Raw genomic sequence first — 72,089 nt, forward strand, 5'->3', positions numbered from 1 at the left:
GTCAGACTGTTCTGTAGGAGCAGGGGTCACTGTAATACCTCAGTACACCATCAGAGGGTCCAGTTTAGAGACTGTGACCGAGGGGGTGGGGGCAGGAACACAGTCAGACTGTTCTGTAGGAGCAGGGGACAGTAAATATTTAGAAAATCTTTCAATAAAAATAAGTAGAGGGATGTTGATAGAAATGTTTAATTTTTAATACAAATATACCATAAAATATGTGCATTCGTTTACATTTACGCATTTGGCAGACGCTTCAATCCAAAGCGACTTACAAAAGAGGATCTAACATTCAAACTACAGCACAATTTATACAAAATACCTTACATTGAGTGCAATATTCCAGGAAGTAGTGCATTAAAGAAATACTTTCAGTGCAAGAGATACTCTCGGAAGAGCTGGGTCTTCAATGATTTCTTGAATGAAGAGAGGGTTTCTGTTGCTCTGATGGTGCTTGGAAGCTCGTTCCACCAGCGTGGTACCAGAGATGAGAATAGCCTCGACTGACCTGTACGGGGGGTTGGCCGTGTTAGTTGGCGCTCCTTTGAGGAACGGAGAGGGCGGGCGCTAACGTATGGTTTTAAGGGTCTATTGAGGAAGATGGGAGCAGAACCAGTGAATACTCTGAAGGCCATCATTAGTGATTTAAATTTGATGCGAGCAGCTAAGGGTAGCCAATGCAGCTCAACTAATAGGGGCGTGACATGTGCTCTTTTTGGTTGGTTGAAGACCAGGCGTGCTGCAGCATTCTGGATCATCTGTAGCGGTCTCACAGCACAGGCCGGAAGATCTGTCAGGAGGGCGTTGCAATAGTCTAGACGGGAGATTACTAACGTCTGAACGAGGAGCTGTGTTGTATGTTGAGTTAGGTATGGCCTAATCTTCCTTATGTTGAATAGGGAGAAGCGACACGATCGAGCTACAGCGGTAACGTGATCTGCGAAGGTCAGCTGGTCATCAACCATGACACCCAGGTTTCTTACAGCCTTGGTGGGAGCCACTGATAGGGACTCTAGCTTGATGCTGATGTTGTGGAGAATAGCTTGCTTGGCTGGGAGGACCAGTAGTTCAGATTTGGATAAATTCAATTGGAGGTGATGTTCCTTCATTGTACATTCTGTACAAAAATATCATTTACAGCTTTTAAAACATCCTCCAAACATCAAGCTACATTTAAAATAATAATAATGTGTCGCCATTTCCTGAAAAAGACAGAGTGCACACGACATTAAAGGAGCGATAGGGCATTAGACTTGAGATGAACTGTGTCTCCCCCTGGTGGTCAGTGAGAGTATCTGGCTGCAGTGTGGAGGGGAGGGTAGAAGGCAGACAGTGGTCACCTACAGCTCATAGGAGCTCTGACAGACCTCACAGCTTTTCATAACGAAATACACAATAATAAAGAAATAAACACTCCATGAGAGTAAAGTTATTACTTTACATTACATTTACATTATTACTGTACACACTGTGTCTTTAAGACAACAGTGGTTAACATTTTAGAAAAAATGGTTTAAGTGGAGCTTCTTGTCAATGAGGAACCTAGTTTTACACACACACACACACACACACACACACACACACACACACACACACACACACACACACACACACACACACAGAGAGAGAGAGAGTAATTGTCATTAAAAGTTGATATAAAGAGATGTGAGCTCATGAGGAGCACAGATTAATCTCATTAAATTATAATGAATGTATTAATTACATCAGAGGACTGTTCTGTTTATAAGTGAATGTTAAATTTAATCTAATTTTACACCAACACCACGTCGTAACGTTTATAACCTCATCAGCTCTGAGTAGAACTTTCTTAAAAACACAAGGAGCAGAGTCAGGGGCGGAGCTGGTTAATGACGTGTTAAATTATATGTTAATGATGTGTGCAGTGTGTACTTCTCTCTAAATGAATAAAGACACTGAGTTGTATCAGCTGTGTTTCTGTAAACCCCTTCTACAGAGGTGTGTACAGTCAGGGTCAGTTCTGGAAGTGGGTCCTGTGTTTACAGATCAACTGACTTCAGCTGAATCTCTAACTCTACACCTGCACTGACACTGTAAGACAGGTGTGTGTGTGTGTGTGTGTGTGTGTACTACAGTAACGTTGTTCTGACTAGTTACTGAACACAGAATTAAACCTGTTTTCTTATCTTCCAGATTAGTGTCTAACACAGAGATCTGTGAAGTTCATCAACTCAACACTAATCACCTGCTTCAGAGTCTGAGGGAAATCACTGTCCTGACTTTTCTAAGTGAAGTGAACCCCTCCCAGGTTAAAGAGCAGTGAATAAACTCAAACTGTTGAAGGTCAGTGTGTGTGAATCCCACCGTTCCCGTCCGGTCCACTTTCTGAAAGTTAGTTTAGAGTTTAGTGTGTGTCTGTATCTTCAGGTGAATAAACACTTACATCATCAGATCATTCCTCTTCCTGCTGTTCCTCCTCCACCATCTCAATGTCTTCATCTGTTTATTAAAAATAAATGTTTTTAAAAAAATAAAAAGTTTATTAAAAGTCTCCAGATCATTCATTGGTATAGAATCTAAAATAAATCTAAAATAAAGGAGAAGTCTCTCTAAAGTTTAAAGACGTGTTGCTGTATTTCCTCAGGACTTTTGGACCGTGTCATTAATCTTTAAGACGTGTCTGTTGCTGGTGTGTGGTGTGTTTTTCCTCATTTTCTCTCAGTGTTTGATTCTAGTTTTATTCCAGTGTCTGTGTGGAGGAGTTCAGTGGAGTTTGAGCTGTGAATGTTCATCATTTTAAATAAATCTCTGCAGATGCCTCCCTCTCTCCACTCGTCTGTTTATAATCTCAGAGATCAGGATTAAACTGCATTTCCTCAAAGACACTGCACACTTAATTGACTGGTTCCACATTCACTCATTAACCCTTCACTGACTCTAAACATGTTCAGCACAGTCTCAGTGTGAATGTGAAGGACTCTGATTGCTGAGGAAGCTCAGGCTGGAGTGGATCTCCAGCACTTTGAGGGAGATGAAGAAATAGATCACAAACAACAACTTGGAGAACTGGAGAAATCTCTGTGTTCAGATGAGGATCAGGAGAATGAACAGACTCTTGAACATTATCTTTTCTATAATGATGAGTAGACTCTTACTGTAGATTTAAAATATGTATAATGTAAATTATGAATGATTTATGAAGTATATTAGGAATATCATCACACTCACTTTTCTTTTTATAGACAATGAACCCACACACTACAGCCACAAACACCACCACCACTGCTCCAATGATCACACCATTAACACCTGAAGAGTCACTGTGTTCACCATCTGTAAAGGGATAAGTGTTTGTTTTACAATAAACCCCTGTAAGAACTGTAACTACTGTAAGAACAGTGGGATATTCTGAGTCTAATGGAGGACTCTCTCTACTCTTCAGTGTTTCTGGATTAAAATAAACCCCTGTAAGAACTGTAACTACTGTAAGAACAGTGGGATATTCTGAGTCTAATGGAGGACTCTCTCTACTCTTCAGTGTTTCTGGATTAAAATAAACCCCTGTAAGAACTGTAACTACTGTAAGAACAGTGGGATATTCTGAGTCTAATGGAGGACTCTCTCTACTCTTCAGTGTTTCTGGATTAAAATAAACCCCTGTAAGAACTGTAACTACTGTAAGAACAGTGGGATATCCTGAGTCTAATGGAGGACTCTCTCTACTCTTCAGTGTTTCTGGATTAAAATAAACCCCTGTAAGAACTGTAACTACTGTAAGAACAGTGGGATATTCTGAGTCTAATGGAGGACTCTCTCTACTCTTCAGTGTTTCTGGATTAAAATAAACCCCTGTAAGAACTGTAACTACTGTAAGAACAGTGGGATATTCTGAGTCTAATGGAGGACTCTCTACTCTTCAGTGTTTCTGGATTAAAATAAACCCCTGTAAGAACTGTAACTACTGTAAGAACAGTGGGATATCCTGAGTCTAATGGAGGACTCTCTCTACTCTTCAGTGTTTCTGGATTAAAATAAACCCCTGTAAGAACTGTAACTACTGTAAGAACAGTGGGATATTCTGAGTCTAATGGAGGACTCTCTACTCTTCAGTGTTTCTGGATTAAAATAAACCCCTGTAAGAACTGTAACTACTGTAAGAACAGTGGGATATCCTGAGTCTAATGGAGGACTCTCTCTACTCTTCAGTGTTTCTGGATTAAAATAAACCCCTGTAAGAACTGTAACTACTGTAAGAACAGTGGGATATTCTGAGTCTAATGGAGGACTCTACTCTTCAGTGTTTCTGGATTAAAATAAACCCCTGTAAGAACTGTAACTACTGTAAGAACAGTGGGATATTCTGAGTCTAATGGAGGACTCTACTCTTCAGTGTTTCTGGATTAAAATAAACCCCTGTAAGAACTGTAACTACTGTAAGAACAGTGGGATATTCTGAGTCTAATGGAGGACTCTACTCTTCAGTGTTTCTGGATTAAAATAAACCCCTGTAAGAACTGTAACTACTGTAAGAACAGTGGGATATTCTGAGTCTAATGGAGCACTCTCTCTACTCTTCAGTGTTTCTGGATTAAAATAAACCCCTGTAAGAACTGTAACTACTGTAAGAACAGTGGGATATTCTGAGTCTAATGGAGGACTATCTACTCTTCAGTGTTTCTGGATTAAAATAAACCCCTGTAAGAACTGTAACTACTGTAAGAACAGTGGGATATTCTGAGTCTAATGGAGGACTCTCTCTACTCTTCAGTGTTTCTGGATTAAAATAAACCCCTGTAAGAACTGTAACTACTGTAAGAACAGTGGGATATTCTGAGTCTAATGGAGGACTCTACTCTTCAGTGTTTCTGGATTAAAATAAACCCCTGTAAGAACTGTAACTACTGTAAGAACAGTGGGATATTCTGAGTCTAATGGAGGACTCTACTCTTCAGTGTTTCTGGATTAAAATAAACCCCTGTAAGAACTGTAACTACTGTAAGAACAGTGGGATATTCTGAGTCTAATGGAGGACTCTACTCTTCAGTGTTTCTGGATTAAAATAAACCCCTGTAAGAACTGTAACTACTGTAAGAACAGTGGGATATTCTGAGTCTAATGGAGCACTCTCTCTACTCTTCAGTGTTTCTGGATTAAAATAAACCCCTGTAAGAACTGTAACTACTGTAAGAACAGTGGGATATTCTGAGTCTAATGGAGGACTATCTACTCTTCAGTGTTTCTGGATTAAAATAAACCCCTGTAAGAACTGTAACTACTGTAAGAACAGTGGGATATTCTGAGTCTAATGGAGGACTCTCTCTACTCTTCAGTGTTTCTGGATTAAAATAAACCCCTGTAAGAACTGTAACTACTGTAAGAACAGAGGGATATTCTGAGTCTAATGGAGGACTCTCTACTCTTCAGTGTTTCTGGATTAAAATAAACCCCTGTAAGAACTGTAACTACTGTAAGAACAGTGGGATATTCTGAGTCTAATGGAGGACTCTCTACTCTTCAGTGTTTCTGGATTAAAATAAACCCCTGTAAGAACTGTAACTACTGTAAGAACAGTGGGATATTCTGAGTCTAATGGAGGACTCTCTACTCTTCAGTGTTTCTGGATTAAAATAAACCCCTGTAAGAACTGTAACTACTGTAAGAACAGTGGGATATTCTGAGTCTAATGGAGCACTCTCTCTACTCTTCAGTGTTTCTGGATTAAAATAAACCCCTGTAAGAACTGTAACTACTGTAAGAACAGTGGGATATTCTGAGTCTAATGGAGGACTCTCTACTCTTCAGTGTTTCTGGATTAAAATAAACTCTTGTAAGAACTGTAACTACTGTAAGAACAGTGGGATATTCTGAGTCTAATGGAGCACTCTCTCTACTCTTCAGTGCTTGTGGATAATCAAACACAGATATATTTACCCCAGGGTTTAATCACTGATCGACTGAAGGAGCTGTGTTCCACATAACAGTTGAATCCTGCTGCATCTTCCTCCTGGACGTCCACACTCTTCCTCAGCTGGTAGGTTCCATCACCATTGGGTCTGACTCCTGAGGATGTTAGTAGATGATCAGGGAGTGAAGTGGTGAATCTCCTCAGTCTCATCTTCAGGTCTTTGGGGTAGAAGCCCGTGGCCAGGCAGGTCAGGGTCAGTCTGCTGGACTCAGTCTGAGATTTCTTCACAAACACATACACATCTGGAACAGCTGCAGAGAGGAACAGTGTAAACACACAATGAGTTTCAGTCAGAATTCAGATAAAAAAAACAGATCACAAATTACAGGGTGGGCCATTTATATAGATACACCTTAATAAAATGGGAATGGTTGGTGATATTAACTTCCTGTTTGTGGCACATTAGTATATGGGAGGGGGAAAACTTTTCAAGATAGGTGGTGTCCATGGCCGCCATTTTGAAATTGGCCATTTTAGATCCAACTTTAGTTTTTTCCAATGGGAGAAGGGTCATGTGACACATCAAACTTACTGGGAATTTCACAAGAAAAACAATGGTGTGCTTGTTTTAAACGTAACTCTATTGTTTCACGAGTTACTTACAAGTTTCTCTTTGTTTACAGCCACTGACATGTCACAGAGGTTAACATGTGAGGAGCGGATAGAAACGGTGTTGATGTCTGGTGTACGCAGTAACTGGGTCATTGCAGCAGATTTCAATGAAAGACACTCTAAGAGACCACACATTTCCCATGCTACAGTTAGCAAACTGCTTGCCAAGTTTCGTGAAACTGGTTCAGTGTTGGATTTGCCAAAATGTGGACACAAGAAAAATGCCACTAATGAAGAAACAGTGTCTGTCCTAGCTTCATTCAGCAAGAGCCCACAGTGTAGCACTCGCCGCATGTCACTGGAGAGTGGCATCAGTCAAGCATCCCTTCAGCGGATATTAGCTACTCACAAATGGCAGCCTTCCAAACTGCTGCAGCATCTTAACGAGGATGACCCAGAACGGCGCATTGAATTTGCAGAATGGCCAAAACAAAATTGGAAAAGGACCCTCAGTTTACACAGAAGATTTTGTTCAGTGATGAGGCAAACGTTTATGTGAATGGTGAAGTTAACAAACAAAAACACCGCTATTGGTCTGACACTAACCCACATTGGATAGATACCTCCAAGACTGTTGCACACCATTGTTTTTCTTGTGAAATTCCCAATACGTTTGATGTGTCACTTGACCCTCTTCCCATTGAAAAAACAAAAGTTGGATCCAAAATGGCCGACTTCAAAATGGCCACCACCCATCTTGAAGTAAAAACTGCAGTAAAAACAGAAGTCAGTGCTGTGTTCACTCTTCTGAAGTTTAATTTAATGATAATAAAAAAGTAAAGATTTATGTCTCATCATGTTCCTTATTTCCTTGACCATCACCCTTATCACACCTACCCCTCCTCTCACCCCTATTCTTCCTCCTATCCCTCCCGATTTCCATTTTCTCTCACCTTTTCCCCCCTTCCTCTGTCTTACGCGTTCTTCATCACCCTCATTCTATATACCCCTCCTCTCCCTCCAATTCCCTTCCCCCACTACTCCAACGTATATAAGGCCCTCCTAAAATATTAGATGTTAGACTGGATTGGCAACAGACTGGATCAGACTGAACTGGTGACAAACTGATGACCAAGCTGTGCCCGTGCTTTTCTGCATGCACGTGAAGGAAACCTCTGAACCTCCAGTTTCCAAACTTCAGATCATCCTGAGATAGACTGAGATCATCCAGCTGTACTCATACATGGTCCTGTGTATGTGTAAATAAACTCCAGTCAACGCCGAACTCCAGTCTCCTGACTCTTCAATGCCGAATTTCTAACAGTTGGTGCCGTGACCCGGATGGCATACTGAATCCTTCTTGGTGAGTAACGCCATCACGAACTAAAGACAAATTCTGGCAGAACCTTCTCCTATGCAGACTAGGATATAAGGAATAAGAGTCAGTAAAAGTATCCTGAAATTGTAACTGTGTTGTTACTGTTATCCCCTCAGGTGAGGAAAGACCAGTAGTTTGTAACTGTTGTTACTGTTATCCCCTCTATATGAGGGAAGACTGGTATTTTATAAGTATTTAGATTTTCTGATCAAAAGAGGCCTGTTTGTGTTTCGTCAAAACACTGGCGTGTAACTGGTAAAAACCTAGAGTTTTGTGGCTGTTTTATATTCTTTGATCAAGAAAGATCTGTATGTGTTTATTGAAAAACTAGTGTGCCACTGGTAAAACGTACAGTTTTGCGGCTGTTCTTATATACGTTGATTGGGGAAAAACCATACTTAGAATTACTGTTAGCTACTGAGGGAAACTTTTGTTTTGTTTGTTTGTTTGCTTGTTTTGTTGTGTTGCCTCACCGTGACTTCAAATGGCCAAAATGCTCATAAATATTGTAAAGTCTCCTGGAAGCCTATTAACTATAGAAACAGCACATTAGTTAAGGGGGGAACTGAAATTCCTCAGTGGACTGAACCAGATTTTGAAAGGATAAAAGGATAATAGACAGCATAGTCAATAAGCACATCAATGAGCAAAAGAGCAGTCAGTACTTTTTATCTAAAGGCTTTTCTGCAGACACAGAATGGAATCTTGAAGAATGTAGATCAGCTTTAGGATATGGTATCAAACATGACTCTGCTAAAGAGTGCCTTTATGTCATTAAGCAGTACAAACTGAAGTCCATGGAACATAAGCTAGGAGAATCTGAGGAGAAGATCTCTGAACTAGCTGATGAGTGTAAAAAGCATAAACAAGCTGCTATTAATGCACAGAAAACCTGTGAAAAACTTCAGAGATCACTGAAATCTCTTGAACTGAAACATGCCAAATGTAAAAGTCAGTCTTGTCCTTCACCAATAGGCCATCTACAAAAGAAGTCTTGTAACTCAGATTTAAATCCTCCAGCAACAGCCAGATTTTATCCACAATTGGCTGCAACCAGCATGGGTGAAGAGACTAACTATTCTGATGGCAGTGACCATTCATCTTCTGAGGAGTACTCTGAGCATGGGCTAAGTACTAGCCATGGTAAAGTGATTGTCAGAAGGAAAGCTGAAATGAGGCCAGTGACAATCACATCATCTGAGGTACTTCACAAGAGAGGTGAAGTTAATAAAACCAGGCTAGACATTGGCCATGTTCCTTTAGATGCAGCAACCCTGGACAACCTGTCCAAGGAGTTTAACCCTCCAAAGCATATGGGTCTTGAATTTATAGATCTCATGCAGAAAAAAAGAATGCTGTACTCCCTGCACCCCAGTGATGCTGTGGCCATAGCAGGCCAAGTCCTCAACTTAACAGACAGCAGACATCTTGATAAAAAGGGTGTCGGATGGTTTGGGTGACAAAGGCCAGAACATTGAAAAAGGCTGGAAAACTTTCAATGACTGGATTAGCCACAAATGCTGCAAAACTACTGATTGGGAGCAAATAACTAAATGCAGGCAGAAAAGGGAGAATCAGCTGCAGATTTCTGTGAAAGGTCCTCATTTTACACAGCTGGTCGAATCTTTGAGACCAGATCTTAGACAGGCCCTGGTGACATCACTTCCCAATTGGCGTAATGTTAAATGGGGTAAAATTAAAAGTGAACTTGACAGGCTGGACCTTGACTTAGAACCAGGCCATGTGACAGCTTCCATACATGTCCTCTCAGAAAAGAGTTCTAACTCAGGTTCCAGTAAAAAGTTCCCTATCCAGAAGAAGGAGTGCCATTATTGTCATAACAATGGCCATTTTGCAAAAGTCTGTCGCAGAAAGCAGGCAGATAACTCCAAAAAGGGTGTGGGGGTGAACATGAATCTTAATGGTTTTTCACAGGGCAGCACAGCAGGAGCTCCTTTTGAGGGAACTTCAAACCAGCAGTTGTCAATGATGATTAAGATAATGCTTGGAGTCACCGAGCAGTTGTCTTTGAGATCCAAAACTCTGTTAGGAATCACAGGGATATCAAACTGACCAACAACAGCTTAAGATCATCTGTGTTCTATAAACTTTCCAGAATCTTATCACTTGAGGACACAGATGAAGAGTTCACCATGTTTTTCAACAAACATGCCATTTATGACCTTCAAGTTAATGATTCCTTAATGATGTAAACTATTGTTACCTGAATAAGTTTGACATATTTAAGGCCTTCTTAGGTCTTGAAAATTTTCTTACACTGATATTTCCAAAACCACTATACGATCTGTTTAACTTGGGCAACATGATAGTGTACTCCTTTAGTGCAACAAATTTTTTCCATTTGGTCCTGGTGTCTGGACCAAAGGGGGAACATTAGTTAAAATAAAGGTAGGGCTGTAGGTAGCCATAAATAAATACTGGTCAAAGGGTTATGGTGAAGCAACATGGCAAGCTGTTTTACTTACTGTAAATGAATACATTTTGCCCCAGAACTGAGTGCTAGGGAAAGCTGTAGAGACTACCCCTGTTGGTGAAGATTTCAACACACTGTGTGGAACCATACCAGCCCCCTCTGAGGGACATATGCTGAGGCGGAGTATAATTTAATTACAGATAAACTTCTCACCTTCAACAGTTTACTGTGGAAGTATCTCTTTTGAGTTGGTTACAGATAAACCAGAGCCAGACAGTGCTCCTGCTTACCCAGCATGGTCTGAATGATCTTCACACTTCTGACCAAATTTACAATGGCTGATGAGCTGAGTGTTTACAGCTTCAACCAGACCTTAAGACCTCTCATCAAATGATGTTCTTCAAGGCATTATGCACACATCTTGGCCATTTGATGCTTACAGAGCTGAGGGGCTGTAGAGGCATGGGCTACGAAAAATGGACTGAAGCGAAAGTGTTGAAGCATTTGACCATTTCATACTGGTAATGATGATACAGTTTTGTGATTCTCAATTAAGAGAATCAAAGGGCGGATTGAAAGAAACTATCATAGTTTCATGTCTCATCATGTTCCTTATTTCCTTGACCATCACCCTTATCACACCTACCCCTCCTCTCACTCCTCGTCTTCCTCCAATTCCCTTCCCCCACTACTCCAATGTATATAAGGCCCTCCTAAAATATTAGGTGTTAGACTGGATTGGCAACAGACTGGACTGGCAACAGTCACAGACTGGATCGGGATCAGACTGAACTGGTGACAAACCGATGACCAAGCTGTGCCCGTGCTTTTCTGCATGCACGTGAAGGAAACCTCTGAACCTCCAGTTTCCAAACTTCAGATCATCCTGAGATAGACTGAGATCATCCAGCTGTACTCATACATGGTCCTGTGTATGTGTAAATAAACTCCAGTCAACGCCGAACTCCAGTCTCCTGACTCTTCAATGCCGAATTTCTAACAGTGTTTTCACTGAACAACTCTGTTGTGTTTGTGAATATAAACACAGCTAAATCTGACACAGCAGCACACTTCACTAAAAGAGGTGGGACAGAGGTGAGATTCCAGATCTTCTCCATCACACTTCCTTTACTGACACTGTCTAAGTGTTTGGGAACTGAGGAGACTCAATGCTGCAGATGTGTGTCCCATCTTTTTTTTTTGGAAGTGTGATTAAAGGCATCAATTCTAAATGTGCTTAATCTCTCTCTCTTTCCCACACACACACACACACACACACACACACACACAACTCACTTGGTTTGGTGGCAGTAGGATTATATCGCAAATAGATCCTCAGCCACTTCAGACATTCCTCACATTTCTCATTGAGAGCACTGTGTAAATGTCCATTTTCATTATTTCACCTCTTCTCCAGGTCACTGCTCTGAGCAGCTGAGACTCTCCACTTCCCCAGGGCCCAGTTATAAGAGATTAAATCTTCTCCATCGTAGTGAAGATCATTAATGCAGTTTAAAGGTGAAACTGATCCGTCAGGAAGTTTTTGCCCCTCACAGCCGAGTCTCCACTGAAGAACATGACGCTCTGAAACAGAGGAGAACACAGTTCACTAGGAATCACCATCAGACTCTACACTGTATACACACCTGATCACACACACACACACACACACTCAGTGTAAAATATACACACAGCGCAATGGTTCACACCAAAGATTCTTACTCTCTCCTCACCCACACACCTTTTATTTTACATTGTAAACAAGGTGATGATTTCTGTGTCAGTAACTAGGGTTGTAACGATGCACTCTGCTCAAGATTCAATGTAACACTCTGGATTCATGAATTTCTTTTCTGGTAATTCCTTAACAATTTGATCCTCACTACATTTGATTTAATCTCATTGCTGTGTTTCTCTTCTCCTAGCGGCGTGTTGGTTATGGTTTGAGAAGACAGCTCAGTGCTCAAATCATCAGCTCTCAGTGCTTTTAGGTTTCGGTAGATGGCGCTTCTAGTGTTAGCTAACTCACTGAAGTCTGAGCTCCTGCAGCTGAGATAAAACAGATTCTTTTATACAAAATATTTAAATACATTTGTGCATTTTTGTCCTAGAAACATATTAAATATATTCCTAGAAACCTTGAACAGCCCACATTTCAAATTGATTCAGACTGAACTAAATGTCTTTAGGACGTTGTGAGTTAAACTGAAGTAACAAGAGTTTTTTGTTTCTGGAAACTGGGAAATCTAAATGTTGCCAAACTTCAAAACACGACGGGGCCTCCCCCAGGTTCCTCTGCAGAATAGGAGCAGCTGCAGTGCTAACAAGGGCAGGAGTGTGGTGTGGTACATGTGAGTTTAAACAATAGCGACTTCTAATGTTCAAACAACGCAACTGCATTAAAATGTGATATTCATCACTAGGAACATCGTCACATTGGTGTATCTCACATTTTGTGATGTTGCTTGTTGAAACCCTCTCTTTAACTGGTGTTTTCTAGTAGAGTGTGTGTGTGTTAATAAATGTTTCTTTTGTGTGAAATTAAGGTTCTGTTTTTTTTTCCCCAAATACGTTACTGCTGTTAATTCATATTCAGAACTGAATCTGAGGAGGGGTCTGTTCTGTTCTGTAGTGACGGAGAGGTTTAATCTCTGTTAACTCTACACTGTAACTCACTTCAGAACTGAATCTGAGGAGAGGTCTGTTCTGTTCTGTAGTGACGGAGAGGTGTAATCTCTGTTAACTCTACACTGTAACTCACTTCAGAACTGAATCTGAGGAGGGGTCTGTTCTGTTCTGTAGTGACGGAGAGGTTTAATCTCTGTTAACTCTACTCTGTAACTCACTTCAGAACTGAATCTGAGGAGAGGTCTGTTCTGTTCTGTAGTGACGGAGAGGTTTAATCTCTGTTAACTCTACTCTGTAACTCACTTCAGAACTGAATCTGAGGAGGGGTCTGTTCTGTTCTGTAGTGACGGAGAGGTTTAATCTCTGTTAACTCTACTCTGTAACTCACTTCAGAACTGAATCTGAGGAGAGGTCTGTTCTGTTCTGTAGTGACGGAGAGGTTTAATCTCTGTTAACTCTACACTGTAACTCACTTCAGAACTGAATCTGAGGAGAGGTCTGTTCTGTTCTGTAGTGACGGAGAGGTTTAATCTCTGTTAACTCTACTCTGTAACACTTCAGAACTGAATCTGAGGAGGGGTCTGTTCTGTTCTGTAGTGACGGAGAGGTTTAATCTCTGTTAACTCTACACTGTAACTCACTTCAGAACTGAATCTGAGGAGGGGTCTGTTCTGTAGTGACGGAGAGGTTTAATCTCTGTTAACTCTACTCTGTAACTCACTTCAGAACTGAATCTGAGGAGGGGTCTGTTCTGTTCTGTAGTGACGGAGAGGTTTAATCTCTGTTAACTCTACACTGTAACTCACTTCAGAACTGAATCTGAGGAGGGGTCTGTTCTGTTCTGTAGTGACGGAGAGGTTTAATCTCTGTTAACTCTACACTGTAACTCACTTCAGAACTGAATCTGAGGAGAGGTCTGTTCTGTTCTGTAGTGACGGAGAGGTTTAATCTCTGTTAACTCTACTCTGTAACTCACTTCAGAACTGAATCTGAGGAGGGGTCTGTTCTGTAGTGACGGAGAGGTTTAATCTCTGTTAACTCTACTCTGTAACTCACTTCAGAACTGAATCTGAGGAGGGGTCTGTTCTGTTCTGTAGTGACGGAGAGGTTTAATCTCTGTTAACTCTACTCTGTAACTCACTTCAGAACTGAATCTGAGGAGAGGTCTGTTCTGTTCTGTAGTGACGGAGAGGTTTAATCTCTGTTAACTCTACTCTGTAACTCACTTCAGAACTGAATCTGAGGAGGGGTCTGTTCTGTTCTGTAGTGACGGAGAGGTTTAATCTCTGTTAACTCTACACTGTAACTCACTTCAGAACTGAATCTGAGGAGAGGTCTGTTCTGTTCTGTAGTGACGGAGAGGTTTAATCTCTGTTAACTCTACTCTGTAACTCACTTCAGAACTGAATCTGAGGAGGGGTCTGTTCTGTTCTGTAGTGACGGAGAGGTTTAATCTCTGTTAACTCTACACTGTAACTCACTTCAGAACTGAATCTGAGGAGAGGTCTGTTCTGTTCTGTAGTGACGGAGAGGTTTAATCTCTGTTAACTCTACTCTGTAACTCACTTCAGAACTGAATCTGAGGAGGGGTCTGTTCTGTTCTGTAGTGACGGAGAGGTGTAATCTCTGTTAACTCTACTCTGTAACTCACTTCAGAACTGAATCTGAGGAGGGGTCTGTTCTGTTCTGTAGTGACGGAGAGGCGTAATCTCTGTTAACTCTACACTGTAACTCACTTCAGAACTGAATCTGAGGAGGGGTCTGTTCTGTTCTGTAGTGACGGAGAGGTTTAATCTCTGTTAACTCTACTCTGTAACTCACTTCAGAACTGAATCTGAGGAGAGGTCTGTTCTGTTCTGTAGTGACGGAGAGGTTTAATCTCTGTTAACTCTACACTGTAACTCACTTCAGAACTGAATCTGAGGAGAGGTCTGTTCTGTTCTGTAGTGACAGAGAGGTTTAATCTCTGTTAACTCTACACTGTAACTCACTTCAGAACTGAATCTGAGGAGAGGTCTGTTCTGTTCTGTAGTGACGGAGAGGTTTAATCTCTGTTAACTCTACTCTGTAACTCACTTCAGAACTGAATCTGAGGAGGGGTCTGTTCTGTTCTGTAGTGACGGAGAGGTTTAATCTCTGTTAACTCTACTCTGTAACTCACTTCAGAACTGAATCTGAGGAGGGGTCTGTTCTGTTCTGTAGTGACGGAGAGGTTTAATCTCTGTTAACTCTACTCTGTAACTCACTTCAGAACTGAATCTGAGGAAGGGTCTGTTCTGTTCTGTAGTGACGGAGAGGTGTAATCTCTGTTAACTCTACACTGTAACTCACTTCAGAACTGAATCTGAGGAGGGGTCTGTTCTGTTCTGTAGTGACGGAGAGGTGTAATCTCTGTTAACTCTACACTGTAACTCACTTCAGAACTGAATCTGAGGAGAGGTCTGTTCTGTTCTGTAGTGACGGAGAGGTTTAATCTCTGTTAACTCTACTCTGTAACTCACTTCAGAACTGAATCTGAGGAGGGGTCTGTTCTGTTCTGTACTGACGGAGAGGTTTAATCTCTGTTGACTCTACTCTGTAACTCACTTCAGAACTGAATCTGAGGAGGGGTCTGTTCTGTTCTGTAGTGACGGAGAGGTGTAATCTCTGTTAACTCTACACTGTAACTCACTTCAGAACTGAATCTGAGGAGAGGTCTGTTCTGTTCTGTAGTGACGGAGAGGTTTAATCTCTGTTAACTCTACACTGTAACTCACTTCAGAACTGAATCTGAGGAGGGGTCTGTTCTGTTCTGTAGTGACGGAGAGGTGTAATCTCTGTTAACTCTACACTGTAACTCACTTCAGAACTGAATCTGAGGAGGGGTCTGTTCTGTTCTGTAGTGACGGAGAGGTTTAATCTCTGTTAACTCTACTCTGTAACTCACTTCAGAACTGAATCTGAGGAGGGGTCTGTTCTGTTCTGTAGTGACGGAGAGGTGTAATCTCTGTTAACTCTACACTGTAACTCACTTCAGAACTGAATCTGAGGAGAGGTCTGTTCTGTTCTGTAGTGACGGAGAGGTGTAATCTCTGTTAACTCTACACTGTAACTCACTTCAGAACTGAATCTGAGGAGGGGTCTGTTCTGTAGTGACGGAGAGGTGTAATCTCTGTTAACTCTACTCTGTAACTCACTTCAGAACTGAATCTGAGGAGGGGTCTGTTCTGTAGTGACGGAGAGGTGTAATCTCTGTTAACTCTACTCTGTAACTCACTTCAGAACTGAATCTGAGGAGAGGTCTGTTCTGTTCTGTAGTGACGGAGAGATTTAATCTCTGTTAACTCTACTCTGTAACTCACTTCAGAACTGAATCTGAGGAGGGGTCTGTTCTGTTCTGTAGTGACGGAGAGGTGTAATCTCTGTTAACTCTACTCTGTAACTCACTTCAGAACTGAATCTGAGGAGGGGTCTGTTCTGTTCTGTAGTGACGGAGAGGTTTAATCTCTGTTAACTCTACTCTGTAACTCACTTCAGAACTGAATCTGAGGAGAGGTCTGTTCTGTTCTGTAGTGACGGAGAGGTTTAATCTCTGTTAACTCTACTCTGTAACTCACTTCAGAACTGAATCTGAGGAGAGGTCTGTTCTGTTCTGTAGTGACGGAGAGGTTTAATCTCTGTTAACTCTACTCTGTAACTCACTTCAGAACTGAATCTGAGGAGGGGTCTGTTCTGTTCTGTAGTGACGGAGAGGTTTAATCTCTGTTAACTCTACACTGTAACTCACTTCAGAACTGAATCTGAGGAGAGGTCTGTTCTGTTCTGTAGTGACGGAGAGGTTTAATCTCTGTTAACTCTACTCTGTAACTCACTTCAGAACTGAATCTGAGGAGGGGTCTGATCTGTTCTGTAGTGACGGAGAGGTTTAATCTCTGTTAACTCTACACTGTAACTCACTTCAGAACTGAATCTGAGGAGAGGTCTGTTCTGTTCTGTAGTGACGGAGAGGTTTAATCTCTGTTAACTCTACTCTGTAACTCACTTCAGAACTGAATCTGAGGAGAGGTCTGTTCTGTTCTGTAGTGACGGAGAGGTTTAATCTCTGTTAACTCTACTCTGTAACTCACTTCAGAACTGAATCTGAGGAGGGGTCTGTTCTGTTCTGTAGTGACGGAGAGGTGTAATCTCTGTTAACTCTACTCTGTAACTCACTTCAGAACTGAATCTGAGGAGGGGTCTGTTCTGTTCTGTAGTGACGGAGAGGCGTAATCTCTGTTAACTCTACACTGTAACTCACTTCAGAACTGAATCTGAGGAGAGGTCTGTTCTGTTCTGTAGTGACGGAGAGGTTTAATCTCTGTTAACTCTACTCTGTAACTCACTTCAGAACTGAATCTGAGGAGGGGTCTGTTCTGTTCTGTAGTGACGGAGAGGTGTAATCTCTGTTAACTCTACTTTGTAACTCACTTCAGAACTGAATCTGAGGAGAGGTCTGTTCTGTTCTGTAGTGACGGAGAGGTGTAATCTCTGTTAACTCTACACTGTAACTCACTTCAGAACTGAATCTGAGGAGGGGTCTGTTCTGTTCTGTAGTGACGGAGAGGTTTAATCTCTGTTAACTCTACACTGTAACTCACTTCAGAACTGAATCTGAGGAGAGGTCTGTTCTGTTCTGTAGTGACGGAGAGGTTTAATCTCTGTTAACTCTACTCTGTAACTCACTTCAGAACTGAATCTGAGGAGGGGTCTGTTCTGTTCTGTAGTGACGGAGAGGTTTAATCTCTGTTAACTCTACACTGTAACTCACTTCAGAACTGAATCTGAGGAGAGGTCTGTTCTGATCTGTAGTGACGGAGAGGTTTAATCTCTGTTAACTCTACTCTGTAACTCACTTCAGAACTGAATCTGAGGAGAGGTCTGTTCTGTTCTGTAGTGACGGAGAGGTTTAATCTCTGTTAACTCTACTCTGTAACTCACTTCAGAACTGAATCTGAGGAGGGGTCTGTTCTGTTCTGTAGTGACGGAGAGGTGTAATCTCTGTTAACTCTACTCTGTAACTCACTTCAGAACTGAATCTGAGGAGGGGTCTGTTCTGTTCTGTAGTGACGGAGAGGCGTAATCTCTGTTAACTCTACACTGTAACTCACTTCAGAACTGAATCTGAGGAGAGGTCTGTTCTGTTCTGTAGTGACGGAGAGGTTTAATCTCTGTTAACTCTACTCTGTAACTCACTTCAGAACTGAATCTGAGGAGGGGTCTGTTCTGTTCTGTAGTGACGGAGAGGTGTAATCTCTGTTAACTCTACTTTGTAACTCACTTCAGAACTGAATCTGAGGAGAGGTCTGTTCTGTTCTGTAGTGACGGAGAGGTGTAATCTCTGTTAACTCTACACTGTAACTCACTTCAGAACTGAATCTGAGGAGGGGTCTGTTCTGTTCTGTAGTGACGGAGAGGTTTAATCTCTGTTAACTCTACTCTGTAACTCACTTCAGAACTGAATCTGAGGAGAGGTCTGTTCTGTTCTGTAGTGACGGAGAGGTTTAATCTCTGTTAACTCTACACTGTAACTCACTTCAGAACTGAATCTGAGGAGAGGTCTGTTCTGTTCTGTAGTGACAGAGAGGTTTAATCTCTGTTAACTCTACACTGTAACTCACTTCAGAACTGAATCTGAGGAGAGGTCTGTTCTGTTCTGTAGTGACGGAGAGGTTTAATCTCTGTTAACTCTACTCTGTAACTCACTTCAGAACTGAATCTGAGGAGGGGTCTGTTCTGTTCTGTAGTGACGGAGAGGTTTAATCTCTGTTAACTCTACTCTGTAACTCACTTCAGAACTGAATCTGAGGAGGGGTCTGTTCTGTTCTGTAGTGACGGAGAGGTTTAATCTCTGTTAACTCTACTCTGTAACTCACTTCAGAACTGAATCTGAGGAGGGGTCTGTTCTGTTCTGTAGTGACGGAGAGGTTTAATCTCTGTTAATTCTACTCTGTAACTCACTTCAGAACTGAATCTGAGGAGGGGTCTGTTCTGTTCTGTAGTGACGGAGAGGTTTAATCTCTGTTAACTCTACTCTGTAACTCACTTCAGAACTGAATCTGAGGAAGGGTCTGTTCTGTTCTGTAGTGACGGAGAGGTGTAATCTCTGTTAACTCTACACTGTAACTCACTTCAGAACTGAATCTGAGGAGGGGTCTGTTCTGTTCTGTAGTGACGGAGAGGTGTAATCTCTGTTAACTCTACACTGTAACTCACTTCAGAACTGAATCTGAGGAGAGGTCTGTTCTGTTCTGTAGTGACGGAGAGGTTTAATCTCTGTTAACTCTACTCTGTAACTCACTTCAGAACTGAATCTGAGGAGGGGTCTGTTCTGTTCTGTACTGACGGAGAGGTTTAATCTCTGTTGACTCTACTCTGTAACTCACTTCAGAACTGAATCTGAGGAGGGGTCTGTTCTGTTCTGTAGTGACGGAGAGGTGTAATCTCTGTTAACTCTACTCTGTAACTCACTTCAGAACTGAATCTGAGGAGGGGTCTGTTCTGTTCTGTAGTGACGGAGAGGTGTAATCTCTGTTAACTCTACTCTGTAACTCACTTCAGAACTGAATCTGAGGAGGGGTCTGTTCTGTTCTGTAGTGACGGAGAGGTGTAATCTCTGTTAACTCTACACTGTAACTCACTTCAGAACTGAATCTGAGGAGAGGTCTGTTCTGTTCTGTAGTGACGGAGAGGTTTAATCTCTGTTAACTCTACACTGTAACTCACTTCAGAACTGAATCTGAGGAGGGGTCTGTTCTGTTCTGTAGTGACGGAGAGGTGTAATCTCTGTTAACTCTACACTGTAACTCACTTCAGAACTGAATCTGAGGAGGGGTCTGTTCTGTTCTGTAGTGACGGAGAGGTTTAATCTCTGTTAACTCTACTCTGTAACTCACTTCAGAACTGAATCTGAGGAGGGGTCTGTTCTGTAGTGACGGAGAGGTGTAATCTCTGTTAACTCTACTCTGTAACTCACTTCAGAACTGAATCTGAGGAGGGGTCTGTTCTGTAGTGACGGAGAGGTGTAATCTCTGTTAACTCTACTCTGTAACTCACTTCAGAACTGAATCTGAGGAGAGGTCTGTTCTGTTCTGTAGTGACGGAGAGGTTTAATCTCTGTTAACTCTACTCTGTAACTCACTTCAGAACTGAATCTGAGGAGGGGTCTGTTCTGTTCTGTAGTGACGGAGAGGTGTAATCTCTGTTAACTCTACTCTGTAACTCACTTCAGAACTGAATCTGAGGAGGGGTCTGTTCTGTTCTGTAGTGACGGAGAGGTTTAATCTCTGTTAACTCTACTCTGTAACTCACTTCAGAACTGAATCTGAGGAGAGGTCTGTTCTGTTCTGTAGTGACGGAGAGGTGTAATCTCTGTTAACTCTACTCTGTAACTCACTTCAGAACTGAATCTGAGAAGGGGTCTGTTCTGTTCTGTAGTGACGGAGAGGTGTAATCTCTGTTAACTCTACTCTGTAACTCACTTCAGAACTGAATCTGAGGAGGGGTCTGTTCTGTTCTGTAGTGACGGAGAGGTTTAATCTCTGTTAACTCTACTCTGTAACTCACTTCAGAACTGAATCTGAGGAGAGGTCTGTTCTGTTCTGTAGTGACGGAGAGGTTTAATCTCTGTTAACTCTACTCTGTAACTCACTTCAGAACTGAATCTGAGGAGAGGTCTGTTCTGTTCTGTAGTGACGGAGAGGTTTAATCTCTGTTAACTCTACTCTGTAACTCACTTCAGAACTGAATCTGAGGAGGGGTCTGTTCTGTTCTGTAGTGACGGAGAGGTTTAATCTCTGTTAACTCTACTCTGTAACTCACTTCAGAACTGAATCTGAGGAGAGGTCTGTTCTGTTCTGTAGTGACGGAGAGGTTTAATCTCTGTTAACTCTACACTGTAACTCACTTCAGAACTGAATCTGAGGAGGGGTCTGTTCTGTTCTGTAGTGACGGAGAGGTGTAATCTCTGTTAACTCTACTCTGTAACTCACTTCAGAACTGAATCTGAGGAGAGGTCTGTTCTGTTCTGTAGTGACGGAGAGGTGTAATCTCTGTTAACTCTACTCTGTAACTCACTTCAGAACTGAATCTGAGGAGAGGTCTGTTCTGTTCTGTAGTGACGGAGAGGTGTAATCTCTGTTAACTCTACACTAACTCACTTCAGAACTGAATCTGAGGAGGGGTCTGTTCTGTTCTGTAGTGACGGAGAGGTTTAATCTCTGTTAACTCTACTCTGTAACTCACTTCAGAACTGAATCTGAGGAGAGGTCTGTTCTGTTCTGTAGTGACGGAGAGGTTTAATCTCTGTTAACTCTACTCTGTAACTCACTTCAGAACTGAATCTGAGGAGAGGTCTGTTCTGTTCTGTAGTGACGGAGAGGTGTAATCTCTGTTAACTCTACTCTGTAACTCACTTCAGAACTGAATCTGAGGAGGGGTCTGTTCTGTTCTGTAGTGACGGAGAGGTTTAATCTCTGTTAACTCTACACTGTAACTCACTTCAGAACTGAATCTGAGGAGAGGTCTGTTCTGTTCTGTAGTGACGGAGAGGTGTAATCTCTGTTAACTCTACACTGTAACTCACTTCAGAACTGAATCTGAGGAGAGGTCTGTTCTGTTCTGTAGTGACGGAGAGGTTTAATCTCTGTTAACTCTACTCTGTAACTCACTTCAGAACTGAATCTGAGGAGAGGTCTGTTCTGTTCTGTAGTGACGGAGAGGTTTAATCTCTGTTAACTCTACACTGTAACTCACTTCAGAACTGAATCTGAGGAGAGGTCTGTTCTGTTCTGTAGTGACGGAGAGGTGTAATCTCTGTTAACTCTACTCTGTAACTCACTTCAGAACTGAATCTGAGGAGAGGTCTGTTCTGTTCTGTAGTGACGGAGAGGTTTAATCTCTGTTAACTCTACTCTGTAACTCACTTCAGAACTGAATCTGAGGAGAGGTCTGTTCTGTTCTGTAGTGACGGAGAGGTTTAATCTCTGTTAACTCTACTCTGTAACTCACTTCAGAACTGAATCTGAGGAAGGGTCTGTTCTGTTCTGTAGTGACGGAGAGGTGTAATCTCTGTTAACTCTACTCTGTAACTCACTTCAGAACTGAATCTGAGGAGAGGTCTGTTCTGTTCTGTAGTGACGGAGAGGTGTAATCTCTGTTAACTCTACACTGTAACTCACTTCAGAACTGAATCTGAGGAGGGGTCTGTTCTGTTCTGTAGTGACGGAGAGGTGTAATCTCTGTTAACTCTACACTGTAACTCACTTCAGAACTGAATCTGAGGAGGGGTCTGTTCTGTTCTGTAGTGACGGAGAGGCGTAATCTCTGTTAACTCTACTCTGTAACTCACTTCAGAACTGAATCTGAGGAGGGGTCTGTTCTGTTCTGTAGTGACGGAGAGGTGTAATCTCTGTTAACTCTACACTGTAACTCACTTCAGAACTGAATCTGAGGAGGGGTCTGTTCTGTTCTGTAGTGACGGAGAGGCGTAATCTCTGTTAACTCTACTCTGTAACTCACTTCAGAACTGAATCTGAGGAGGGGTCTGTTCTGAGTAAATCCCCAGTGAAGATGATGACAGTCTCCAGGAGGAGAGACCACTGTTAGTCGACTGTGGGCTGATGGAGTGTGTTGTGTTTATTCTGTGACTGAGATGAAGATGAAGAAATGAAGAGCTCTAATCAGAGCAGTGTGTGTAAATCTACAGACTCTTCTTCCTTTAAGAGGAGGACGTACATCTTTAAAAAGGAGAACAGCAGCAGTTTCTCACCTGACGGATCATGGCCAGAGAACGCCATCTGAATGATGAGGAACTCGTTTAAAAGTATCCCATCGTACTTCAGGTTCTCAGTTCCTGTTCTCCACAGACTCTCCTTTATCTCCTTCACCCAGCTCTGTTTAGGAGTCCTGATACCGTCCCGACTGCTGTAGGAGTCCATCTATGTGTCGTCCAGCAGAGTCTCTACACTGAACTGGTAGATGTTATTCACAGAGAGGTCTGACTGGACGGTGAAGAGGTAAAACAGAGAGTGTTTATCTGTGGGAAATAAATAAAACCCATGAAGCAATGACTAAATTAAACACACAGAGGATAATGAATGTAAATCAATCAGAGATAAAGATCTGATCAGTTTCTCATCTGAGCTACAAGTGTCCTCTGGAGAAAACAAGGAAATAAAATGAAGAGCTGTGTTTTCTGGAGAAATGGAGCTCCCTCCAACATCTGGAGAGAATCAGAGTGGTGTCTGTGATCCACAAATAAAACCAGCTCTTACTCCATCCATCGTATTGTGTTTGTTTTTCAACTTTTTCTTTTCATTTAGAAATGTTTATTAAAAAGAATAAAAATCGTATAAAATAAGTTCATCTTTTTTGCTGTACAACTTGAAAATAGTTTCTAACTCTATTGTATATGGCCATTTACCTACAAAATTCTATACATTGTTACATTTATTACGTACATCATATCTGCTTTATTTTCACTGACACTGCAACTCTGAGATCGATCAAAGGGAGAATTACATTTTAAAAACACATTTTCAATGTTTATATCTGGACTGATGAGTTAAAAGAGTGAATTTCAAAATCAAATCCACTACACAATGAAGAGTGGAACAAGTGAAGGGTATAAATCCACTGTAAAGTAGAGACCTGTAAATCTAGTCCTAGTGACTGCATCAACATGATTTTTATTGTAGGGACTGAGGAGAGACTCTAGTGTCTCACACACACTGTAAACTCTTCTTACTCTGTGTTACATTCACACACCACCAGCAGAGACTGTAGTTACTGTTCTGTCAGTTCATCTCAGAACACACACACAGCCTGAGACAGGGCGAGTGACACCAAGGAGGATTACATTAGAGTTCAGAGCTCAACAAGGAACTGTTCTTCAAAGTTTTACTTTAACTGCAGTGTGCTGCACATCTTCATTTTAAACACGGACTAACAGATCTGCTGTGGTTCTCCAGGAGAATCTCCAGTGAAACCCTGGACTTACTGTTAATTCTGACTGTGCTCAGTGACGGAGAAACACTACACACATCAACACAGACAACAACACACACAGAGCTCCAGACACACACTGAAGGACACTAGATAATGACAGAGGCCTGGAATTCACTCAGAACAGACTCCTGACAAAGAGAGGGTTTTACCTGATAAATGAGTGACTGTGTGAATAAGAGAGAGATGATGTAATGAACACAGAGAAGGAAACACATGGAAACCAGGAACAGAGAAAATGAACACAGCAAGTGCAGGACACACTGAGAATAGAAAGCTACTGCTGAGGTGAGTTACCATTTTAATAAACAAAAGCAGTAAACATTAATGCACACAGGAACAGAAGACTGTAAAACCTCAAAACAAAACTACAATGAACAGAGACACCTAGACAAACATTACATTAATTAGACAAGATTACACCACAAGGATCACCTGGGAACCGGGTCACATGACCTTAACGCACAGGTGGAGGGGTGTGATTAAGGGAAACAAGAGGAGGAGAGGAAAAGACAAAGGATAGGGCCCAATGGTTGTAAATAATTTTTCTTACACTCACTTCCTCACATGAACTCTAAGATAATTCATGATAGAACCACCTTGGAGACTTTGTATAATGTAATTACCACGGGGTGCATTTTGTTCCAACCATTTGGGCCAAGCTTCAGACACACTGCATGTCCCTAACACATCAGGGGTTCTCCATTTTAGGGTCTGTTAACCTGATTGCTATGGTAACTGATAAGGTGTGACTAAGGGTGGGAGAATCACTGTGTTATTCTTAAAAGGGTATTGTACAGAGAGAGTGTCAGACTTGTTTAGGAAGAGACCCGTGCGCACCCAATAAACTTAATTTCATCTCTACTTTTTGAGTCTCCTCTCCTATTTTCAAGAAACAACTTACCAGCAGAAAAACAACTTCCAGCGACGAAAGCAGGAACAAAACAACAAATTTAAAAGACAACAAAGCGCACAAAGGCTCTGGGCCAAGCGCACAAAGGCTAAGGGCTAAACGCACAAAGACTAAGGGCTAAACACACAAAGGCTCGGGGCCAAGCGCACAAAGACTAAGGGCTAAACGCACAAAGACTAAGGGCTAAACACACAAAAGCTCGGGGCCAAGCGCACAAAGACTAAGGGCTAAACGCACAAAGACTAAGGGCTAAACACACAAAAGCTCGGGGCCAAGCGCACAAAGGCTAGGGGCTAAACGCACAAAGGCTCAGGGCCAAGCGCACAAAGACTAAGGGCTAAACACACAAAGGCTTGGGGCCAAGCTTACAAAGACTAAGGGCTAAACGCACAAAGGCTAGGGGCCAAACGCACAAAGGCTAAGGGCTAAACGCACAAAGGCTAAGGGCTAAATGCACAAAGGCTCGGGACCAAGCGCACAAAGACTAAGGGCTAAACGCACAAAAACTAAGGGCTAAACGCACAAAGGCTCGGGGTCAAGCGCACAAAGACTAAGGGCTAAACGCACAAAGACTAAGGGCTAAACGCACAAAAGCTAGGGGCCAAGCGCACAAAGGCTAGCGGCTAAACGCACAAAGGCTAGGGGCCAAGCGCACAAAGACTGAGGGCTAAACCCACAAAGGCTCGAGGCCAAGTGCACAAAGGCTAGGGGCCAAGCGCACAAAGACTGAGGGCTAAACCCACAAAGGCTCGAGGCCAAGTGCACAAAGACTCGGGGCCAAGCGCACAAAGACTAAGGGCTAAACGCACAAAAGCTCGGGGCCAAGCGCACAAAGACTAAGGACTAAACCCACAAAGGCTTGGGGCCAAGCGCACAAAGACTAAGGGCTAAACGCACAAAGGCTCGGGGCCAAGCGCACAAAGGCTAGGGGCTAAACGCACAAAAGCTCGGGGTCAAGCGCACAAAGGCTAGGGGCTAAACGCACAAAGACTAAGGGCTAAACCCACAAAGGCTCGGGGCCAAGCGCACAAAGACTAAGGGCTAAACGCACAAAGGCTAGGGGCCAAGCGCACAAATACTAAGGGCTAAACACACAAAGGCTAGGGGCCAAACGCACAAAGACAAAGGGTTAAATGCACAAAGGCTAGGGGCCAAGCGCACAAGGACTAAGGGCTAAACACACAAAGGCTAGGGGCCAAGCGCACAAGGACTAAGGGCTAAACACACAAAGGCTAGGGGCCAAGCTTACAAAGACTAAGGGCTAAACACACAAAGGCTAGGGGCCAAGTGCACAAAGACAAAGGGCTAAACACACAAAGGCTAGGGGCCAAGCGCACAAAGACTAAGGGTTAAAATGCACAAAGGCTAGGGGCCAAGCGCACAAAGACTAAGGGTTAAAATGCACAAAGGCTAGGGGCCAAACACACAAAGACAAAGGGTTAAATGCACAAAGGCTAGGGGCCAAGCGCACAAGGACTAAGGGCTAAACACACAAAGGCTAGGGGCCAAGCTTACAAAGACTAAGGGCTAAACACACAAAGGCTAGGGGCCAAGTGCACAAAGACTAAGGGCTAAACGCACAAAGGCTCGGGGCCAAGCACACAAAGGCTAGGGGCTAAACGCACAAAAGCTCGGGGACAAGCGCACTAAAGCTCGGGGACAAGCGCACAAAGGCTAGGGGCTAAACGCACAAAGGCTAGGGGCCAAGCTTACAAAGACTAAGGGCTAAACACACAAAGGCTAGGGGCCAAGTGCACAAAGACTAAGGGCTAAACGCACAAAGACTAAGGGCTAAACGCACAAAGGCTCGGGGCCAAGCGCACAAAGACTAAGGGCTAAACGCACAAAGACTAAGGGCTAAACACACAAAGGCTCGGGGCCAAGCGCACAAAGACTAAGGGCTAAACGCACAAAGACTAAGGGCTAAACACACAAAAGCTCGGGGCCAAGCGCACAAAGACTAAGGGCTAAACGCACAAAGACTAAGGGCTAAACACACAAAAGCTCGGGGCCAAGCGCACAAAGGCTAGGGGCTAAACGCACAAAGGCTCGGGGCCAAGCGCACAAAGGCTAAGGGCTAAACACACAAAGGCTTGGGGCCAAGCTTACAAAGACTAAGGGCTAAACGCACAAAGGCTAGGGGCCAAACGCACAAAGGCTAAGGGCTAAACGCACAAAGGCTAAGGGCTAAACGCACAAAGGCTCGGGACCAAGCGCACAAAGACTAAGGGCTAAACGCACAAAAACTAAGGGCTAAACGCACAAAGGCTCGGGGTCAAGCGCACAAAGACTAAGGGCTAAACGCACAAAGACTAAGGGCTAAACGCACAAAAGCTAGGGGCCAAGCGCACAAAGGCTAGGGGCTAAACGCACAAAGGCTAGGGGCCAAGCGCACAAAGACTGAGGGCTAAACCCACAAAGGCTCGAGGCCAAGTGCACAAAGACTCGGGGCCAAGCGCACAAAGACTAAGGGCTAAACGCACAAAAGCTCGGGGCCAAGCGCACAAAGACTAAGGGCTAAACGCACAAAGACTAAGGACTAAACCCACAAAGGCTTGGGGCCAAGCGCACAAAGACTAAGGGCTAAACGCACAAAGGCTCGGGGCCAAGCGCACAAAGGCTAGGGGCTAAACGCACAAAAGCTCGGGGTCAAGCGCACAAAGGCTAGGGGCTAAACGCACAAAGACTAAGGGCTAAACCCACAAAGGCTCGGGGCCAAGCGCACAAAGACTAAGGGCTAAACGCACAAAGGCTAGGGGCCAAGCGCACAAATACTAAGGGCTAAACACACAAAGGCTAGGGGCCAAACGCACAAAGACAAAGGGTTAAATGCACAAAGGCTAGGGGCCAAGCGCACAAGGACTAAGGGCTAAACACACAAAGGCTAGGGGCCAAGCGCACAAGGACTAAGGGCTAAACACTTAAAGGCTAGGGGCCAAGCTTACAAAGACTAAGGGCTAAACACACAAAGGCTAGGGGCCAAGTGCACAAAGACAAAGGGCTAAACACACAAAGGCTAGGGGCCAAGCGCACAAAGACTAAGGGTTAAAATGCACAAAGGCTAGGGGCCAAGCGCACAAAGACTAAGGGTTAAAATGCACAAAGGCTAGGGGCCAAACACACAAAGACAAAGGGTTAAATGCACAAAGGCTAGGGGCCAAGCGCACAAGGACTAAGGGCTAAACACACAAAGGCTAGGGGCCAAGCTTACAAAGACTAAAGGCTAAACACACAAAGGCTAGGGGCCAAGTGCACAAAGACTAAGGGCTAAACGCACAAAGGTTCGGGGCCAAGCGCACTAAAGCTCGGGGACAAGCGCACAAAGGCTAGGGGCTAAACGCACAAAAGCTCGGGGCAAGCGCACTAAAGCTCGGGGACAAGCGCACAAAGGCTAGGGGCTAAACGCACAAAGGCTAGGGGCCAAGCTTACAAAGACTAAGGGCTAAACACACAAAGGCTAGGGGCCAAGTGCACAAAGACTAAGGGCTAAACGCACAAAGGTTCGGGGCCAAGCACACAAAGGCTAGGGGCTAAACGCACAAAAGCTCGGGGACAAGCGCACTAAAGCTCGGGGACAAGCGCACAAAGGCTAGGGGCTAAACGCACAAAGGCTAGGGGCCAAGCTTACAAAGACTAAGGGCTAAACACCCAAAGGCTAGGGGCCAAGTGCACAAAGACTAAGGGCTAAACCCATAAAGGCTCGGGGCCAAGCGCACAGAGACTAAGGGCTAAACGCACAAAGATTAAGGGCTAAACGCACAAAGGCTAGGGAACTAAACATTGAGCACAGAGTCTAAACACTGAGCAAGGAGCTAGACACAGAACAAGAGAGAACACACCACACTCCTCACAGACAGTCACCCAGAGGAAACCCACGCAGACACAGGGAGAACACACCACACTCCTCACAGACAGTCACCCAGAGGAAACCCACGCAGACACAGAGAGAACACACCACACTCCTCACAGACAGTCACCCAGAGGAAACCCACGCAGACACAGGGAGAACACACCACACTCCTCACAGACAGTCACCCGGAGGAAACTCACGCAGACACAGGGAGAACACACCACACTTCTCACAGACAGTCACCCGGAGGAAACCCACGCAGACACAGGGAGAACACACCACACTCCTCACAGACAGTCACCCGGAGGAAACCCACGCAGACACAGGGAGAACACACCACACTCCTCACAGACAGTCACCCGGAGGAAACCCACGCAGACACAGGGAGAACACATCACACTCCTCACAGACAGTCACCTGGAGCGGGACTCGAATTCTCAACCTGAAGCTGTGACAGAGACACTACCTGCTGTGCCACCGTGCCGCCCTGTGTTTCATTTTTCACAATTAATTAGCAGTTAATTCCCAATTCAGGTGGGATTACATCCTGAAGATATTTTTATTGTTGTATTTTAGTGTGTTTTATTTCCATCCACATCAGCATTGCAGTGTTTTCTCACTCCTCCTCTGAGGGAAATCATGGCACTCAGCGCTTGTGTGATAAAATATTCCGGATTAAATTCCAGAGTTAATATCTCCAACATTGTTTGTGTTTTTTACTTTCATTTATTCATTTTGTGTGTTTGTGTGTGTGTGTGTGTGTGTTTATAAAAAAAGTGCATGCATGTTCCCGTGGTTCTGGTGGACATTGAGGCTTTCAGGAATAAATATATAAATGCAGCCCGGACAATAACTGGATAATCACTGGCACAAACAAGACATTTTCTTTGTACAAGCTCCATCTGCCTCCAACAGTGAAGAAGGTCTTCAGCTTTGGTTAAAAACTCTGGATATAAATTAACCACAGACAGAGGTTACATTTAAATTACATTTTATATTTAATGACGTATATTAACACTAATTATTCATAATAAATTACAAATATCATTGTTATATATTTAGATCAGTTTTCATTTAACGTGTATTTATATTAATTTATATGTAGAATTACACATACCCTCAGGGCCAAAAGTGTTGACACCCCTAAAAGTATTCCTCCCAGAACATTATTGTAAATACATGTTTTGTTATATTTTGTTAAACACATGTTTATTTCCTTTGTGTGAATTGGAGCAACACAAAAAACAGGAAAAAAGCCAAAATGTATATAATTTCACACAAAACTTTTTTTTTGGCTTTTTTCATTTTTTTTGTGTTGTTCCAATTCACACAACAGAAATAAACGTGTAAAACAAAACATGTATTTGCAATAATTTTCTGGGAGAAATACTTCATTATCTGGAGAATTTCAGGGCTCCCAACACTTTCAGCAATGACTGTTTATTAATCAGAGGGAACATTAGTGGAGAGGCTGAGACTCTGGGAGCTGGGCAGTCGTCTCCTGCTCTCTGCAGAAAACGACATTAAAGAGTTAACCCGCTCTGTGTGTGTTATGTCTGGCCTCTTCTTTGTGTTATGTCTTCTGTGTAGTGATCGACCATTAAGGGTTTTTTGATGGCCGATGCCGATGCTGATATTTAGACAGCTGTAGTGGCCGATGGCTGATATGTAAAGCCGATATTCCCATTCTTCAGGCAGTGAATAAACTAGAGGCATTATCATGATTTATTTTTAAAGAAAACCCTTCAAATTTGTAAAAGAAACCACTTAGAGTCCTGAAATATATATATATAAGTGGTCAAAACCTTAGAAAATCACAAAAAAACAAACATGTAGGCGCTTGTCTTATTTTTGGGAAAAAAAAAACTATAAACTGAAGCGTTCATGAGTCCTGTTACATTTTTCTTTTTAAACTTGTATCAGGTAAAATTTGGAGTTGATACCTCCTACTGATCTGAAGTTACTGAAGCTGGAGCAGACAGTGGACAGATGACCTCTCCAAGTGTCTCTTTAGACCCCAAGCTCTCCATAAGGAAAATTATTAATTTTACTGTAAAAATAGTGTACATATCTGGTCTAGACCTAATGTCAACATCTTAGTGTTTTTCTTTACTTTCTGTGAGAATCTCATCTCCTGTTCCTCACCAAACAGTAAAAACCCTTAGTTATGGTGTGTTTTATTCTGATGTACTGAGTTTATTTCTGATGTTTACACTTGTTTCTCACCGAGTACAGCGTTCCTTTAAATGACTGAGGTGTTAAAGGCGAGAGCTGCACTCTGATTGGCTGTAGATCAAGGCAACCTCCTCCACACCCCCTCTGCATTTAAATGTCCTCAGTGAGGAAATGTAACTAGTAAAAGACATCTAAGCTTTGAAACATGTTTATTGACTTGATTATTGTTTGTGGAGTTGGTGGCTGTTAAACAGAACTGTTCGAGTCTCTCGCGGTGTCTGGGTCCATTAGGAGCTGAAAACATGCGCTCTGCTGTGTGTTTGTCCCTCCTCCTTGGGTGCACATCGCCATAACTCTGCCCCTGATTGGTCTACATATTTGATTGACATGTCGTTGGAAAGCTGAGTCTATTCTACGCAGCAGCCATGGGGATCATATTTTAATTATTTTTTGAAAAGTACTATTTTTTTCGGACAGCACTCTTGACATAAACATGAGGATTACTCACGAACGGTTTGACGGAGCGACTCAGATTTAGTCTCGGTTTGAAGGGGACTATCTAAGGTAAGCGCCGCTGTGCTAACTTTGTGTGTGAGCCGCTTGTGGGCTCTTCAGGCTTCGAGAAGCAGCGGTTTTGAATATCTTATTTTTTCAGCTTTAAATCCTTAGTCCTACATTTTAGTGTATATCCTCGTGATCCTGAGAGTCTGACCGTTCGATTGGTGTTTGATATTTACACATTACTCAAATATGGCACTGTGAAAAATCAGAAAATCTGTACTTTCACTAATATTTTTTCATAACAATTTCCTGCCAAGGTATATTTAGACCAAAAATACTTATTTATTGAGTGGGATCATCTATAAAATGACTAAATCAATGAAAATCAGTGACTTTAATCTTTCATTTGGTACATTGACTGTTGACTGTGGACCTGTAGTACTTGAGATATACTGATGGATATAACAGTGAGTGATTTTTTATAGGCGCCGCCGACCAATGAGTGAAATAAGAGGCTAAATAACGCTGAGTTTTTAGGTTACAACTATCCACTCAGTCATTTATGATGCAGATTATTGAGTGTATGTTACAAAGAGCAGCCAGTAACAAATAGTGAGAGCTGAAGAAGAGAAAATAATTCATACCGTTTTCTCTGATGAGACACATGCAGCTACAGGTTGGAGGCCTGTACTCCTGTACTTGTGCTCAATTATGTGTCTGTAAGATGGCAAAATGAACAGCCAGAATGACGGAGCTGCCCATAGCAGTGCCTGTGTGCATCTTGTAAATATCGGCCTCTTGCGCTAATATGTCGTCCGGTGCCGATTTTATAAAAAATGCCAAAAAATCTGCCGATATATCGGTCGATCACTACGTTTGTGCCTCAGGTTTCTGTTATGTGTTACGCCTCTTCTTTGTGTCCCCCTCCCTCTGGATGATGCTCTGAGGATGTGGCTGAGTCTCAGTGTTTCTGTCTGTGTGGTGTATTGAGATCTTTCTCACTTCTTTTAACTCATTACGAACGTGTTTCTAAACACAGTGGATAAGAAAAGGACAGTGTTTAGTGGTGATTGGCCTAGAGACAAACAGGGCCCCCATCAGATCATTTATAAACAAGTCCATTTCTAATAACCTAGAAACACAAATCTAAGTCAGTAATGGACTCACCATAAGACACTCTCTGTGCACTGTGGCTCCTGTCTGTATTTTCTGTAGAGAAAATAGAAACATAGAAATAATGTGTTAGACAGAACCTTACACATTACACTAATAACTCTACTGATGAACTAACTGAATTACATTATATATTATAATATACATTAATATATCATCCCTGTCCAATTTAAAACACATATCTCTGTGTTTGTGGATGTTTAGTTCACTACATCATCTGAACACAGCAGCTGTCCTTCACACTGTGTGTACATTTCCTGATGAATGACCAATAGAAATATTTTTTACACTGACTTCCATTACTATTTTGGCAGATGTTTTCTATTGGACAGCAACAATATTCATTCATAAGAATATATATAACATTATTTAATGGAAATATTCCTTATCCTTTTTCATGGTCAGGTGGGTCTTTGGGATTAAAAAAAATATCATAAAAAGAAAAAAAAAACATCCTCTATAAACACCAGGTCTGATCTCCTCACCAACAACTGAGAGCTTCACCCTCGGGAGGAGGGCACGTTTAGATCGGCGCAGCAGATTACATTCATATTCTCCTTCATCCTCAGTTCTAACGTTGTTCAGAACCAGAGAATAGTTCCCCTTCAGCAGCTGATCTTCAGGAACATCCACACGCCCTTCATACCCCTCGCTCTGGAACAGCTTCTGCTGGTGTTTCTCAAACACAACTCCAGAGGAGATACGCCACTCCACCTGAGGACTCTCACTGGACGACAGTGCGCTGGATTCACGGCTCCAATCACAAGGGAGAACAGCAGTAGAACCCACACTGACAGTGATGTTGATTGGTGGTTCTGCAGATACAAAGACTAGGGAATAAAATATTTAAAAAAAATAAATTAAAAGTTGTCACTGTATAAAAATACATGTACATTTAAAATACAGTGATATAAAATTGAGGATTAAAAGTGTATTTGCATATAAAGATAATTACATATAAAGATAATGCATTTTCCAGGTGGTTGCTAAGGCATCTGATATGTTTATGTTTGGTAGTAGCATTGATATCCCAGGGTTGTTGCTAGGGTGTTGTTTTAGTTGTTTTCTGTAATAATTCAAATAATTGGATATTTCTAGGATATTGCAAGGTGGTGCTGGGATGTTGTTAGCAACCACCAGGAATACATAACAGCCAGGATACATGATCTTATAAAACTTTAAATTAATTACTACAGTGAGTTAGTTAGATACATAAATGAATTCTCACTTTAGCAGCGGTACTGATCTGATCTGATCCACTCACACCAGCACAACACACACTAACACACCACCACTGATGCACTGACAACGATGCACCACCCAAATCTCACCTGCTCTCTAGGGGTCCTGACCATTGAAGAACAGGGGCAAACAAAGTATGCAGAACAACAGATGGACTACAGAGTGTAATTGTGAAACTACAAAGTGATCCTGTGGACAGTGGAGCTGGGAATGAACAGAGTGTAGAAACATGGAAATGTTTTTAATGTTATGGCTGGATGGAGTATATATTTGACCTAATTTTCTTAAAAACATTTCTTATAAAATATCACTGCTAACATCAATGTCAATCAATGACACAGTCAACACTAAAAATCTTACTATTCAAAATTCACTAAATATATATATATATACACACATTGTAGATATTAACATAAAAATCATGTCTGAAGTCTATAAATGTAGTGATATAAACGATGTAAAAGAACAATGTTGAAATATAACTAAGATAAAATAGTAATAAGCAGAGTTCGTGTTTCCTCTGAAGAGAACCGAACAAGGGCAGACGGCAGTGAAATATGAAACGCGGTTGGGCTCTAAACGTGTTGGATTCTCTGTGTTAATTTCGTGTTAACACGCTAATGTACTTACGGGTTAATGCGCTTCGAACGTGTTAACACTAAGGTTGTGTATTTGAAATTTTTCCCTGTGGGGAATTATGATGTTGGTGAATCATGATGCTTTACTGCCACCTACTGGTGTATGGCGTTATTGCTGAAACAACATAAAGCCTTAACTTCCCAAATAACGGAAAAATACCAGTGTATAATGTTCTGAACAATGTCTTTTATGAGATTCTGTATATATATATATATATATATATATATATATATATATATATATATATATATATAAATAAAATACTTTATATAACACGTGTGTTAACACGTTTTTAAAAAATTTGCCTGTTAACACATAACATTTTGTTGTTATAACGTGACCAAAAATAATGGAACGCCATTGGACTCTAAACGTGTTGGATTCTCCGTGTTAACACGTAGCGTATAATTTCGTATTAACACGCTACGGTATTTAGGTGTTAACACGTTAAGTTTGTGTATTTCGTGAATCATGATGCTTTACTGTCACCTACTGGTGTATGGCGTTATTGCTGAAACAACATAAAGCCTTAACTCACCAAATAATGGAAACATTCCAGTGTTTAATGTTCTGAACAATGTTTTTATGAGACTTTGTATAAACATTATACATATATTAATACGTTTAAAAGCGCACGCACACACACATACATATACATGCACACACACACATACATATACATGCACACACACACATACATATACATAACCCCTCACTTCAACCACCAGAGTTTACTGCTGTTCTAAATGTGTTCCCAACGGCGTTCCATAAATGCCTTCGCGTGTTAACGCGGAGAATCCAACATGTTCAGAGACCAACGGCGAGGTGACTGACGGCAGTAAAATTATAGAACGTCGTTGGACTCTAAACGTGAACGTATGTCGTGATAACGTGACCAAAAATAACATTTAAACGCATCTTAAGGGTTTCGCCAGTGGGAGGCCTCAAATCCAGGTGTATTTATACATATTCATAATAGGACTTACATCACACACTGTAGCTGACACAAAACAAATCCTTTGTGAACATAGTCCCTAAGTTTCATCTGAATTATTAGTGACATAGTGAGCTAAGCGCTGACCTATGGCTACGTTGAGCCCTACGTGAGCAGTGTGAAGACAGCAGTACTAGTAAAGCTGATCCCCATGGCAACTAGAAGTTTATTTTTCACAATAAAAGACTCTGGCGTTTAGTACCTTACAATTTGTAAACATGCACATTACTGTATAACTTCATTCATAAAATGCCCTAAAGCTTTTCATAATTTTATATCAAACAAACATCACTATTCTCTCACACTGTGAGACACATACTGAGGCATAATTCATTCACATTGATAAATGATGTACATTCTTTTAATAGCATACTGCTAAACACTACAGTGTCAATACAAACCCATAGTGAAATGAACTTTCCAGATCATCCTCCTTCTGTAAACATGTATAATGTGTTTAAAGATACATTGATTTACTCATGTTTTATTTAATTATGTATATCTACTTCTATATATACACATTAAGAGAGGTTAAATCTACTTCAAAATGAAATTGAACAAAAAAAAATTCTGAATTAAAAATGGGCTTTTTTTCAGCAGTAAATTCAGTGGTGGTTGAAGTGAGGGGTTATGTATATGTGTGTGTGTGTGTGTGTGCGCGCGCTTTTAAACGTATTTATATATGTATAATTTTTATACAAAATCACATAAACATTCTTCAGAACATTAAACACTGGGATGTTTCCATTATTTGGTGAGTTAAGGCTTTATGTTGTTTCAGCAAAAACGCAATACATCAGTAGGTGACATGAAAGAATCATGATTCACGAAATACTAAGACTTAACATGTTAACATGTTCATAACGCGTTAACATGTAAATACCCTCGCGTGTTAACACAAAATTATACGCTATGTGTTAACTCGAAATTATACGATACGTGTTAACACAGAGAATCAAGTTCAACTATGGAACGCCATTGGTCTCTAAACGTGTTGGATTCTCTGTGTTAACACGTTAAATCTGTATTTCGTGAATCATGATTCTTTACTGCCATCTACTGGTGTGTATATATATATATATATATATATATATATATATATATATATATATATATATATATATATATATATATATATATATATATATATATATACACACACACACTCACACCTTAGTGTGAGAGGTTTCATGGCTAGAAACATTGCACATTGCACCAGTAAGAGCAGAGTGTGAAGGGTTAATTAGCAGAGGGTAAGAGCACAGTTTTGCTCAAAATATTGCAATGCACACAACATTACGGGTGACACACCAGAGTTCAAAAGAGGACAAATTGTTGGTGCATGTCTTGCTGGCGCATCTGTGACCAAGACAGCAAGTCTCTGTGATGTATCAAGAGCCACGGTATCCAGGGTAATGTCAGCACACCACCAAGAAGGACGATACACATCCAACAGGATTCACTGTGGACGCAAGAGGAAGCTGTCTGAGAGGGATGTTCGGGTGCTGACCCGGACTGTATCCAAAAAACATGCCCAAATCACGACGGAATTAAATGTGCACCTCAGCTCTCCTGTTTCCACCAGAACTGTCCGTCGGGAGCTCCACAGGGTCAATACACACGGCCGGGCTGCTGTAGACACACCTTTGGTCACTCATGCCAATGCCAAACATCGGTTTCAATGGTGCAAGGAGCACAAATCTTGGGCTGTGGACAATGTGAAACATGTATTGTTCTCTGATGAGTCCACCTTTACTGTTTTCCCCACATCAGGGAGAGTTACGGTGTGGAGAAGCCTCAAAAAGCGTACCACCCTATATATATAAACCCCTCTCTTCAACCACCACTGAATTTACTGCTGAAAAACGCAGTTTTTAATTCAGCTTTTTTGTTCAATTCCATTTTGAAGGAGATTTAACCTCTCAAGTATTAATGTATATATAGGTGTAGATATACATAATTAAGTAAAACATGAGTAAATGAATGTATCTTTAAACACATTATACAGGTTTACAGAAAGAAGAAGATCTAGAAAGTTCATTTCACTATGGGTTTGTGTTGACACTGTATTGCCATGGGGATCAGCTTTACTAGTATTGCTGTCTTCACACTGCTCACGTAGGGCTCAAATTAGCCATAGGTCAGCGCTTAGCTCACTATGTCACTAATAATTCAGATGAAACTTAGGAACTATGTTCACAAAGGATTTATGTTTCGTGTCAGCTACAGTGTGTGATGTAAGTCCTATTATGAATATGTAAGTTCACCCAGATTTGAGGCCTCCCACTGGCGAAAACCTTAAAAAGCGTGTAAACATGTCATTTTTGGTCACGTTATCACGACATAATTTTACGTCTTCACACGTTTAGAGCCCAATGGGGTTCTATATTCAACTCTAAAATGGAGCCGAGGCGACTTCCGTGAACTGTTCCTCTCCCAGTAAAGACAGACCCACTGAGCAGAAAACACCAACCAAGAGCTGGAACTCACTTTGTTCTAACTTCATTTAAACACAACACACTCTCTATATCAACTATGAGATTGGTTTAAATTTAACCTGTGATTATTTTATCAAACTGTAACATTTCTGACTCGTTCCACAGGTTTAGTTTCACTTTAGAAACGGCGGATTAATTCAGAGACAAACTCACCTCCGAGAACTGGGAGAAATATAATGAGATGTAAAATCTGCAGTAGAACAGACCCCATGGTCAACTCCTAAATACTCCGCAGATTTGGTCCGTATTTATTTAATGATTGTGTTCCTTTATTCGTCCTACGGCGAGTTCAGTCCAAACCCCGTCCGTCCTCAGTGTTAAACGTGCTTCGTTTCCTCTTTCAAAGCGAGGAGCGCGCTCTCGCTGTAGCCTCTACGTCCGGGTTCAGCACTATTCCTGTGTCCGAAACTGTGCCCTATTCACTTTGTAGGGCACTATTTTGAGGTAGTGTTCCAAAATCATTCACTACCCTAAATTCGAATACGGCTCACATTCCCCCCGTGAGACGAACATTTCAAAGATGAATCAGAAGTTAACTGAAGAAGTACACCGCCCTGATGTGGTGTAAATAAAAATAATTAGTTTGAAAGTCATTTATAAAACTCTTTGTTATATTGTTGTCTGTGTTTTGCTCGATACACAAGTGGCATATAATATGTAAATATAAATGAGTAGAATCGTAGATAAATATCGTTACAGTGTGTAGTGGGGCACATATTGTATGTGATGTCAGGTGCTGTTTTGTTGACCTGGTTGTACGTCCAGTTATGTTTATCTTTTCATTATTTTCATGAATATCAGGGGATTCACCAGTGTGCAGTGATGACTGGTGTTTAGGGTGACCAGATGATACGATGACGTGTGATGACGTTGTTGTAGGTGAGCCAAAGGTTCGCGCCGGTATCAAGGGTTCAAGAGCTTGGAGCTCAGAGCAGAAATGGGACACACTTCGCCGCGCGCACCTTCTTGTGTTTACACCACTTTCAGCCGAGCTCCACATCACAGTGTTTTACTGGAGCCTCCAACAGAAACGTGTAGAAAGTTGTCAAGGTAATTTTTCATAGTCTCTTCCTCGTATTTGGAAGCGTTTCACGTTCTGATCTATATATATATATATATATATAAAAAAACTGAATGTCGTCCCTATGACGACACAAATACACGGACACACCCGACCGTTACTGTCCTTCTGACGAGTTTATAAAGTTACATCTGAGCAGATTTTCTGTTTAACACTGACTTTAGAAGAAAACAGGCCAAATCTCCGGATCATTAAATACGGACCAGGGGAGAGATTGAATTATAGCTCTCAAATACAGCACGTTTTATCAGACAGACCTTATAGAATATGAAATATAAGTGTTTTACATAAATGTCTGGATCCCAGCGAAGCTCTGATCATTTATGAAGTCTGTATTACTTCTGGTTGATAAAATGTGGTGCTTGCTTTTAGTAATGTTTAAAAAACACAGTTAAAAAGTAAACTCCTCCGTTTCTGTTATGATCATGAAATTTCTGGTGTAAACTATTCGCTTTAATAATGGACTTCATATTTGAAGTGTGGTGTAAACAGAAAATAACAGGCTTTCAATGATAATAAACTGTCAAGAAATTACAAAAAATATTAATTAATTCATTCATTATCTGTAACCGCTTATCCAGTTCAGGGTCGCTGTGGGTCTCTCTGTGTCTGCGTGGGTTTCCTCCGGGTGACTGTCTGTGAGGAGTGTGGTGTGTTCTCCCTGTGTCTGCGTGGGTTTCCTCCGGGTGACTGTCTGTGAGGAGTGTGGTGTGTTCTCCCTGTGTCTGCGTGGGTTTCCTCCGGGTGACTGTCTGTGAGGAGTGTTCTGTGTTCTCCCTGTGTCCGCGCGGGTTTCCTCCGGGTGACTGTCTGTGAGGAGCGTGGTGTGTTCTCTCTGTGTCTGCGTGGGTTTCCTCCGGGTGACTGTCTGTGAGGAGTGTGGTGTGTTCTCCTCATGTCCGCGTGGGTTTCCTCCGGGTGACTGTCTGTGAGGAGTGTGGTGTGTTCTCCCTGTGTCTGTGTGGGTTTCCTCCGGGTGACTGTTCGTGAGGAGTGTGGTGTGTTCTCTCTGTGTCTGCGTGGGTTTCCTCCGGGTGGCTGTCTGTGAGGAGTGTGGTGTGTTCTCCCTGTGTCTGTGTGGGTTTCCTCCGGGTGGCTGTCTGTGAGGAGTGTGGTGTGTTCTCCCTGTGTCTGTGTGGGTTTCCTCCGGGTGGCTGTCTGTGAGGAGTGTGGTGTGTTCTCTCTGTGTCTGCGTGGGTTTCCTCCGGGTGACTGTCTGTGAGGAGTGTGGTGTGTTCTCCCTGTGTCTGTGTGGGTTTCCTCCGGGTGACTGTCTGTGAGGAGTGTGGTGTGTTCTCCTCATGTCCGCGTGGGTTTCCTCCGGGTGACAGTCTGTGAGGAGTGTGGTGTGTTCTCCCTGTGTCTGCGTAGGTTTCCTCTGGGTGACTGTCTGTGAGGAGTGTGGTGTGTTCTCCCTGTGTCTGTGTGGGTTTCCTCCGGGTGACTGTCTGTGAGGAGTGTGGTGTGTTCTCTCTGTGTCTGCGTGGGTTTCCTCCGGGTGACTGTTTATGAGGAGTGTGGTGTGTTCTCTCTGTGTCTGTGTGGGTTTCCTCCGGGTGACTGTCTGTGAGGAGTGTGGTGTGTTCTCCCTGTGTCTGTGTGGGTTTCCTCCGGGTGACTGTCTGTGAGGAGTGTGGTGTGTTCTCTCTGTGTCTGCGTGGGTTTCCTCCGGGTGACTGTCTATGAGGAGTGTGGTGTGTTCTCTCTGTGTCTGTGTGGGTTTCCTCCGGGTGACTGTCTATGAGGAGTGTGGCGTGTTCTCCCTGTGTCTGTGTGGGTTTCCTCCAGGTGACTGTCTGTGAGGAGTGTGGTGTGTTCTCCCTGTGTCTGCATGGGTTTCCTCTGGGTGACTGTCTGTGAGGAGTGTGGTGTGTTCTCCCTGTGTCTGCGTAGGTTTCCTCCGGGTGACTGTCTGTGAGGAGTATGGTGTGTTCTCTCTGTGTCTGCGTGGGTTTCCTCCGGGTGCTCCGGTTTCCTCCCACAGTCTAAAAAACACATGTTGGTAGGTGGATTGGTGACTCAAAAGTGTCTGTAGGTGTGTGTGTGTGTGTGTGTGTGTATATGTCTATGTTGCCCTGTGAAGGACTGGCGCCCCCTCCAGGGTGTATTCCTGCCTTGCGCCCAATGATTCCAGGTAGGCTCTGGACCCACCGCGACCCTGAACTGGATAAGGGTTACAGATAATGAATGAATGAATGTTTAGGGCCAAATGTTGAATGAAAAGGAATCTGTCCAAAAATACATTTGTTGTTTATCTTGTTAACGAGTATTTGTTAATGTATTAAATTTCAGCAGCATAGTTACATGTTCATGGAAGCATTTGTGCTGCCTCCCTGCCCCATGTGTCCTCTCTTTTGAAAACTCAAATATGGTCACCCTACTGTTGTTACAGATAATTTTGTGTGTTTTTTCTTGGTACAGATTCAGTTCTTTTTTCTTATTGAAACGTATTACATTTTAAATGATATTTTTCATCTTGCGGGTGGGATTCTTTAAAAGTAACAACTGTACTGTAAGCAGAAGAATTAAAGTTTCTGTGAACACTAACGTTAAATCATGCTTTTTTTCTGCTAGAGATACACTTCTTTGTAAACATTCACTGAAATAATTCTATAAATTGATGGCTTGAATTTGTAAAAAAAAAAAAGTAAACATTGACATACATTTCCATCACAAACTGTGTACCTCACAGGTCCTGATTTATCAGCTGGACACAGCTAACCCCAGTGGGTTTGGAGACAGAGACGGACCATTTTCAGGTTTAATGTTGGCACTCATAGGAACTGTTCAGTGTTCCTAATGAAATGTTGCTGTGAAAAACATGTTCAGTGTTCCTCATAACTTTCAGAGTTCTGCAGGTCAGGTTATTATTTTTCACTCTACATGATGTTCTTACTTACTGCATGTTCTAAAGTCATAGCCAGGTTTGTGCTGTCAGTGCAATTAATGCTGGAAAATTAGGCTATTTTTCTTTAATATACATCTTTGGCGTGTGTGTGTGTGTTCATCGCCTGTGAAGGACTGGCGCCCCCTCCAGGGTGTGTTCCTGCCTTGAACCCAGTGATTCCGGGTAGGCTCCAGACCCACTGTGACCCTGAACTGGAGAAGCGCTTACAGACAATGAATGAATGAGTGTATCTTTGGCTGTTGTCTGTAGCGTCAGGGAATGGTGATGTTTGTGTGTCGTCCTGATGTTCAGCTCTGTGCTGTGTCTGGAGTGCCCTCCATTATGATACAAAAAAGAGCTGAATATTTTTATCTTTTGTAGCTCAGTCTCAACACGACTGGATCCTAGCCACTAGAAGTTTATCAAAAACAAGGTACAAACCCTGTCAAGATTGTTTTTCATTCCTCACACAGTCACTGTATATTAACCATTCTTTATAGACGTCTTTTCTGACAGAACAGTCCAGTCCAGATGAAGGCTGATGGGTGAGTTGGGTTATGTGTAAGTTGTAAATGAACAGAAAACAGTGTGTTCTACTGGCACAAGATTCGTATGTAATTCAAACATCTGTGGTACACATGATCTAGTCTTTCACATACCTTCATCAAAAACACACACTAGTGCATGGTGATTACATTCAGGTTGTTTAATGTCATCAGCTGAATACGGTGTATGTTTCTGTACACACTACACACAGCACTCAGGTGGTCATTTGATTTTTTACCTGAGTGATAACCACAGTTTATGACTTTGTTAAGGTTATATCAGTAAGGCTTAGAAATGCATTCTAGTTGAGTTTAGAGAATGTCACCTGCAAGATACACAGACATCAGATTCAGATTCAGATTCAATTTATTTGTCACATACAAAGTTATACAAGTACAACATTGCAGCTAAAATACATTCCGTCTGTCCACTCACCTAAACAGGGGCTAGGTGAGCGCAACAGACTCGACGACAGCAGGTGCCGGCGCCATCTTACAGTTAGAAAAAAACAGCAGGATTACAACAGGGAAGTGTTAGTAAAAAAAAAAAAAAGAAGGTCACAGACTGTGCCTTAAGGAAGCACTATGTGTGATCGTGAAAAAAACAACACCTGTAGCACACAAGCAATACACACAGATAGTTTCAGTGGCGTGGATAAAATCAGTAGGAGTTCAAGGGGGGAAAAGGGGGGGGGGCAGGTTCAGTTTGTGAAAATGTCCAAGAATGTAGTAGCAGTCATGTGTCCTTGAGCCCGCAGTTCAGACAGGGGGAGGTGCAGCAGATCTCCATAGCGACCATTCCTCCTGCAGGGGCAGCCAAAACAGATCAATTCAGCTTGTTAGAATCAGAGACCTGAGCTGAGTTTTGAGCTAATAGTCCCTCTGATTCACAGTTCCATTTTTGCACGGGTCTTCCAGACGTTCAATCTGGGAGTTCAAAGCTGTTATTTGCTCCTTGATGCAATCCAAGCTTCTACTCTCAGTCCCAGTCTGTGCGCCAGGCTCTGCCCATCCTATCAATCATGTTGGTCAGTTTCCTTGGGCTGTTTACAACTGACTCAACTCTTTTAATTTTCCGATAAACCAGGGCACCGCCTAATCCAATCAGCAGAAAGCCCACGATCGTAAATCCAAATAGGTATACATCTTTGATGTCCTCAATGTAAAGAGGCGCCAGACATACCACGCACCACCTCTCCCATCCATCCATGGCATATCCAGCCGGCGTCGTTCCATCAGGACAGGAGGGCTCCCCCGTGCCCAAGCTTCTCCTTGACAAGATGGTGTCAATAGCGTTGAGAGACCAGCTGATCAATTCTATTACTAATTTTAGTTCCAAGAGCGGTGCTAAGAGAGTCTCTGAGGGTAGACAAGACAAGACCAGAGAAGTGAGCAGGAAAGATAAGGAGCGGAGAGGGAGAAAATGCGACCGCCTCCCTAGAGAACAAGAGAAAAAAAAATCAGTCAAATGAAATGTTTTCATGAACATGTAGCTTACTCCTCAGACACACTGTACATTGTACTCTATAATATCTGAACAGCACTGTGTTAGTTCACACTACTGTCTTTCAGATGAATTCAGCTTGTTGAATCTGAACGGTAGAGGGGGGTTAATGGATACCACCAGGCATTCACCAGGTAGATGTGTGACTGCTCTTACAGCTGAACTGGGAACTTCACTTTTCACTTTGCTTACTGTGCTGTAGCCTTCACAGTGAATAAAACTGGGGTTAGTTTTAGAAATGTTTAATTGGAATGAAGGGTATGTGGATACTTTATATTGATCTGTTTTGTTTCACTAAAACTGTAAAAGAATATCTACATGTTTCTGTGATGTCTTTCAGAGATGCCCCTCATTGTCCTGGAGGGTACACTATTAAATGTAGTCCTGGATGTGAATGTCCAAGCTATTTTAATGCTGTCACTAGTGTGTTGCCTCTTAGGACATCGTTGTAAAACAATCATTCCAGGCCTGAGCACAGTCTCAGTGGTGTGACAGTACGTGTAACTAGTGTTATGATATTTCAATACTCTAAGACACAAAGTTGTACTCTAATGAATGATTATCAGATGTGAAATGTACAGGTGTAGTGACTGGAAACTCTACAGTGTGGAATACCCAGCGTCCTGTACCATGTGTTGACTGGAGTGCTGCGTGAACTGCTGAGAGACGTATAAAATTATATTAAAAATATATGCACCCTGTGTATGGTTTTTGAGGATAGTTCCTCAGACCAGTTGTTGCACAAAACAGTCAACACAAAAATGTGTCAAGAACTGAAAACTTTGTTGAAAGTATGCCATTAAAAGTAGTTATGCTTTCTGTTATAAACTGATAAGAACCCAGGTTCTACACTGATGCACCTGGGTTCTGCAGCCCATTCTTCAGACAGGACGTGAAAATAAAACAATAAAACTACTTTATCTGTGTTTTTCTTGTCTTCAGTTGAACAAACTGTACAAGTGTGACCCAGCCACATTTAAAGTGTGCTGTTCTACTGACAATAGGGAAATTCTATGAGATGGTTTTGAAGAAACCATATTTGTAGGGCTTTGTGAATGGAGTTGAAGGTGTGTAAGGCATTTATCACTTTCTTTTCATCAGTCCCGTCCTGCTGAGCTGGAAATCTCAACATGTATTCTACATTTTATTTCATTGTTTTCCTCACTTGGGCATTTGAAATACTGTCATTGACACTGTGGCTACAGTCTTCTATTTTATTGAACAATCTCTCTCTAATTACCCTTTGACAAAGACATAAGGAGTTATAATGATCAGGTGTGAAATGAGTGGCACCACTGTCCTTTGTGAATAATTGTCATCTGTATTTGGAATCTTTTTGGAAGAGGTTTAAATACATAAGTTTATATTTTATTATGACAGTTAATAATTCACTGCTCAGTGGCCTATACTTAACACTGGATTTTAAAATCATTTGCTGTTTTAATACTCCACATTAATCAAATCAAATCAAATCAAATTTATTTGTATAGCGCCTTTTACAACTGACGTTGTCACAAAGCAGCTTCACAGTTTCAAAACAGAACATTTAAATCAAAGCCCAATGCAAGCAAGCCGAAGGCGACAGTGGCAAGGAAAAACTCCCTCGAGGCTGGAGGAAGAAACCTTGGGAGGAACCAAGACTCACAAAGGGGACCCATCCTCCTCTGATCAAACTATAGATTGAATTTTAAATGATCACCAATGAAGTGTCATTATGCTACATAATAATAATAATAATAATAATAAGGTGAGCAGCTGGTCTGGTCTGGTCTGGTCTGGTGTGGTCTGGTCTGAGCCGCAGGAGAATCCAGCAAACAATCTTCCATCAGTGGGCCACCATTCTCTCAGAAAACAGTAAAACAGTAAAAGGGAAGCAGTTAGTTTAGTTGAGTGCAGCAGAGAATAAGAGCATGTGAATATTTTCTTTAGTGTAGTGAGGGATCTGACTGTAACAGACTGGGAGGAGGGAAACCAGAAGGAGCTCAGGCAAAGACATCCTTTCGTTCCAAGCAAGATAAATTGTGAGCACATCATCCAGGTTTACCCTGATTCTCCATGCCCATGAGTTCCTGAAACGACAACCTTAAACTAGACAGAGGTTAGTTGCCAAAGGCTAAACTGAACAAGTGTGTTTTGAGCCTAGACTTAAACATAGTGACTGTGTCTGCGTCCCGAACACTAGCTGGAAGATTGTTCCAGAGCTGAGGGGCTTTGTAGGAGAAGGCTTTCTCCCCCGCTGACGTCTTATGAATTCTGAGTACTAGTAAGAGGCCGGCGCCCTGAGATCTGAGTAATCTTGGTGGTTCATAGTGTGTGATGAGGTCTTGCAAGTATTCAGGGGCGAGACCATGTAAGGATTTATACGTGAGTAAAAGAATTTTGTAATCAATACGGAATTTAACTGGAAGCCAGTGAAGGGCAGATAAGACTGGGCTGATATGATCAAATTTTCTAGTTTTAGTGAGGACCCTGGCTGCAGCATTTTGAATTAACTGGAGTTTGCTCAAGTTTCTGCTGGAGCATCCTGATAAAAGTGCATTGCAATAATCTAATCTTGATGTAATAAAAGCGTGAACTAATTTTTCCGCATCTGGGAGGGATAAGGAATTTCTTAACTTAGCGAGGTTCCGAAGATGTAGGAAAGCTGTTCTTGTAATGTTACCTGTATGCTGATCAAATGATAGATCTGAATCAATTATGACACCCAGATTTTTAGCTGATGAGCTCGGGAGAACAGGGAAGTCAAAATTATGTATTAAGTCTGATACCTTATTTATAGCAGGTTTTGGACCTAGAAGGAGAACCTTGGTTTTGTCGCTGTTTAGCAGAAGGAAAGTGTATGACATCCAATGCTTCACTTCTTTAACACAGTCCTCCATTTTCTTTAGTGTAGGTTTGTCATCTGGTTTGGCTGATATGTATAACTGTGTGTCATCTGCGTAACTGTGGAAGGTAATGCCATGCCTGCTAATAACTCTGCCCAGTGGCAGCATGTATAATATGAATAGTAAAGGTCCTAAAGTGGAGCCTTGGGGAACTCCAAATCTCATTTTTGTATGAATAGAAGAAACATTATTTACGTTTACAAACTGATAACGTTCTGTGAGGTAAGACTTAAACCATGATAGGGCTGTTCCTATTATTCCAACCATGTTTTTTAATCTTTCTAGCAGAATAGTATGATCAATTGTATCGAAAGCTGCACTGAGGTCTAGTAGAACTAGCATGGATACGCAGCCTCGATCAGAGGCGAGAAGAAGGTCGTTTGTTATCTTAACTAAAGCTGTTTCGGTGCTATGGTGTGGCCTAAAACCAGATTGAAATTTTTCATATATGTTATTCCTATGCAAGTATGACCTAAGTTGTTGGGCCACAACTTTTTCTAAGATCTTAGATATGAAGGGAAGGTTAGAGATAGGTCTGTAATTGGATAGTACACTAGGATCAAGATTCGTTTTTTTGATCAGGGGCTTAATAACTGCTAGTTTAAATGCTTTGGGTATGTGACCTAGTCTAAGGGACGAATTTATGATTGTTAAAATGGGATTGATTATGACTGGTAATACTTCTTTAAATAGTTTTGTTGGTATTGCATCAAGTGTGCAGGTCGTACAATTTGACGAGTAGATGATTTTCTCCAGTTCTAGCTGTGGTAGTGGGTCAAAGTCCTCTAATCTTTCTTCTATGTTTTGTTCTATATCATCCACACCAGATGACAGACAGGCTGGATTTAGTAATATGGTATTTATTGTTTGTCTAATATTTTCAATCTTATTGTTAAAAAAGTCTATAAAAGCATTGCTGGTGTGAATGGCTGGGATCTGTGGATCAGTAGCTGCGTGATTGTTTGTAAGTTTAGAGATTACATTAAAGAGTGCTCTAAGATTGTGTTTATTATTTTCAATCAGTGAGGACAGATGTGCTGAACGTGCATTGACGAGTGCCCTTCTATATTGGATAAGGCTGTCTTTCCAGGCACAGTGAAATACTTCCAGTTTAGTCGACCACCATTTCCGCTCTAATTTCCTTACGGTTTGTTTTAAGGTGAGTGTTTCTTCATTATACCAGGGAGCGAGTTTTTTCTGTTGTAGCTTTTTACGCTTAAGCGGTGCTACACTATCTAAAGTTGATCGAAGTGTGTTATCTAAGTAGTCCGTTAGTCTGTCCAGCTCCAGTGGGTCTGCTGGACTACTGACTGAGGTCAATAAATCAGTGATGTTTTCAGTAAATTTAGGGGCTTTAGGGTTAGTGAGCGCTTTATATAGTAATGTGGGCATGTACATTTTTTAATATCTAAACTCAGTTCATATGAAATTACGTAGTGGTCTGAGACTGTGGAAGACTGAGGGAGTGTATTTAGGTTTTTTATGTTCGTGCCCAGGGTCAAAACCAAGTCTAGTGTGTGATTACAATAATGAGTAGGACCTGATACATTTTGTGTGAAACCAACAGAATCTATGATTGATGTGAACGCCTTTTTTAGGGGATCATCACTTTTCTCAAAATGAATGTTAAAGTCTCCTACAATTATTAACTTATCACAGGACACTGCTAAATTAGCAGCTAGTTCACCAAATTCTTTTATAAATTCTGAATAGGGCCCTGGTGGTCTATAAATGTTTAATAAGGAGATTGTGTTCTTATTTGTGGCGGGGTTAATTATGTTAATGTACATAATTTCGAAGGAAGTACAGTTGTAACTATGTTTTTGGTTAATAATTAAATTATTTTTGTAAATTATACATAATCCACCCCCTTTGCCCATCAGTCTGGGGTTGTGTACATATTTATAGCCTGTAGGAGTGGCTTGATTTAGTGCTAAATATTCATCATTTCTGACCCAAGTTTCACTAAGGCATAAAACATCAAGTTTCTGATCCATTATTATTTCATGTATAATGACTGCTTTAGAGTTAAGTGCTCTTATATTGAGTAGGCCAAACTTTAGGTCTGTGGGGATGATACTACCCTCTGTTTCTGATGGTTTAATAGTGATTAGGTTATTGGGGCACGCTGTTTGATATTTTCTGGGTTTAAGTTTGATTCGGGGTACAGACACACTCTTGATACTGTAACAAATTTCTATATTTCTTAAAGCAAGCTTTGTAGATATACCCTTACTATGGGCAAACAAATGGCCATTACTAACCATCCACTACATCATAGATGACAAAACACCAGTTTAAATCTTTAAAAGCAGGACTGATGAGACCAGTCTTTGTGGCTGTGACTAACACTATGTAGCACAATGGATTATTGGGTGAACAACATTTAAATGAAAGGTGAAACATTCCAGCTGTATACAGTCTACCAATTGTTGGCAATAAAAAAAATTGAGATCATAAATGGAAAAAAATCCCCCATTGTACAGCCTAATAATGAATAAAAGACGTGGAAAAAAGGTTAAGAAGTGGGATTGAATTAAACGCTTTAAAGTGCTTTTTTAAAACGACCGCGTTATGTGCGCATTTCAAGAGCCACACAGTGCTTCTTGACCATGTGGGCAGGGTTGGACATGGCGGGGTTGGATGTCCAACTCCGCCTTCCTACAGGCTGCAGCGAGACGTACTTGGAGAATGTCGGCAGTGCAGTGCACGTGTGGTGGTCATCAGTAAAACCTAAATTCTTTATTCATAAACAATTATAATAAATTCTGAATTAATTATTGTAAATAAGTGATAGCATTTGACAGTGTAAGATGGACAGCTTTAAATATGTTATAAATGTATAAAAAGTCACAACTAAAGTATTATCAGTGCTACAAATTCAAAGGCGGTAATGTTTCAAAGTGATGAGACAGATTTGCTTCCACAGTACAACCATAGGCTCAACAGAACTCACAGGAGGCCTTCAAATAAACATATTACTATTAAAATTATTACTGCTAATTAGTTAGAAATATTACACACTTCAATAATGATTAAGAGTCTGAGTGTTCATTAATATTCATGAGAGTGCAGATTGTAAATGTAGACTGTGTCTCAGAATCCCACCCCTCTCCCACTGTTCTGCAGACTGTGTGTTACTCTGAGAGGAAACAGACTCAAATCAGATGTGACTGAGACAGAGAGAAAGAAAAGTAAGCTCCACGTTGACAGCAATGATCTAAAACATACACCTGGTTATGATCCAGATTCAGTAGAACTTCTGCTGAAATGTGAACAGTGCTAAAGAAAACAGAGTGGAGCTGATTACACTAGAGACAGCGTGAGATCAGAGCTGTGGATTTAGTCTCTTCACAGAGGAGAACACTGTAAAGGAGCAGTCAGTCATTTTCTCCAGTGAGTCATTATTAAACACTCATTACACTGACCCCTAGTGGCCTGAGGGAATCAGACTCCGCAGTGAACCTACTGTAAACATGAGCGCCCCCATGTGGTGATCCCTGTCTATGAAGTGTAAACTGTTTCACAGAAAACACAAGAGCAGCACGACTCAGTGACGATGTAAAAGTGTTTTTATTCACAGTGTAAAATACATGTAAATTATGACCAATGAACAGAAACAATATTCTCTGAGGGTGACTCTATGGACCTCGACTCTAGACGACATCACATCAACATCAGGATCAATACACACCTCTGAGAACAACATCTCCTTCAGCACTTTGTGATTAAACAGTAGAAGCTGAGCTCAAAACGAGAGCATTACATTCAACACTAGAACAGAAGTTTAATACAAAGCTGCAAAACAATTCTGCACTGATTCAGAAAACAAACCCTTTTTCCAGAAAAGTACAGGCCCACAGCATGTTCCCCGTGTGCCCTGGTAACTCTGCTCCAGACCAGGGACAGTCTATTGTTCCCCTTTTTCTTTATGGGGGATCACTCTTTGTCTGGCCCATCACCTAGGACCAGTTTGTCTTGAGAGACCCTACCAGGGGCTATTGCCCCCGACAACACAGCTCCTAGGATCACGCAGGCGCACAAACCCCTCCACCACGATAAGGTGGTGATCCAAGGAGGGGTATATTAAGAAAGAAGAGTAACTCTAATCTTTCATACCTGTGTCAAATAAAAATACAGAATAACCGTACAAAAAAACTGTAATTTTCCCTTTTTTCATCTGTAAAAGTTTAGTATACCTGTAGTTTAATGTTTTGTGTGTAGTTATAATTTCTGCCACTAAGTGGAAAGTGTGCAAACAATAAAACAAACATAAAAATAAAAACAAAAAAGTGCTTACATACTTGTATTATATACATACTTACACATAAAAACACATGTTCAAGTTAAATCCTGGAATATTATCTCCTTATTATCACCTGACTCTCTACTCCTTATTATCACCTGACCTGACGAATGACATCAACACAACTCTAAAATCTACATTAATTAATAATAATAAAAATAATAATAATGTACTAGTGTTTTACAGAACATTAACCCTGTTCTCCAGAGTCTCTGATATTGATCAGAACATCTTGAATAATCTGAAGAGATCCAACACCGAGAGAGTCACTGAATATAAATCACTTTGATACTTGTCTTATGTGTGGTGTGAATGTACTTTAAATTAGTTTGTGTTTGTAGATAAACTGAGACAGGAGACTGGTTCCTCTATCAAAATAAAACGTGTTTCCCAGTCCACAGCGGGACAAGACATTGTTAAACCAGTGGTAAACTTCTCCTCTGTCCGTCAGAGGTCCTCCTCCCCTGAATTCAGAGCAGTGTATTTAATAACTCCAGTTTAACTACATTCCACATTAAATGATTCAGAAGTTCAGCAGCAGCAGACTCCACTGTGGGGGTGTTGATTCAGTGGTGGCTGTTGAGAGAAATCTTGTTTTTGCTGCTGTTGTTTCTCTCTGAGACTGCAAGAGAACACACACACACAGTACTTACTCAGTGGATTTAAAAATGTCAGTATACACAGTGTTTAATCAAATTATCTTTAAGTAGCACTTAGTTAAACACATTAGAGATCAATATCCTGAGTGAAGATGGTCAATGACACAGTGAGGTTATGATAATGATGTGTGTAACTGCTTCTCTCAGTGAATAAATGTGAGTGTTTTATCAGTTACGGTGCTGTAAAACCCTCTGTAGAGAAGTGTCTGAAGTCAGGGACAGTTCTGTGTTTACAGATGAACTGAGTCTGGATACACACACTCATTCACACACACACACTCTCACAGTCTCCAATCTGAGGAGTCTAGACTTGGACTGTTCCACTGAGGGAATGGTTCAGTCCTGTTTCACCTCCTCCCTGACTCCTCCCTCTCACTGTCAGCCCTCCACTCCTGCCCCTTTCAGAACACACTTCATACTTCTGTGTGTTTCTAATGGACTCTGAAATGAACTGCAGGTGAATCCCTCTCTCCACTCGTCTGTTTTTAATCTCAGTTCAGGATCAGAGCCTCAGACACTACAGACGTTTACAGAACTATACACAAGTGGATTCAGGAGGAGTGTCACCACAGAGGGATGATGAGGCTTTATTAACTTTACAATACTCACTTCTGCTGTTTGATCCAATGCTTCCACATCCTGAAAAAAGAAAAACAAAATACAGTCATTTCACAACTGAGCCACAGTGGAATCACCACAATCACTAATTTACTCCAAACAGTGTCAATACCATAACATTTTACATATGGATTATTACCAGAGCTCAATAATGAACGCTCAAAAATGAAGCTGGAGCTGAAACAAGGACTTTACACTTTGTAGAGTTCACTCAGAGCTCAGAGGAGAAATAAACTATAATTCAACTCACCGTTTTCCACAGGCTGTGGAGGAACAGGACTCAGAGGAATCTCCTCACCTGAAAGAGCAGGATTTAGAGAGAGTTGAGTACAGATGTGCAGTAACATCTGCTGTGTCCTGATTGACTGGTTCCACATTCACTCATTAACCCTTCACTGACTCTAAACATGTTCAGCACAGTCTCAGTGTGAATGTGAAGGACTCTGATTGCTGAGGAAGCTCAGGCTGGAGTGGATCTCCAGCACTTTGAGGGAGATGAAGAAATAGATCACAAACAACAACTTGGAGAACTGGAGAAATCTCTGTGTTCAGATGAGGATCAGGAGAATGAACAGACAGTGACACTCACCAGTGGACTGAGGAGACGGGGGAGGAGTCCTTCTTATTATTCTTCTTCCACCAATTACTGTTTAAAAAGGAACATTGTTACCTTTTATATAACAATGAATAGAAACATACTGTAGATTTAAAATATTAATATATTATTCAAATTATGAGTGATTTATGAAGTATATTAGGAATATCATCATACTCACTTTTCTCCCACTGTTTATAGACAATGAACCCACACACTACAGCCACCACCAACACCATCACTGCTCCAATGATCACACCTTTAACACCTGAAGAGTCACTGTATTCACAATCTGTAAACAAAAAGGTGTTTGTTTTACAATAAACCCCTGTAAGAACTGTAACTACTGTAAGAACAGTGGGATATTCTGAGTCTAATGGAGGACTCTCTCTACTCTTCAGTGTTTCTGGATTAAAATAAACCCCTGTAAGAACTGTAACTACTGTAAGAACAGTGGGATATTCTGAGTCTAATGAAGGACTCTCTCTACTCTTCAGTGTTTCTGGATTAAAATAAACCCCTGTAAGAGCTGTAACTACTGTAAGAACAGTGAGATATTCTGAGTCTAATGGAGGACACTCTACTCTTCAGTGTTTCTGGATTAAAATAAACCCCTGTAAGAGCTGTAACTACTGTAAGAACAGTGGGATATTCTGAGTCTAATGGAGGACACTCTACTCTTCAGTGTTTCTGGATTAAAATAAACCCCTGTAAAAACTGTAACTACTGTAAGAACAGTGGGATATTCTGAGTCTAATGGAGGACTCTCTACTCTTCAGTGTTTCTGGATTAAAATAAACCCCTGTAAGAACTGTAACTACTGTAAGAACAGTGGGATATTCTGAGTCTAATGGAGGACTCTACTCTTCAGTGTTTCTGGATTAAAATAAACCCCTGTAAGAACTGTAACTACTGTAAGAACAGTGGGATATTTTGAGTCTAATGGAAGACTCTCTACTCTTCAGTGTTTCTGGATTAAAATAAACCCCTGTAAGAACTGTAACTACTGTAAGAACAGTGGGATATTCTGAGTCTAATGGAGGACTCTCTACTCTTCAGTGTTTCTGGATTAAAATAAACCCCTGTAAGAACTGTAACTACTGTAAGAACAGTGGGATATTCTGAGTCTAATGGAGGACTCTCTACTCTTCAGTGTTTCTGGATTAAAATAAACCCCTGTAAGAACTGTAACTACTGTAAGAACAGTGGGATATTCTGAGTCTAATGGAGGACTCTCTACTCTTCAGTGTTTCTGGATTAAAATAAACCCCTGTAAGGACTGTAACTACTGTAAGAACAGTGGGATATTCTGAGTCTAATGGAGGACTCTCTCTACTCTTCAGTGTTAGTGGATAATCAAACGCAGATATTTACCCCAGGGTTTAATTATTGGTTTTTGAAGGGAGCTGTGTTCCACATAACAGTCGTATCCTGCTGCATCTTCCTCCTGGACGTCCACACTCTTCCTCAGCTGGTAGGTTCCATCACCATTGGGTCTGACTCCTGAGGATGTTAGTAGATGATCAGGGAGTGAAGTGGTGAATCTCCTCAGTCTCATCTTCAGGTCTTTGGGGTAGAAGCCCGTGGCCAGGCAGGTCAGGGTCAGTCTGCTGGACTCAGTCTGAGATTTCTTCACAAACACATACACATCTGGAACAGCTGCAGAGAGGAACAGTGTAAACACACAATGTGTTTCAGTCAGAATTCAGATCTATAAAAAGAGCTGGTGTTCTTACAGAAACAACACATGTTCCTCTGATCATGAAGAAGTCATCTTCACACTCACTTATGTACAGGCAAAAAAAAAAAAAAAAAAGAAAAAGGACAAGGTCGACTGTGAATACAGTATAAACACATTTAAATTTTAACCACTGAAACACATCGAACAAAATTTAAAAGTTTTGCAGGGACTGAATTCTACATTAGATAAATTAGAGCTCTACTCACACAGAAAATATTAGGATATTTTATTATACTTACTCAGGCTGGTATAAGTGGTACTGCATTTTGAATAAAACCCCAGCCACTTCACACAGTCCTCACATTTCTGATTAATAGCTTTCTGTAAATCTCCTTTTTCATTATTCCACCTCTTCTCCAGGTCACTGCTCTGAGAGGCTGAGACTGTCCACTTCCTCAGGGTCCAGTTATAAGAGATTAAATCTTCTCCATCGTAGTGAAGATCATTAAAGCAGTTTAAAGGTGAAACTGATCCGTCAGGAAGTGTTTCCCCCTCACAGCCGAGTCTCCACTGAAGAACATGACGCTCTGAAACAGAGGAGAACACAGTTCACCAGGAATCACCACCAGAATCTACACTGTATACACACCTGGTTACACACACTTACATTTACACACTCTTCCTGAACACACCGCTGCACATAGATATTGAAGACTCAGCGTAAAATGTACACACAGACACTGAACTAACTCTTCCTGAACATGATTTTATGAAGCACATAAATCCTCGCACATTCTGGGTAAAAAAAAAAAACACACACACACTTTCCTTTACTCTCCCCCCTCACTCACACATCTTTTATATTACAATGTAAACACACCGATGATTACTGTGGCTGTAACTAGGGGGTATTACAATGTAAACACACTGATGATCACTGTGGCAGTGACTAGGGGTATTACAATGTAAACACACTGATGATTACTGTGGCTGTAACTAGGGGGTATTACAATGTAAACACACTGATGATTACTGTGGCAGTGACTAGGGGTATTACAATGTAAACACACTGATGATTACTGTGGCTGTAACTAGGGGGTATTACAATGTAAACACACTGATGATCACTGTGGCAGTGACTAGGGGTATTACAATGTAAACACACCGATGATCACTGTGGCTGTAACTAGGGGTATTACAATGTAAACACACCGATGACCACTGTGGCTGTAACTAGGGGTATTACAATGTAAACACACCGATGATCACTGTGGCTGTAACTAGGGGGTATTACAATGTAAACACACCGATGATCACTGTGGCTGTAACTAGGGGGTATTACAATGTAAACACACCGATGATCACTGTGGCTGTAACTAGGGGGTATTACAATGTAAACACACCGATAATCACTGTGGCTGTAACTAGGGGGTATTACAATGTAAACACAACGATGATTACTGTGGCTGTAACTAGGGGTATTACAATGTAAACACACCGATGATTACTGTGGCTGTAACTAGGGGTATTACAATGTAAACACACCGATGATTACTGTGGCTGTAACTAGGGGTATTACAATGTAAACACACCGATGATTACTGTGGCTGTAACTAGAGGTATTACAATGTAAACACACCGATGATTACTGTGGCTGTAACTAGGGGTATTACAATGTAAACACACCGATGATTACTGTGGCTGTAACTAGGGGTATTACAATGTAAACACACCGATGATTGCTGTGGCTGTAACTAGGGGTATTACAATGTAAACACACCGATGATTGCTGTGGCTGTAACTAGGGGTATTACAATGTAAACACACCGATGATTACTGTGGCTGTAACTAGGGGTATTACAATGTAAACACACTGATGATTACTGTGGCAGTAACTAGGGGTATTACAATGTAAACACACCGATGATTACTGTGGCTGTAACTAGGGGTATTACAATGTAAACACACCGATGATTGCTGTGGCTGTAACTAGGGGTATTACAATGTAAACACACCGATGATTACTGTGGCTGTAACTAGGGGTATTACAATGTAAACACACTGATGATTACTGTGGCAGTAACTAGGGGTATTACAATGTAAACACACTGATGATTACTGTGGCTGTAACTAGGGGTATTACAATGTAAACACACTGATGATTACTGTGGCTGTAACTAAGGGTTTTACAATGTAAACACACCGATGATTACTGTGGCTGTAACTAGGGGTATTACAATGTAAACACATCGATGATTACTGTGGCTGTAACTAGGGGGTATTACAATGTAAACACACCGATGATCACTGTGGCAGTGACTAGGGGTATTACAATGTAAACACACTGATGATTACTGTGGCTGTAACTAGGGGGTATTACAATGTAAACACACTGATGATTACTGTGGCTGTAACTAGGGGTATTACAATGTAAACACACCGATGATTACTGTGGCAGTGACTAGGGGTATTACAATGTAAACACACTGATGATTACTGTGGCTGTAACTAGGGGGTATTACAATGTAAACACACTGATGATTACTGTGGCAGTGACTAGGGGTATTACAATGTAAACACACCGATGATTACTGTGGCTGTAACTAGGGGGTATTACAATGTAAACACACCGATGATCACTGTGGCAGTGACTAGGGGTATTACAATGTAAACACACCGATGATCACTGTGGCTGTAACTAGGGGTATTACAATGTAAACACACCGATGATCACTGTGGCTGTAACTAGGGGTATTACAATGTAAACACACCGATGATCACTGTGGCTGTAACTAGGGGTATTACAATGTAAACACACCGATGATCACTGTGGCTGTAACTAGGGGGTATTACAATGTAAACACACCGATGATCACTGTGGCTGTAACTAGGGGGTATTACAATGTAAACACAACGATGATTACTGTGGCTGTAACTAGGGGTATTACAATGTAAACACACCGGTGATTACTGTGGCTGTAACTAGGGGTATTACAATGTAAACACACCGATGATTACTGTGGCTGTAACTAGGGGTATTACAATGTAAACACACCAATGATTACTGTGGCTGTAACTAGGGGTATTACAATGTAAACACACCAATGATTACTGTGGCTGTAACTAGGGGTATTACAATGTAAACACACCGATGATTACTGTGGCTGTAACTAGAGGTATTACAATGTAAACACACCGATGATTACTGTGGCTGTAACTAGGGGTATTACAATGTAAACACACCGATGATTACTGTGGCTGTAACTAGGGGTATTACAATGTAAACACACCGATGATTGCTGTGGCTGTAACTAGGGGTATTACAATGTAAACACACCGATGATTACTGTGGCTGTAACTAGGGGTATTACAATGTAAACACACCGATGATTACTGTGGCTGTAACTAGGGGTATTACAATGTAAACACACCGATGATTACTGTGGCTGTAACTAGGGGTATTACAATGTAAACACACCAATGATTACTGTGGCTGTAACTAGGGGTATTACAATGTAAACACACCGATGATTACTGTGGCTGTAACTAGGGGTATTACAATGTAAACACAGCGATGATTACTGTGGCTGTAACTAGGGGTATTACAATGTAAACACACCGATGATTACTGTGGCTGTAACTAGGGGTATTACAATGTAAACACACCGATGATTACTGTGGCTGTAACTAGGGGTATTACAATGTAAACACACCGATGATTACTGTGGCTGTAACTAGGGGTATTACAATGTAAACACACCGATGATTACTGTGGCTGTAACTAGGGGTATTACAATGTAAACACACCGATGATTACTGTGGCTGTAACTAGGGGTATTACAATGTAAACACACCGATGATTACTGTGGCTGTAACTAGGGGTATTACAATGTAAACACACCGATGATTACTGTGGCTGTAACTAGGGGTATTACAATGTAAACACACCGATGATTACTGTGGCTGTAACTAGGGGTATTACAATGTAAACACACCGATGATTACTGTGGCTGTAACTAGGGGTATTACAATGTAAACACACCGATGATTACTGTGGCTGTAACTAGGGGTATTACAATGTAAACACACTGATGATTACTGTGGCTGTAACTAGGGGTATTACAATGTAAACACACTGATGATTACTGTGGCTGTAACTAGGGGTATTACAATGTAAACACACTGATGATTACTGTGGCTGTAACTAGGGGTATTACAATGTATACACACTGATGATTACTGTGGCTGTAACTAGGGGTATTACAATGTAAACACACTGATGATTACTGTGGCTGTAACTAGGGGTATTACAATGTAAACACACTGATGATTACTGTGGCTGTAACTAGGGTTATAACGATGCACACTGCTCATGATTCGATGTAATGTAATTCATGATTCATGATTGAATTCTCTCAAGATATATTATTCTCACTATTTGATTTAATTTAATCTGATTGCTGTGTTTCTGTGTTTATCGGAAGAGAGCTCAGTGCTCAGAGTCACAGCGCCCAAATCATCAGCTCTCAGTGCTTTTAGGTTTCAGTAGATTCAATAGTCTGAGCTCCTGCAGCTGGGATAAAACAGATCCAAATACAAAATATTTAAACATATTTGTGCGTTTTTAAACATAATCATATCCCTAGAAACCTTGAACCGCCTACATTTCAAATAGTTTAAGACTGAACTAAATGTGTGTTTAGGATGTTGTGAGAAGTAACAAGAGTAACTGAACAAGTAACTGAAGTAATAAGATGGGTTTCAGTTTAATATTTTGTTTCAGGAAAAAGGGAAAACACTAAATGTTGCCACACTTCAAAACACAACGGGGCATCCTCAGACTCCCCTTCCCCAGTGTCCTCTGCAGAATGGAAGCAGATGCAGTGCTAACAAGGGCAGGAGTGTGGTGTGGGATGTGAGTTTAAACAATAGCGACCTCTAAAGTTCAAACAATGCAACTGTATTAAAATGTGATATTTCTCACGATACACATTGTCACATTTGTGCATCTTACATTTTGTGATGTTGCTCGTTGCAACTCTCTCTTTAACTGGTGTTTTACAATAGTGTGTGTGTGTGTGTGTGTGTGTGTGTGTTAATAAATGTTTCTGTTGTGTGAAATAAATGTTCTGCGTTTTTGTATTCAAACACATTATTGCTGTTGATTTATTTAATAATTCAGAGAGACTAGAACACTTGCAGAACCCAGGTCAGTAACGTTACTGCTTTTAGACACTCTTGTTTTTAATCTAAAAAAGAACATTGGCTCAACTAAGAAATGTGTATTTTTTAATAATCATGGACAAGAAAACAATGCCTCAAACACTGCTAACAGCCACAGCAACAAATACTGGCTTCTATTTAACCACTGATACAATTGCAAATGTTTCATTCACTTTTTCCCTCCTGTTTCCACAGCTGTAATGCCCTTTCTGCCACCGGGGGTCGCAGAAGTTCTCTTTCTGATTCTCAGACACAGCATTCAACACAAAACACAAATTAGTAAAACACCTCTTCATCCATCAACAGCATGATGCAGGTAACAGCTGGCTGTGACAAATGTTCTGTAGTGACGGAGAGGTGTAATCTCAGTTAACTCTACTCTGTAACTCACTTCAGAACTGAATCTGAGGAGGGGTCTGTTCTGTTCTGTAGTGACGGAGAGGTGTAATCTCTGTTAACTCTACACTGTAACTCACTTCAGAACTGAATCTGAGGAGAGGTCTGTTCTGTTCTGTAGTGACGGAGAGGTTTAATCTCTGTTAACTCTACTCTGTAACTCACTTCAGAACTGAATCTGAGGAGAGGTCTGTTCTGTTCTGTAGTGACGGAGAGGTTTAATCTCTGTTAACTCTACTCTGTAACTCACTTCAGAACTGAATCTGAGGAGGGGTCTGTTCTGTTCTGTAGTGACGGAGAGGTTTAATCTCTGTTAACTCTACTCTGTAACTCACTTCAGAACTGAATCTGAGGAGGGGTCTGTTCTGTTCTGTAGTGACGGAGAGGTGTAATCTCTGTTAACTCTACACTGTAACTCACTTCAGAACTGAATCTGAGGAGAGGTCTGTTCTGTTCTGTAGTGACGGAGAGGTTTAATCTCTGTTAACTCTACTCTGTAACTCACTTCAGAACTGAATCTGAGGAGGGGTCTGTTCTGTTCTGTAGTGACGGAGAGGTTTAATCTCTGTTAACTCTACTCTGTAACTCACTTCAGAACTGAATCTGAGGAGGGGTCTGTTCTGTTCTGTAGTGACGGAGAGGTTTAATCTCTGTTAACTCTACTCTGTAACTCACTTCAGAACTGAATCTGAGGAGGGGTCTGTTCTGTTCTGTAGTGACGGAGAGGTGTAATCTCTGTTAACTCTACTCTAACTCACTTCAGAACTGAATCTGAGGAGAGGTCTGTTCTGTTCTGTAGTGACGGAGAGGTTTAATCTCTGTTAACTCTACTCTGTAACTCACTTCAGAACTGAATCTGAGGAGAGGTCTGTTCTGTTCTGTAGTGACGGAGAGGTTTAATCTCTGTTAACTCTACTCTGTAACTCACTTCAGAACTGAATCTGAGGAGAGGTCTGTTCTGTTCTGTAGTGACGGAGAAGTGTAATCTCTGTTAACTCTACACTGTAACTCACTTCAGAACTGAATCTGAGGAGAGGTCTGTTCTGTTCTGTAGTGACGGAGAAGTGTAATCTCTGTTAACTCTACACTGTAACTCACTTCAGAACTGAATCTGAGGAGAGGTCTGTTCTGTTCTGTAGTGACGGAGAGGTTTAATCTCTGTTAACTCTACTCTGTAACTCACTTCAGAACTGAATCTGAGGAGAGGTCTGTTCTGTTCTGTAGTGACGGAGAGGTGTAATCTCTGTTAACTCTACTCTGTAACTCACTTCAGAACTGAATCTGAGGAGAGGTCTGTTCTGTTCTGTAGTGACGGAGAGGTGTAATCTCTGTTAACTCTACTCTGTAACTCACTTCAGAACTGAATCTGAGGAGGGGTCTGTTCTGTTCTGTAGTGACGGAGAGGTTTAATCTCTGTTAACTCTACTCTGTAACTCACTTCAGAACTAAATCTGAGGAGGGGTCTGTTCTGTTCTGTAGTGACGGAGAGGTGTAATCTCTGTTAACTCTTTACTGTAACTCACTTCAGAACTGAATCTGAGGAGAGGTCTGTTCTGTTCTGTAGTGACGGAGAGGTTTAATCTCTGTTAACTCTACTCTGTAACTCACTTCAGAACTGAATCTGAGGAGGGGTCTGTTCTGTTCTGTAGTGACGGAGAGGTTTAATCTCTGTTAACTCTACACTGTAACTCACTTCAGAACTGAATCTGAGGAGAGGTCTGTTCTGTTCTGTAGTGACGGAGAGGTTTAATCTCTGTTAACTCTACTCTGTAACTCACTTCAGAACTGAATCTGAGGAGGGGTCTGTTCTGTTCTGTAGTGACGGAGAGGTTTAATCTCTGTTAACTCTACTCTGTAACTCACTTCAGAACTGAATCTGAGGAGAGGTCTGTTCTGTTCTGTAGTGACGGAGAGGTTTAATCTCTGTTAACTCTACTCTGTAACTCACTTCAGAACTGAATCTGAGGAGGGGTCTGTTCTGTTCTGTAGTGACGGAGAGGTTTAATCTCTGTTAACTCTACTCTGTAACTCACTTCAGAACTGAATCTGAGGAGGGGTCTGTTCTGTTCTGTAGTGACGGAGAGGTTTAATCTCTGTTAACTCTACACTGTAACTCACTTCAGAACTGAATCTGAGGAGGGGTCTGTTCTGTTCTGTAGTGACGGAGAGGTGTAATCTCTGTTAACTCTACTCTGTAACTCACTTCAGAACTGAATCTGAGGAGGGGTCTGTTCTGTTCTGTAGTGACGGAGAGGTTTAATCTCTGTTAACTCTACTCTGTAACTCACTTCAGAACTGAATCTGAGGAGAGGTCTGTTCTGTTCTGTAGTGACGGAGAGGTGTAATCTCTGTTAACTCTACTCTGTAACTCACTTCAGAACTGAATCTGAGGAGGGGTCTGTTCTGTTCTGTAGTGACGGAGAGGTTTAATCTCTGTTAACTCTACTCTGTAACTCACTTCAGAACTGAATCTGAGGAGGGGTCTGTTCTGTTCTGTAGTGACGGAGAGGTGTAATCTCTGTTAACTCTACTCTGTAACTCACTTCAGAACTGAATCTGAGGAGGGGTCTGTTCTGTTCTGTAGTGACGGAGAGGTTTAATCTCTGTTAACTCTACACTGTAACTCACTTCAGAACTGAATCTGAGGAGGGGTCTGTTCTGTTCTGTAGTGACGGAGAGGTTTAATCTCTGTTAACTCTACTCTGTAACTCACTTCAGAACTGAATCTGAGGAGGGGTCTGTTCTGTTCTGTAGTGACGGAGAAGTGTAATCTCTGTTAACTCTACTCTGTAACTCACTTCAGAACTGAATCTGAGGAGAGGTCTGTTCTGTTCTGTAGTGACGGAGAGGTGTAATCTCTGTTAACTCTACTCTGTAACTCACTTCAGAACTGAATCTGAGGAGGGGTCTGTTCTGTTCTGTAGTGACAGAGAGGTGTAATCTCTGTTGGACTGTGGGAGGAAACCCACGCGGACACGGGGAGAACACACCACACTCCTCACAGACAGTCAGCTAGAGCGGGAATCGAACCCACAACCTCCAGGTCCCTGGAGCTGTGTGACTGCGACACTACCTGCTGCACCACCATGCCGCCCTTTATTTAAATACGTTACTGTTATTAATTTATTTAATAATTCAGAAAGACTACAAAACATGCAGAACACAGGTCAGTAACGTTGCTGCTTTTAGACACACTGCTGATTTAAATCTACGAAAGAAAATTAGCTCAACTAATAAATGTTTGGTTTGACTAAATTTTTTTATTCTATCTTTTTATAATCCCTCACAAGAAAACAATGCCTCATACAGTGCCAACAGCCAACTGCTAACTCAACTGTTCTGAGTAAATCCCCAGTGAAGATGATGACAGTCTCCAGGAGGAGAGACCACTGTTAGTCGACTGTGGGCTGATGGAGTGTGTTGTGTTTATTCTGTGACTGAGATGAAGATGAAGAAATGAAGAGCTCTAATCAGAGCAGTGTGTGTAAATCTACAGACTCTTCTTCCTCTGAGAGGAGGACGTACATCTTTAAAAAGGAGAACAGCAGCAGTTTCTCACCTGACGGATTATGGCCAGAGAACGCCATCTGAATGATGAGGAACTCCTTTAAAAGTTTCCCATCGTACTTCAGCTTCTCAGTTCCTGTTCTCCACAGACTCTCCTCTATCTCCTTCACCCAGCTCTGTTTAGGAGTCCTGATACCGTCCCGACTGCTGTAGGAGTCCATCTGTGTGTCGTCCAGCAGAGTCTCTACACTGAACTGGTAGATGTTATTCACAGAGAGGTCTGACTGGACGATGAAGAGGTAAAACAGAGAGTGTTCATCTGTGGGAAATAAATAAAACCCATGAAGCAATGACTAAATTAAACACACAGAAGATAATGAATGTAAATCAATCAGAGATAAAGATCTGATCAGTTTCTCATCTGAGCTACAAGTGTCCTCTGGAGAAAACAAGGAAATTAAATGAAATGAGGAGCTGTGTTTTCTGGAGAAATGGAGATCCCTCCAACATCTGGAGAGAGTCAGAGTGGTGTCTGTGATCCACAAATAAAACCAGCTCTTACTGCAGCAAAGAGAAACACTCTCCTGATTAGCAGCATTTTCAGAAGAAACACTGCTTTAGCTGTGGACAGCTCCATCCATCGTATTCTGTTTGTGTTCAACTTTCATTTAAAAATTAGAAGAAAAAAAACATGAAAATCATATAAAAATAAATTAATTAATTTATTTTTTTTATTTGAAAATAGTTTATAAATCTACTGTACACTGCCAATTACCTACAAAGCTGAATGCATTCTGTTACATTTGTATTAGATAATTCATTTCTATTTTATTTTCAATTACACTGCAACTCTGAAATGGATCAAGCGAAAAAAAGAAGAAGATTTTAAAGCACATATTTTATGTTTGTATCTGGACTGATGAGCAAAACACCAGTTAATTTAAAATCAAATCCACAACACAATGAAGAGTGGAACAAGTGAAGGGTGTAAATCCACTGTAAAGTAGAGACCTGTAAATCTAGTCCTAGTGACTGTATCAACATGATTTTTATTGTAGGGACTGAGGAGAGACTCTAGTGTCTCACACACACTGTAAACTCTTCTTACTCTGTATTACATTCACACACCACCAGCAGAGACTGTAGTTACTGTTCTGTCAGTTCACCTCAGAACACACACACAGCCTGAGACAGGGCGAGTGACACCAAGGAGGATTACATTAGAGTTCAGAGCTCAACAAGGAACCGTTCTTCAAAGTTTTACTTTAACTGCAGTGTGCTGCACATCTTCATTTTAAACACGGACTAACAGATCTGCTGTGGTTCCCCAGGAGAATCTCCAGTGAAACCCTGGACTTACTGTTAATTCTGACTGTGCTCAGTGACGGAGAAACACTACACACATCAACACACACAACAACACACACAGAGCTCCAGACACACACTGAAGGACACTAGATAACGACAGAGGCCTGGAATTCACTCAGAAGAGACTCCTGACAAAGAGAGGGTTTTTACCTGATAAAGGAGTGACTGTGTGAATAAGAGAGAGATGACGTAATGAACACAGCGAAGGAAACACATGGAAACCAGGAACAGAGGAAAGACACAGAGAAAATGAACACAGCAAGTGCAGGACACACTGAGTATAGAAAGCTACTGCTGAGGTGAGTTACCATTTTAATAAACAAAAGCAGTAAACATTAATGCACACAGGAACAGAAGACTGTAAAACCTCAAAACAAAACTACAATGAACAGAGGCTAGGGGCCAAGCGCACAAAGACTAAGGGCTAAATGCATAAAGGCTTGGGGCCAAGCGCACAAAGACTAAGGGCTAAATGCATAAAGGCTTGGGGCCAAGCGCACAAAGACTAAGGGCTAAACACACAAAGGCTAGGGGCCAAGCGCACAAAGACTAAGGGCTAAACACACAAAGGCTCGGGGCCAAGCGCACAAAGACTAAGGGCTAAACGAACAGAGGCTAGGGGCCAAGCGCACAAAGACTAAGGGCTAAACACACAAAGGCTAGGGGCCAAGCGCACAAAGACTAAGGGCTAAACACACAAAGGCTCGGGGCCAAGGACACAAAGGCTAAGGGCTAAACACACAAAGGCTCGGGGCCAAGGACACAAAGGCTAAGGGCTAAACACACAAAGGCTCGGGGCCAAGCGCACAAAGACTAAGGGCTAAACACACAAAGGCTAGGGGCCAAGCGCACAAAGACTAAGGGCTAAACACACAAAGGCTCAGGGCCAAGCGCACAAAGACTAAGGGCTAAACACACAAAGGCTAGGGGCCAAGCGCACAAAGACTAAGGGCTAAACACACAAAGGCTAGGGGCCAAGCGCACAAAGACTAAGGGCTAAACACACAAAGGCTCAGGGCCAAGCGCACAAAGACTAAGGGCTAAACACACAAAGACTAAGGGCTAAACACACAAAGACTAAGGGCTAAACACACAAAGACTAAGGGCCAAGGGCACAAAGACTAAGGGCTAAACGCACAAAGACTAAGGGCTAAACACACAAATGTTAGGGGCCAAGCGCACAAAGACTAAGGGCTAAACACACAAAGGCTCTGGGCCAAGCACACAAAGACTAAGGGTTAAACGCACAAAGACTAAGGGCTAAACACAGAGGCTAGGGGCCAAGCGCACAAAGACTAAGGGCTAAACCCACAAAGGCTAGGGGCCAAGACACAAGAAACACGAGGGAGGAGTAATCACATGACTAGAGGAAACATGAGGGCAGGAAAAAATTACATGACAATCAACAACCAGGAACCAAAACTGAACAGAACACAGCACAGAACCAAACTGAACAGACTAAACCCAAGCTGTAGGGTTTTTAAGTGGAAGAGTAGAACTCTTTAGGGTGGATATTTGCTGTGGCCAAGCAGGAGGAAATTCTTTAAAATCCCTGTTGTATTTCAGTATTATTCATTTACCTGTGTGCACTATTGCTGAATGTGCCATGTGTTCAGTTTATTACGAAGCATAAATCAGACTAAATCAACACTCTCAGAAAAACCCTGCCCCTGTTGTGGTACCACCATGGACACATATAATGTTCATTAGTCAGGGTACAATTCTGTATTAACTGTAGATTTTAAAGTTATGTTGATTTCATACGCCCCATTGTACCTCCAGGACTTGTATTATGTTCTTTTATTTTACACAGCTCAATCCACCTTATTTTCAGTGCTCTTAGAGTGAGAGAGAGTTCTAACTGCTAATACTCAGTGTGGCAGCAGCATGTGTTTTATTTTTCACAGTGAATTTGCAGTTACTTCCAAATTCAGGTGGGATTAAATTAGCTCCACTGTTTTATTTCCATCCAGATGTTTAATTTTTTTTTTTTTTTTTTGTTCATTCATCATTTTATTATCTGTAACCCTTATCCAGTTCAGGGTCACACCCTGGAGGGGGCTCCAGTCCTTCACAGGGCAACACACACACACACACACACACATTCACTCACACACTCACACCTACGGACACTTTTGAGTCTCCAATCCACCTACCAACGTGTGTTTTTGAACTGTGGGAGGAAACCGGAGCACCCGGAGGAAACACACACAGACACAGGGAGAACACACCACACTCCTCACAGACAGTCACCCGGTGGAAACCCACGCAGACACAGGGAGAACACACCACACTCCTCACAGACAGTCACCCGGTGGAAACCCACGCAGACACAGGGAGAACACACCACACTCCTCACAGACAGTCACCCAGAGGAAACCCACGCAGACACAGGGAGAACACACCACACTCCTCACAGACAGTCACCCAGAGGAAACCCACACAGACACAGGGAGAACACACCACACTCCTCACAGACAGTCACCCGGAGGAAACCCACGCAGACACAGAGAGAACACACCACACTCCTCACAGACAGTCACCCGGAGGAAACCCACGCAGACACAGGGAGAACACACCACACTCCTCACAGACAGTCACCCGGAGGAAACCCACGCAGACACAGGGAGAACACACCACACTCCTCACAGACAGTCACCCGGAGGAAACCCACGCAGACACAGGGAGAACACACCACACTCCTCACAGACAGTCACTCGGAGGAAACCCACGCAGACACAGGGAGAACACACCACACTCCTCACAGACAGTCACCCGGAGGAAGCCCACACAGACACAGGGAGAACACACCACACTCCTCACAGACAGTCACCCGGAGGAAGCCCACACAGACACAGGGAGAACACACCACACTCCTCACAGACAGTCACCCAGAGGAAACCCACGCAGACACAGAGAGAACACACCACACTCCTCACAGACAGTCACCCGGAGGAAACCCACGCAGACACAGGGAGAACACACCACACTCCTCACAGACAGTCACCCGGAGGAAGCCCACACAGACACAGGGAGAACACACCACACTGTGTTATGTCTGGCCTTTTCTTTGTGTTATGTCTTTTGTGTAGTGATCGACCGTTAAGGGTTTTTTGATGGCCGATGCCGATGCTGATATTTAGACAGCTGTAGTGGCCGATATGTAAAGCCCATATTCCCATTCCTCAGGCAGTGAATAAACTAGAGGCATTATCATGATTTATTTTAACATAAACATTCAAATTTGTAAAAGAAACCATTTAGAGTCCTGAAATATATATGAAGTGGTCTTAGAAGCTTAGAAAACCACAAAAAAATCAAACATGTAGGTGCTTGTCTTATTTTTGAAAACAAAAAATAAAAAACATTTGAAGAGTTCATGAGTCCTGTTACATTTTTAAAATAAACTTTTTAAAATTGTGTCTACTTTCATCAGGTAAAATTTGGAGTTGATACCTCCTACTGATCTGAAGTTACTGAAGCTGGAGCAGACAGTGGACAGATGGCCTCTCCAAGTGTCTCTTTAGACCCCAAGCTCTCCATAAGGAAAATGATTACTTTTACTGCAGTAATACAGTGTATAGATCTGATCTAGACCTAATGTCAACATCTCAGTGTTTCTCTTTACTTTTTGTGAGAAACTCGTCTCCTGTCCCTCACCAAGCGCCCATTGACCCCTCACCAAACAGTAAAAACCCTTAGTTATGGTGTGTTTTATTCTGATTACTGAGTTTATTTCTGATGTTTACACTTGTTTCTCACTGAGTACAGCGTTCCTTTAAACGACTGATGTGTGTAGTGTATATTGGTTTTTTTTTTTATCATACACCGTGATACCTATGTGAATATATATTTGAAATATATATTTATATATTGTGTTTATAGCATTGACCTTATTCAAACTCTTATAATTACTGATTATTTGACTAATGATAGCAATTAAAGTTTATAATTGGCTTAAACAATTAAAACGTTACTAATTAGTTTGAGAATGAATAATAGTCAAGCTAAGTGAGTTCTTCAGGATTTTCAGGAATTTTAATGAACAAACTGTACACACTGTAATTTCAAATAATGAAAGTTTTATTAATAAGAGGAAAGATATTTAATTAACATAGCATAACCTTGTAATCTCACGGCATCAACGCAGGGGAAACCGATTTGACTTTAAAGATGAGCTAGGCACTCTGTCTGTTTAGGCTTGTGACTAAAGTGTTGCTAACTGAGGTTTAATTGATACAAAAATTTTTCAAGAGACTTGATTCAATTTTCAGCTCTGGGAATGCGTAGGTTTAGCTTACTTTTTCGTCGATTCTCACCACTCGTTGGGTACAGAGGCTCTCTGAGGTCCTGGGAGTGAAGGCGTCTCACTTAGTTTCGCGGTTCTTCGCGGAAGTTTCCAGGCTGAGTCAGCGTGGAGGTCTTTCTTCGTCGGTTGAGTCGCCTCGGGCGTACTCGGAGCGTGATGACGCAGGCGGCAGGATCCTCTCTTTGGCTCACTGTCCTGAGCAGGAGGGTCCAACCATATGGACGTTTTGGACGAAAAGTTTCGCTAGTTACTGCAGATCCAGAACTGAAAATCGATTCAATAGACTTGCTTATTCTACGACTTTCTTCTATCTCGGCGGTGTTTCTTACTCTGGCCACGAATAAGTTCACCTGCTTTGATCAGTCGTGAGATTAAACTTAGATTGGGCGATAAAACATAAACACGATTAAAAGAAAAGAGATATTCAAATCACCCGACGTGTTAGTAAGGCTTCATACTCTAGCTAATTCAAGACGTCTCTTGTGAGCTTTGGTGAAGTCTTTTAAGGTTCTTCTTTGTTTTCGTTCGTCGGCGTGAAGAGGAGAAAGCGTCTCGCTTGGAGAGGTTTGGAGCTTGAAGAGATGAAACAAAGAGACCGCGTGCAGGCGTTCAGAGCGGAAGTGAAGTTAAGAGTCAGAGAGAAAAAGAGCGAGTTGAGCTGAGTTGAGTTTCCGATCTTCTGAGCTGAACCGCTGAGCTGCACTGCACTGCACGGGCGAACTGCTCTCTGAACTGTTTTGTTCTCTCAACTGATCTGTGTGCCGAGCTGAACTTCTTTTCAAAGCCAGCGCGGTCACGCCCTATTGGGAGGTGTCTTTTCTTTGATTGGGTGGCGAGTCCGAGGCTCACGTGATCGACTTCATGAGACAGGAAAGGGGGAAGGCTGAATCAGAGATTTAAACAATAAGTAATAGAAATTTCGCGTATTGAAATTTCTTATACATGTTAGTAATATACAACAATGAGCATCCTGGATTATTAATATCAAACATTTACATAAGATTTCATCTTGGGTACGTTGTGTTTACGTCCCATTCACAATATCGTTTTTAGAAGGTATTAATTCGTTTTTCTAATCAGAGACAGAAACTTCCTTTCATGATAAAAACAGTAATACACATCATTTCATTAGAAGGTGGACGTTCATCGTAGGACACAGAGAGTGACATTTATACATATTGCATAGACATACTTATTAAAATTTTATTAAGTCCATCATGTATTTAGACGGCCTTAGGCGAGACGTGATTTCGCAAACGTCCACCTGGGGTCGCTGTTGGTCCATGCCGTTGGTTCGGTGCGGATGAGTCAACGGGGGTTCAAACCGAGGTCACCCCTTCTAACCATCTGCTGATTCCCGTGGGAGATAACGAGAGACATTGAGGTGCCACTTCGTCATAAAACGGGATTATAACTCCCCCCTTTGTTTGAGGTTCCTGTTTCTTAGAAGCATTGTAAAATTTGTTATCTCTAAATTTCCGAAGAGAGGAAGGGGGTCGGGGGCCAGGTGTCCTGGCCCGTCTTTTGATGTTTAGATCTTATGTGCGTGCGTGTGTGTGGGGGCTGCAGGGTCTTTGCACCCCCGCGGTTTGTGGAATGTGGATTCTGTCGCAGACAGAAGGTCCTGGTCAGAATGGAAAAGTTTTAATTCAAAACTTTTCCTTTCTTCATCTCGTTATCCGATCCATACTCCACTACATGTGTTAAAAGGCGAGAGCTGCACTCTGACTGGCTGTAGAGCGAGGCAACCTCCTCCACAGCCCTACTACATTTAAATGTCCTCAGTGGGGAAATGTAACTAGTAAAAGACATCTAAGGTTTGAAACGTTTATTGACTTGATTATTGTTTGTGGAGCTTGTGGCTGTTAAACAGAACCGTGTGAGTCTCTCTCGCTGTGTCTGGGTCTGTTAGGAGCTGAAAACATGCGCTCTGCTGTGTGTTTGTCCCTCCTCCTTGGGTGCACATCGCCATAACTCTGCCCCTGATTGGTCTACATATTTGATTGACATGTCGTTGGAAAGCTGAGTCTATTCTACGCAGCAGCCATGGGGATCATATTTTAATTATTTTCTGAAAAGGCGTACTATTTTTTCGGCCAGCACTCGACACAAACATGAGAATTACTCAGGAACGGTTTGATGGAGAGACTCAGATTTAGTCTCGTTTTGAAGGGCACTATCTAAGGTAAGCGCTGCTGTGCTCACTCTGTGTGTGAGCCGCTTGTGTTGCTCTTCAGGCTTCGAGACGCAGAGGTTTGTCATCGATGAGAAAGTTTGGATTATCTTATTTTTTCAGCTTTAATTCCATAGTCCTACATTTTAGTGTATATCCTCGTGATCCTGAGAATCTGACCGTTCGATTGGTGTATGATACGTACACATTACTCAAATATGGCAAGGTATATTTCGACCAAAAATACTTATCAGTGGATTCTATATAAAATGACTAAATCAATGAAAATCAGTGACTTTAAGATTTAATTTGGTTCATTAACTGTCGACTTTGGACCTGTAGTACTTGAGACATACTGACGGATATAACACTGAGGGATATTTTTTATAGGCGCCGCTGACCAATGAGTGAA

At 41.8% G+C, this 72,089-nt stretch overlaps 2 protein-coding genes across 2 annotated transcripts in view; both read right to left on the reverse strand.

The window, feature by feature from the left end:
• Positions 1-215: 215 nt before the first annotated feature.
• Positions 216-7,345, reverse strand: LOC136695137 (class I histocompatibility antigen, F10 alpha chain-like). The gene is made up of 4 exons (XM_066668977.1): positions 5,911-7,345; positions 3,208-3,312; positions 2,423-2,478; positions 216-1,542 (listed from the first exon to the last, which is right to left on the reverse strand). The coding sequence occupies exons 1-3, from the start codon at positions 6,092-6,094 to the stop codon at positions 2,432-2,434; spliced, it is 336 nt and encodes a 111-aa protein (XP_066525074.1). The 5' UTR covers positions 6,095-7,345; the 3' UTR covers positions 216-1,542; positions 2,423-2,431.
• A 47,020-nt stretch (positions 7,346-54,365) lies between these two features.
• LOC136694885 (zinc-alpha-2-glycoprotein-like) overlaps positions 54,366-72,089 on the reverse strand; it is a 20,262-nt gene continuing 2,538 nt past the window's right edge. The window contains exons 3-5 of the mRNA XM_066668713.1: positions 63,880-64,146; positions 55,001-55,288; positions 54,366-54,679 (exon numbers count right to left, since the gene is read on the reverse strand). Coding sequence (XP_066524810.1) covers positions 54,366-54,679; positions 55,001-55,288; positions 63,880-64,146 — 869 coding nt within the window. The remainder of the gene's footprint in view (positions 54,680-55,000; positions 55,289-63,879; positions 64,147-72,089) is intronic.

The sequence above is a fragment of the Hoplias malabaricus genome, chromosome 4 (assembly GCF_029633855.1).
Source record: "Hoplias malabaricus isolate fHopMal1 chromosome 4, fHopMal1.hap1, whole genome shotgun sequence".
Taxonomy (NCBI): Eukaryota; Metazoa; Chordata; class Actinopteri; order Characiformes; family Erythrinidae; genus Hoplias; species Hoplias malabaricus.

Coding starts and splice junctions, on each gene's coding strand:
- LOC136695137 (XM_066668977.1), bottom strand. CDS start 6,094: ATGAGACTGAGGAGATTCACCACTTCACTCCCTGATCATCTACTAACA. Junction 3,313..5,910: donor ATCAGTGATTAAACCCTGGG/GTAAATATATCT, acceptor ATCCCTTTACAG/ATGGTGAACACAGTGACTCT. Junction 2,479..3,207: donor CATTGTCTATAAAAAGAAAA/GTGAGTGTGATG, acceptor TTTAATAAACAG/ATGAAGACATTGAGATGGTG.